Source organism: Ruditapes philippinarum, unplaced genomic scaffold (genome assembly GCF_026571515.1).
Source record: "Ruditapes philippinarum isolate M1 unplaced genomic scaffold, ASM2657151v2 ctg8923_1_1_1_1, whole genome shotgun sequence".
Classification (NCBI taxonomy): Eukaryota; Metazoa; Mollusca; class Bivalvia; order Venerida; family Veneridae; genus Ruditapes; species Ruditapes philippinarum.
The window spans coordinates 23,248-86,633 of record NW_026854698.1 but is presented as its reverse complement, the minus strand read 5'-3'; the positions used below and the strand labels follow the sequence as shown (position 1 = coordinate 86,633).

The window sequence follows — 63,386 nt, the reverse complement described above, 5'->3', positions numbered from 1 at the left end:
AAGAATATTTAGTTATACTTTAATATTTCCAAATTTAAAAGTGTATTGCAAAATTGCCTTTCAAAGTATTTTTTTTAAGTTTTTTAAACAAAAAAGAGAAGTTTAATTTTATACAATGTTGTTACATGTACCAGTTTAAGATATCATTCTCTGCAAGTCTAGTTCTATATGTTTGTAATAAACATAACAACAATTCAGAAAATAACAAAACATCAATGAGCAACTGCTTAAATTTACAATTCAAAATAATTATATGTGTTTTTCTTATTGCAAAAAATACATTTTGTAATAAACAAATAAATGTTTTTGTTTTATAGCAATTCTTATGTGCAACAATATTTAAAGGTGAAATGAGACCGGGCTAGTGGGTTTTAAAGCTTCCTTAATACAATTTTTTGTTTGTTTGTTTTATGTTCTATGAAATATTTCCGACTGATAGACAGCAAAATAAAATAAGTTACAATATGAAAATAAATATGGCTTATATGTCGCCTTTGTACACACTATATAATTTGACCTATCTTTTGAGAAGAGTAACTTTGTGTAAGTTAAACACGAATGAAGGCGTTTCTCGAAAGTGTAGCACATGGTGAGTGATAGTCAGTCGAACTGACAGGCTGTAAAAAATCATAATGAGTTAAAAAATATCTTCATGTCTGTCTCTACATAAAAACATGAATAATAAAACTAACAGACACACTTCCTTCTCAAATAAAGGCTACATTGAATCGCACAAAATAAACAGATTTTATTGTTGAACAAAGGTTGAAGCTAAGTTTCTTCTTAATAATAAAGTTTCGTGCATTTCAAATGTGTTTGATTTACAATATCTCATGGAAAATACTAAATGGTAATATTACAGCCTTGCATTAATACAACGGAAAACGTGTACAAAACAAATATTTCATTTCTCTTAATATTAAAATGTCATTGTAAACATGTACAGAAACCCTTAGAAAGCACGTGATTGCATTAATAACATAATCTTGTTCATATTATATCAAGTAAATAACTCACCAACGAAACAATCACCGGAACTGCGAATTTGAAACAAAAAATCAGAAAAGATATTTTACATTTGGTCGCTTTTCTATGTATTATTGATAGTATTGTTATATAATAATATCTGTTAAGGAGAACAGAACCCAATCTTCCCACCGCACAATAACATGAGATGTTTAGTTGAAATTCGAATTCAATTGGCCAATAAATTTTTTAGTAATGTTTGCGTAGCGGAACGAAAAAACGGAGAGGAATGATAATAGACTGATGCTACTTATCCAGTATTATTAAAATGAAATTGTATTTATTTCAAGGCAATATTACCACTTGGTACATGTACTGCTTTATCGGTAATTATCAGAGTAAACCACAAACCTTTTACCATACAGAAAATATGTTTTGTTTCCTCTAACATAGTCTAAAGTTATCATTAAATGATATTTTTAGTGTCATAAACTTTATCTATCACGCATTATATAATAAAAATAACCGAATAATAACTGTATTAATTTAGAAAAATACTCTGTTTGGCGATGAATGATGCCAAATATTGTACGTTAATTACGATAATTTTACTTTGGATTTTTAAGGGAAATAATGGACAGAAAAGGTTGCTCAACATTTTTTTTTTATTTATTTTTTTTTATCTTAATATCATATTCGCGTTTTACATTGAGAGTCATTAATAAAACGGGGAAAAACTGAATAGGTTTTTGTCAACGATATTCTTTTTATGCTATTTTTGATTGGTCTAAATGTGGAGGATACATTTTCGTTTAATATTAAAATTGCTCATTTATATCAAACAACAAAATATATAAATAAAATCAGTTATGTATTACAAAGAGAAAATAAACACACAAAAAATCTTAATACTGATATAATCAATCAAATTCTTATATACTCATATTTTTGATTAAAAAATCCTTTTCCTTAAAAACTATTCGCAATACATGTACATGTATATTAAAAACTTAAATGTAATTATATACATACCTGGGCACAAAACAAAATTGCGGAATATACAAGATCTTTTAGGACAAATTAAGCCAAAATATTATAAATCTTCAGTCAATATAGTTAAGGTTGCAACTGGTACATTGTTAATTCTGTATCAAAATGAGGCGAATCCCTACGTATGCTATAATATTTTTTAATTTTTAGTGTGGTGCAAAATATTATTTCAAGGTTATTTCATGTATTTTAAAGTATTTAAAAGAAGAATAGAGAGGTTTAATATATTACAATGCTGTTGCATGTACCAGTTCTAATTTTTGTTGTCAGCAAGTATTGTTCTAAATGTTTGAAATAAACATAACAACGATTCATAAAATAACAAAAACATCAATTATTTATGTTTGCTTAAATTTACAATTCAAATTAATTCATTACATGTTCCTCTATTGGCATAAAATTTCATTTTCTAACAAACAAATGTATTAGTTTTTATGCATCAATATTTAAAGATTAAATGTGAACGGGCTCGATGGTTTTAAAACGTTTCCAAACAAAAATGTAGTTTTTTGTTTGTTTTATTTTTTTCAATAAAATATTTGAAACTGTTCAACAGCATGATGAAATTAGTAATAATATGGGAACACATTTGGGCAAAATGTCGCCTTTGTACACACTATATAATTGGACCTATATTTTAATCTAAATGTCACGAGATGTTACGAGGCGAAGAACAACTTTATATAAACATGAATAAAAGCCTAACACCAAAGCGATAGACAGTCGAACTTATAGACTGTAAAACTATATCTCATTTTTACATTCTTGTACAGAGACAAGTGTTATTTCGGCAAAAAGCACATATCTCCAAAAAATGTCAGTTAGAATCTGTCTCTACATAAAGGCACGAATAACAGAAGAAACATATACATTTCCTTCTCAAATAAGGCTACATGGAATAGGACAAAATACGTTTTTTGTTGAAATAAGTTAAAGCCTCATTTTCCTATAAATAATAATTTTTTTCATGCATTGCAAATACGTTTGCTCTGCTACATTGAAGAAATTAAACGTTAAAATTATAGCCTTGCGTAAATACAGAAGACGCGTCTAACACAAATAATTCATTTATCTTATAAATTTTCAAAACGATGTAAACATGCACCAATAACACTTAGAAAGCATGTGGTTGCATAATTAACAGAATCTTGTCCAAATTTTATCCGATAAATCAACGAAATTATCACTATCAATGAGAATTTGAAACGAAATTTGCAGAAATAGATGTGTTTGTCTGCTTTACTGTGCTTTTCTTATGGTTTTATTTTATAATACTATCAGATAAAGAAAATCAACCGAATCATTTCATGTTTTCTATTAAAATATGACAATACAATGAGAAAAAAAGAATATAACATAACGTAGCTAGAATTTATTCAAATTGAATACGCTAGAAATGAGACAGGTTTTATAGAGAAAGTGAAAAGTGTAGATGAAATGACAACAGGCTGATGCTAATAAGCTAACCATAAAGACATTGGATTTATTTTCAGTGCAATATTTCCTCTTGGTATTGCTTTATCTGCAATTATCACAGTAAACTTTAACCATTTCTATAATACAAAATGTATTTTTCGTGTTTTCCTAAAACGTCGTACAAATAGAAGTTGCAAAACCTGATAAAATTTCATTAATTTTGTCAACTTTATTTACAGGTGAAATTCAGCGTATTGTAATAATACTTATTGCATAATTATTGTGTTAGAAAGACTGTGTTCGATGATGAATGTTTTAAAACGTTGTACGCTAATAGCGATAATTTCACTTTGGATTTTTAAGGGAAATAATGGACAGAAAAGGTTGGTAAAAGGTTTATGTTTCTTTTAGATATTCTTATATAAATTTGCTTTGTACATTTAGAATGAATACTGAAACAGGTCAATAATTGTTTTTGTCCGCGATATTTTTGCATTATACCATACTTGATTTATCTTAATGTGTAGAAAGTATTTTCCTTTCTTGCATTGCAAACATAAAGATTGCACATTTACATTACTTCACTTACACTAACATGTATGTAAATTTAATTTGGTAATTGTTTTGCGAAAACAAATGATAGGACATAAGTGTTTATATCTTATACTTTTGGATTGGAAACTTATTTAATTTTCAAACAATTCAGTCATCAATTCAATAAACTTTTAATTTAGTCTTTTTCTTAGTAGCATAAACGAATTCGTGAAGAAAGCACAACACAGCAAAATTGAAAAGAAAATGTTTCAGGCTCGGTTTGATTGCGCCTTTTCATGGACGTTACTGAAAAGTGCAAGTTACCGCCCGAGCCCCCTAGCATCGGCTTCAGAAGAATTCAACATTTATACTCGAAAATGGTTAAACTTTGAATTTAGAAATATCCGCAGATGTGTTCATATGTTTTGTTCTGTTTTTTTTTTTTTTTTTTTTGGTTTTGGAATGTAATTTTTCATAAGTTTAAAGTAAAATATACTTTTATAATGGAACCACCTATTTTGGTTTAAAGTAAGCTCGTTTTTTTCACAATGAAGATGTACCGCTTGTGATTTGACAATCAGCTAATTTTATTTTCTGAAACACAACATTTAAGTTAACATTCATGTTGCGCGGTTCAGGTAACCACCAATGCATTTTTTGTTGATTTATCATGTTGTTTTGAATTAATGATTGTAAATAATATTTATTAGCAAATATTTATCAGTCACTAACTTCTTTGGGTAGCTTGCATGTACAAACCTGGTTGATTAAGTTGTTGAATTAGTCTTTTGCGTTTTGTCCAAGTTGAATAATGAACTATTTTGTATGTGAGGCCAACTATAATGTCTGTTCACTTTCATGACAAATTAATTGACATTTAACTCTGCTTTCTTCGTGTGATAAGCATCATATATGCTGTTAAAATATCTGGAAACTAAGTGACCCCTCGCAAGCATTAATCACAACAAAATTACAAGAGAATTACAGACTTAGTGTGACTAAGTCTGTACATGAGGGATAATGAATACGTGCAACATCCGTCACGCCCCCTAGCGTCGGCTTGAGCGGTACTCAATTCTCTACATTTAATAGTGCTGGCATCAATGATCCCGAAGGACCAGAAAAATATAACATCACTGAAGTGAAGTACGAGGCAACGTTTTACAGCTGCCAACCCAACAGATTAACGTAATAATTATAAATCACAGGTTTGCACTTCTGTACAAGAAAGTTCATTCATTTCAAAAGCCTTATTTGCTTTAAACTCGGGCTTTTAAAAGTAATTGATTTCTCACTTTTTTCTTAACCGTACGCTTACGTGTAATAAGGTTCATTGTTAGAGAAATAAGAAGTATTTTTATATTTGCTTGCAAAGATCTAGAGAAGGGGCGATCCTTCAGCAGCTGTGAAAGAGCAGACTTGGTTTGATTGAGCCCTTTTTTGAAAGATGTAAATGTGATATTTTTAAAGCTAAGATGTGGTGACGCATAAAATACATTGGTTTCTTCCAGTGATAATGCATTCATAAATTATACTTATGCAGATATTAGTATATAATTATAAAGCAATTAAGATATATGTACATTGTATATTTAAAAGATATCAGCATCTTACTCAGTCACCTTCCATACATAAGAAGCAAGCTACAAAAAATGAAAGATTTTCATCGCATCATGATTAAGGTTTTCCATGCGTCTAGACATAATGCTATATTCTTGTTAATACTGCTGATACAACATACAACAGAGGCATATGCAAAACATTTTATCTAGGGATGTCCATTTCTATATAACTAAAGTACAAACTTTCAAGAAAAAAAAAGAAATACCTTCAGACATCCAAAGTACAAGTAATAATTCTTAAGGGATAAAAAGTTAATGGATAAAATAATACACATGGTATTGCACAGACAGACCAACCATGGGGTAGAATACGGCTAAATAGAGATGTATCTATAATCAGTATGAATATTTGTATGACTGTTAATCATCTTTTACTAATATGTAAAAAGTTATATAGAAATAACAAAACACTCATATTCTTGTCTTTATCACTTCGTTAGATTGTTTGTTTGTTTGTTTGTTTGGGTTTTACATCACATCGGCACAGTATAGGTCATATCGCGACGTTCCAGCTTTACTGGTGGAGGAAGACCTCAGGTGCCCTTCCGTGCATTATTTCAGACACGAACGGGCACCTGAGTAGAACCACCGACGTTCCGTAAGCTAGCTGGATAGCTTCCTCACATGAAAGAATCCTAAGTCCCTGTCGGGATTCGAACCCACAGCGGTGAGGGGCAAGTGGTTTGAAGTCAACGACCTTAACCACTTGGCCACGGACGCCCCACTTCGTTAGATGGTTTTAGTACATCCTTCATTGGTAATAATGCTTTCCCTTCCTTAAACATTCTTTTTAAAATAAAATTTCTTTTCTTTAGTCTCACAAAAATACCAGTTAAGCTTGAATAATCATAAGAAAAAAAAAGTATTGTGAATGAAATCGACGGGCTTTGTAATAATAGAAGAACTATCAATTTGAAACAGTTGATTACAAAGACCCTATAATTGTACAAAAGGATGAATAATAACACTATACAGCCAGATATAGAATGCAATATTCATTTAGAATGAACAAAATTGCATTTGAGAAAAATGCTTTGTCACCGCATGGTTAAAATTTCATAGCTGTACATCAAAGGACAAGAAAGTAGGTCACATCATCAAAATCTAGGTCAAAGTTCAATTTTACAACTAAAACTGTGCACATGGTCAAAATGTCATTGCTGTACATCAAAGGACAAGAAAGTAGGTCACTGTCCCCTTGGGCAAGGCATAATTTTGACCCAAGGGTTTAATAACAATCTTGATACAGATTCACCAAACAACATTTCAAGTCAAATATCTAAGCTATAGCTTTCTCCCTTTCAGAAAACATTTGTTTTATTTTCTGTTTTTACTACGTGTACATAATGAGAATCACTGCCCCCGGGCAGGGCCAATTTTTGACATTTGAATAACTTTGGTAGAGGACCTATAGATGATATAATATATCAAACACCTTGAACCTTCAGACAATTTTTTTTCACTATATGTACATGATGAAAATCAATGATCCCCGGGGCGGAACCAATTTTGACCCCAAGGCTATAATTTGAACAATCTTGCTAGAGGTTCACTACACCATGTTTCATGCAAAATATCTTAACTCTATCCTTTGTAAATTTAGAGAAGATGATTTTTTTAATTTTTAACTATATACATATAAGATAAACCTATGGCTCCCAGGGGCGGGGCTAATTTTGACACAAGAGGCAAGATTTGAACAACTTTGAAAGAGTACCTTTTGATGATATTATTTAATAAATATTAAAGCTCTAAGCCTTGTACCTTCAGATAATAAGATTTTTTTGTTTTTTACTATATGTATATATTGAAATCAATGACCCCCAGGGCGGGGGCAATTTTCACCCCAGGGCGGGGCAATTTTGACCCCAGGGCTATAATTTGAACAATCTTGCTAGAGGTTTACAAAACAATATTTCATACAAAATATCTAAGTTCTAGGCCTTTTGGGTATTTAAAAGGAAGTGTTTTAAGTTTTTTTCTATATGTACATATAGCGAAAATCAATGACCCACAAGTGAATCGCTATATGCCATCGCATCGCAGTTAACATTTTGCTTGCTGGTAGGGATTTTATTAAGGTTCTAATTACTTCAGCAAAATTATATCTTAATTTGAAGTTAAACAAGCTGAAGAATGCGGTTTCTTCTTGTTAATTTGCTGCATTGACAAATGTAGTACATCGCTTATGTTCCATTTCTGTGCCTTTTTCCAGATCCTGTGTTGCACAATAAGGTTTAATTGTAATATAATACAATTATAAATCTAAATAAAAAGGATGTACCGAAAAGTAAATTGCTCGAAAATATATTTATGTTTAATGATTGTTCTACTTGTCTGAAATAACCGAGCTATAATTATTTTAAGTTTATCATGTTTAATTGACTGTTTCAAATTCTAATTATTGTATGGATCTACCATAAACCTAACAATTCTATCATAAGAAAGTTCTAAAATATAACATAAAAAATACATTTTCTACATTAAATTTCGTTATATAACATCTCATTTGCCAATCTTCATGTTGAATAACGTAATAAAAGTAAATACTTAATTTGCTTTATAAAAACATGGTGTACGAGATAAATGCTTTAAAACTTAATTAACATGTATACAACTAACTGCATCTTTATGTTTCACATACATTTACATTTACATAGATTCAATATTACAAACAGACTGTGAAATTGTATATAAAATTCTTATTTTTACACGAAAATGACGAGAATTATTAACTAAAGAGACACAAATATCTCAGGAAATGTTCATTCGAAGATGTATTTGATGTCTCAACATGATGAGAAACGTATGCGCTTTTTAAAGAGACAACGCAACATCGGATATAATATTGATTAAATCAAACCCGATTTATTAAACCAATTGCTAGGTTATTTTGATGGAATCTTGCATTTACCCTATCGTCCGTTACCAGGCTGTATGAAACCGAATCTTCAGCAAAATTAGTTTTGCCGTTGTTGTTTTTTGGCGTTTATTATGAATTCTGTTTTTCTCTATTTTTTAAATATGTCACGCAGGTTTATTTAAGGTGAAGCTTAAGATACACTTGGAAAAAATTACGCACAATTCATCTTGATTAAACATGTGTTGAATGTAGAGAAGGAATGCAATGTCGTGACAAAAACAAAAAAAAAAGGATTTAAATATCAATATTGTTAATGATCGTCCATCAAACTAGCCTGATGGAACTCTCAATATTTCCTAAATTGTTTTTCTGTTGCTGACGCGCGTTTCTATTAAGGAAGCTTTACAATTTGCCATTCATAACACGTTCTCATTCTTTCCATGTTGTTTTAGTTTTATGCGTTTTAATAAATTTTGCAAAGAAAAGCGCAATGGCCTGTTTTTTTCCTTTCATTAAAATATCTTTTTTTTTTTTTTTTTTTCAAAGTGATATTTAAAATTGAAAAAGAATTATAATATTATAAGAGATATCTTCTCTTCCTTGTAATTTGTCATCATATTGGAATGGACATAAGAAATGGCCTCTTTATAAACCTTTGTATAGGTACACTATCAGTTTTGTTAAAGAAAGAATTATGAGAAAATATATGATATCATTATTATGCAATTGTCAATGTGTTTTATTCAGGCTAGGTGAGAAACACCTTAAGGCAATGCGTTTATTGAAATTGATTTAAAGTTTCATTTTTTAAACACATAAGGCAATGAAAAGAGAAAATTGATTTTAGAAGGGAGAATTGTAACAAAAACAAAATTCTGTTATACTTTTTAAATGACCTATATATATTGCATTCATTGTGTGGGTACAATATTAACTTACGGCAAGAAAACGTTAATTTCCACGTCGTTATCTTTAACCTTACAGTTCGTTGTTTTTAAACACATACTCATTAGTATATATTTGACAACTACAATTGCTCATTTGCGGCTACCTAACTGCTCTTTTTTATAACATTCAAACATAAAAAGCAAATTTAAAATTATTGATTGTGTGTTTTTAAAAACAGCAAAAATACGTACGTTGTTGATTTACTATTTCGTATTACAAATAGTCAATATATTATATAATATAAACCGTGGTAGATAAAAGTCCATGACCAGTTAAGTGCTGCTTTCATAAATATTTGCAATTACTTAGATAGCATTTAATTAAATGCCGTTATAATGTTAGTGTTTGTATCTTAGTTGTAATAACCACGACAATGCGCATGTTGAAATGATAGACTTCTGATTTGTTTGACTGATTAATAAAAGTCAAAATAAAACAATTGAATATACATTGAAACGCAATATCAAAGGAGTAAATATCTTTATCAGGGTATAATATAAGAATATAAGTATTTTGTAGTCAGGTCAAATATAAAGACTAAGTATAAATAAGAAGTCATTTAAATTAATAGACCAAAATAGCTTAACGAAATATACTAACAGTTTTGACTTGAACATATACCAGTGCCTACATGTCTTGTTAGGACAGTGTTTTCCTGAAAGAATAAAATCATAATGAGAATGTTTTTCAACATCCAAATCAAACGCAACATAACCGTTGTTTGACATGTTGTACGAAAGTTACCCAGTTACAGTTTCTTTAAATAGGTTAATAAATCCAATTTGTAATGGTATAAAATATATAGAATAATTCAATACTTTTACAGGGTAACAAACGACAAGATGTTAAATTATTTCAATAAAACGTTCCTATTTATTTTATAACATTTAGTTATTATGAGGATTATATTAATATTTTCTGGTCCTTCGGGATCATTGATGCCAGCACTATAAAGTGTTGAGAATTAAGTACCGCTCAAGCCGGTGCTTGGGGGCGTGAGGGATGTTGCACTTATTCATTATCCATCATGTACAGACTCAATCAAACCGAGTCTGCAATTCTTATGTTATTTTGTTGTGATTAATCCTTCCGAGGGATCACTTTGTTTCCAGAATTTTGATATGCCTTATAACTTATACGGAAGAATGACATAATTCTGAGCATTGTCAATCTTAAGCACACGATAGGAAGACATATGATAGAACATAATATCCCTTGGGATGAGTGAGATTACCACTGTTGCCGTTTTAGAACTTATATACTTTATAATTATGACATTTATGTCATACCAAAGGGAACAAAGGTGTTTTTGTCACGCTTAGTCAGAAAATATTTTAGAAATATCTAATACTATCTATCAGAAATATTAATTGATTTAATGCGCAAAGAAGAAATGCAACCATTTTCACGGAGTCTAAGATTTTTTCTAAATTGTTTTGTGATTTAATGACGTTATAAGAATATAATTTTGTTTCCTTAGTTTTTGTTCAAATAGTTTTTTTTCTATATAATATATATATATATATATATATAATATATATATAATATATATATATATATATATATATATTTATCTTTATGAACTCAAACTTTAATCTTATTCATTACTTTCGAATCTCATTTCTTTTTAATTGAACACTTAATGCGAAGAGAGAGAATAATAATAAATTTTATTTGTCCCAGTCGGTTTCATCGACAACAATTTAATTACGGAACAAGTTTGAAGAACTTTATTTTTCATCTGGCTAAGGATGCACTTTTGATTAATATTCTGATGGACTGTTTTTATTAAACATATTAATAACAATATTGCTCAAGTAAGCACATGAATAATGCATTGAGAATTCGGCTTCATTTTATCTAACTTTCTGTCGAAAATAGGAAACTGAAATAAGCTTCATTACATAACATAAAATAACATTATAAAATTGATTTGCAATATATGTTTATTTCAGTTAAGCTTACAAATGGCTTGCTTTAAGTCAAATATATAAATACTAAGAATTTTGACGAATGGTAAAGTATAAGACAGTGCAAAAATATCAAAATCGGGTATTAATGTCGCGCTCATAAAAATGCACAATTTTTTCTCCTAATTAGTTCAGCATGAATATATTTATCTTCAAAAAAAAATGACAGGTTTTAGTTCACCAGAAAGTGTAAAATAGATATCTGTGGAACAATGTAACTTCAAAGATGTATTGAATGTCTGTGTCTTTCACTATTAGGCACGATGATAAAAGATTGTGTTTCAAGTATAATTCATAAAAAAAGCTATAGTAAGAAAAACCGAGCGCTCGTTGAATGTTGAATCTTAGAAAAAGGTGCTGAATGTAGATAAGAAATGCAATATTATAAAGAAATAAGAAAAATAGGACATTGATAACTTTCGGCCATAAGAGATTTCAGAAACTTACGAAATAATCTTATTTGTTTTTCTGTTCGTCAAGACTGGCTTTATCAAAGCACGTTTTTCCGCAATTTATCATTCAACACACGTCTGCGATCTTCCCGTGTTTTTGTGTTTTCTCCAAATAAACCAAAACCATAAAGCATAATAGTCAATATTGAAATATTTTAGGTTTTAAATATAATTTGTTTACAATCAGTCTGTTTGTTAACAAATTATAATAATTAAGAAACATAACTGGATCCTGAATAGATTATTCATGTTAATAAGAAATGAAAACAACAAGAAATAACAGCAAAAAAAAAAGAGATCGAGAGAGAAATGAGATAAAGGAATGATATAAATCAATGGACACTAAATTAAATAATATCAATTATGTTCTCAGGGAAGAAGAATAACATAAAATTGAGTGTTATTCTTTAGGACGCCTGTAATAGAACATAACATCAAATGAGCAGAGTAATAATGCAGTAGGTGCTATGTAAGACATTATACACTTTATGAAATATGACATGTATGTCAGAGGAAGGTAAACAAACGAGATTTTGTCACGCCGAGGCAGGACTTTTTACGAATATCTATCACTATTTACCAGGAAATATAAGCTTTGATATGCGCAGATTGTTTTCAAAAACGAGGTTTCCCAACATGTTGTTTTGTAATAATATAATAACGTTTTCAACTAAACGTAATTTAAGATGCATTGTGATATATGCTTTATACGATAAAAGCATCAAAAGGCACGATACTTTGAGTGAAAAATAGCACATTGAAATCATTTTCATTAAATCGCAGACAATTTAACATTTGTATGGTTTAGTTTTACTTAGCCTATCAATGGCTTGCTTTAAGTCAAAGATAGAAATTCGTAGACTGAAGTATTTTGATGAATGGTAAAGTCTATATGCAGACGGAAATTTCAGAAATAAAAATCATGAATATCAAATGTATGCCTTCTTATTTATGCGCCATCAGACATTCAGAGGAACAGGATTCCTACTTAAAAGTTCTATGCTTACATAAATACTATGAATGAAATAGCTTTTACAAAATATCCGTTCTACTTCATTATATTTGCTAATCGGAATGTAAAATTATATTTAAGACTATTTATATGAATTAGAAATACGAGTGCAACAAAATAATACGATAACATTTATAGAGTATATTATCAACGGTACCAGCTCTTACATTGTTTCAATTGTGCTTATTACTGAATGGCTGAATATGACTTATTGTGTAAGAATAACCCGATTCTCAATTGATCAGTCGATCTCAGTCTTGTATTTCCTTTGGAGAAAATTGTTGCAATCCTTTGTCAATTTGCACGATTTGTTGTTGATCCATTTGTGTTTTTTCTGTTAATTATATTGATGCGCTAAATAAGTTTCATATAAAACTTAGGACAAAAATATATTAAAAACGGACTTGTTAGGTCTAATGCGTAAATGAGATTGATCAGGTTGCATGAACAGAAACGCTTTTGACAAAAATTGAATATGTGTGAAAATGTACAATGCAAATGTGTGGTTCTTATACTATGCAGTTTGAAAGGCGAAATTGAGTGAAAGAAAGTCGCCAAACAATATAATATTACAGTAGAGAACTGAGCATTAGCTCCAGTGTTCATAAACTAAGCATCTGGATAAATTTTGTAATGATACTCAATATACTGTCTTTGCTTTTGGCAAATAGTAATAAAATAGGGCTAAAATTACAAAATGTACAGAGTTGCTGATTTGCAATTAAACATACACAGGTTTTGGAATAACAGGTAAATAAACCAAATAGAAGCATAAATAGTGTATCAATCTCATGCCAGTTCAAATCCATTTTGAATGATAAAAATAATTATATAGAATTTTGAAATTTATATCTTTTGGCCTTAGTCTCGATGATCAACTTGATCCTAAAATCTTAATTAACACGGAATCAAATTATTATAAAATCACATATATACGTCGAAATCAGATATATACCGAATTTGAATTTGAATACAGTATTTAACATATAGAAAAAATAGGAAATTTAGTGCTTGTTTCAGGATGTTAAAATGCTTTATTTTGTTGTTCTCTAGTTGTCGAAATATTTATTTTCAAATAAAACCTTTATCAAACGTGTTTACCGCAACCTATGTAATTAAAGATCATAATCTTTTTGTTCTGTTTTCTAAATTTGCGTAATGCTTTTGTCAGAAAGAGAGCATTGTGGAAACAAAGAAATTAGTGACAGCATGGAATGCGTGAGTTGACTGTAATTTCTAGAGGTTTAATTTATTTATTTGGCATGGCTTTGTCTCTGTGAAGAAAAATGTCATTTTATCCAACATTTCCATTACACTTTGCAGATTTACATCTGCTTTACACGACTGAATAATAAGCGTCTGTTTTCTTGCACTATGGCTGTTTAAAGAGTCGGAATGGATAGATTGTTAAGAAATTAATACCCGTCAGGGCAAGAAGATTTAATTTTGAATAAAGTTTGTGCTACCTTTCTAAAAATCATACAATGCTTCAGTATTTTATGTTTGTATTTATTTAACTTATAAAACTCAATATTATAATATCATGTAAACGAACATTTTTCAAATAATGCAAAGATACATGAAAAGACAATATCTGCATGCGATTTCCTCTTAAATTACTTTACTCAATTTGAGAGAAAACAATTAAACGATAAAGTAGCGTAAATATTAAAGTGTATATAACTAATGTTAGAATGTCTGCACGACAATAACTATATGTAGCGTGCCAAGATTCCTGCCACAGTATATAACTTAATAGCAATTACTTGTTAATGTTTGTAAGATGCATGCGTGAAATTATTGTTTAGCCTGCTTGATAACGTGCTAGCAGTACGACTAATTGTCTTTGTCATTAGCTAAGCTTTCGACAAGGTTTTGCATACTCACTTAACTGAAGCATGCTGGAATTTCTGGAAAGGTCTATACTTGGTTTCTCGAAAATTTAATTGATAGACAGCAACGTGTTGTCCTTTCTTACTCTAAATCGTCTTTTGGTTATCTTTCAGCTGGTGTTCCCCAACGTTCAATTCTTGGTCCTCTTTCTCGTATTCATAAACGATACTGCAAAAGATATACAATTTTGTATGAAGTTATTCGCTAATGACACTATTCTTTCGAAAATCCTCCAACAGCTACTACCACATTACAGTCGGACATACTGGACAAAATTTTTTTATATTGTAAATTGTAACATGTATATATATTCTGAGAAATAAAATATGTTTAAACTAAACACAGGGATTTTGTTTTAGACATACTTTATTCTGTTTACTCATAATTACAGAAACATGATATTTGAATAAACCTTTGTGTGATATGACGACAATGTCATAAGCATAAATGTATACAATTTTAATGTTTTTATATGCCAGCCAGTCTCACCATTTAAATCAAATCATATTTACCTCTTTAAAATGGTAAAACGATATACAACTTACTGATACTAGTTCACAGAAAAAAGTTATTAATGTTACTTGATCAGGAAGTTCAACTCATTATCAAGTTAAAAAAGGAGGAAAAGCATCGTTATACACTAACATTATTTTTAACATTACAACATAGAGGAAGAGTTCATATAGGTTATATAAAAAAGCAGATATCATATTGAAAAATACATTAAACATCAAAAAGCTGCAAAAGACAAATACAACAAACTGAGTTATAAGTATTTGCATTGTTTAATCAACATTACATTGTTTAAGTTTGGTGCAAAATGATTAGATAAGGCTTATATTAGGCAATCAGTTCAAAGTGAACAATGTAAGTGAAAAGGAACAAACCTAATTAAAGAAAAATTGAGTGTAAGAAGAAGAATAAAAATTAATAATTTTTCATTCAGTTTAATGTTATTCAAGTATTTAACGTGTCTTGTATTCATATTTATTTATTTCATTTATCTGATTCATTTTAATTATTTATTTATTTATTTATTTATTTATTTATCTTAATATTAAAATGTTATTAAATGGAATTTACAAAAGTCACAGTAATTGAAATCAAGTAATATTTACATTTGTATTCGGCAAATATTACTTTAATTGTCGTCATGAATCCGTCTGAAACGAGTTTTGAATTTATCATATTACCAATACAAAAAATGTTGTCGTGCTTTAAAAAAGTTATGTGACTTTAACCGATTAAAGATGTGATTATTTCTGAAATATCCCATACCTTTTAATCTCGTGCAGACAAGTCAAGTAATTTAATACATAAATGTACATTTGTATCTTATATAATTTGCATGTTGGTATTTTTTTAGACAGGATTTCATCCAAGCCCTCCTCGAGGACTACGACAGTAGGATTCCACCAAATTTTGAGAAAGGTGAGTTAAGATATTAGACGTGTAGATGTCATATAGTTTTTGTACTAATACAAAAAAACATGTACGAGGATTAATCAAAATGTACTTGGCCTAATGTACTTCAGTTAGTCAGAGAACCCAACAAATGGTCTTACTTTTCAATATAATTGCTCTCTACATCAATGCACTTGCACCCACCCGTTCTCCAACTTGTTTAACTCTTCAAAATGGAACTTTCCAGTTTGGTCCCCAAAGAACTCAAAAAACCGCCTCCATGGCACCTTAAATGCTTCCAAAACGTCTACCACGAAACTTGGTTTTCAGTTTCGGAAACACACAGAAGTAAGAAGGGGCCAGGTCTTCATAAAGGGCTTAATGGTACGACCTTGCTCAAGATACTCAATCATGATTATCCCCTTACTATCCCAAAAAATTGAAGCCATCATCTTCACTGCTGATGGCTACCTCTTGAATTTCTTCCGATGGGGTGAGCCAGGGTGCTTCTACTGCATGCTCTATTTTTTGATTCTGGATCGAAGTTATGGACCTATGTTTCATCCTGAAACCTTTGTCATGCCATAAACATCAGTCAGTATGGCCTGAACTGAACCAAGGCTTATACCCACTTCACTAGCAAAGCTTTTCAGGTCTCGCCTTCTGTCGCATATGACACAGTTTCGGCAGTTTTATCGTTGGTGGACTCTTCTGGCTGCCTAGGCCGCTCAACAATTCCAATGCTCTCCTTGCCACTCTTTAATTCAGGAGTCCAATTTGTCACAGTACTACAGGAAGGGGACTCCTTTCCAAAGTGTATCCATAAAGCCTTCATGGATGTCTTATTTGGTCTAAATGACAAACCCCTTTCCAGCTCAAAGTGTGTTTTATGTTACTAAAACTGTGTAAAACTGCGTGTAACTCGGTCAGTAATCTTCAATAAGATATCAGTATCGACAAATTGTGTGTAAATGTGTAGTGGCTAGAAGTATATAGATAGATAACATTTTATCATACATACTTCGTATAACGTTTACTATCTTCCTTAACTTAACCCGTTCTGTTTAACGTTGGTATTATAGAAGAACAACGACATATATGTTCTCATATTGTGTTGACGCGTAGTGTTAATTATAATATACTAATTTCTTTTTCAAAATGTGGTAAGAAAACAATATCAAGTTTTTATTTTTCACTTTTCCTTTTTTTTTCATTTTTCCAGATTACCCATGCGAAGTCAACGTAAGCCTCTATATTAACAGCATTGATTCTATAGACGAACAGAAAATGGTAAAGTCATGACCTTTTCGTATTTTGCCCAACAATAAATAATATTTAAAGACAGTTGCTTGGTGTTTTTGACATGTTAATAGAAATTGGTTTCCGTCTTTTATCGTAAATACTTCTTTTCATGTCATACAAAAAGACTTAATTAAATCATTTCATCTTAATATCTATTTTTAACAAAGGCGGATATTGATTGATTTAAGACTTAGTGAACCAAGATATTCAATATATATTATTCTTGATTAGAATAATTTTTGACCACATTTGCCCTGCATATTTTCCCGCGTACTATTTTTTACTGAAAACCACAGTAATATACTTCGAAATTCGAAAATATATATACACACCCATGTCTTTGGCGATATTATATCATTTAATTTCCACTAACTGTCACAACTGTCTAAAATTAAACAGGATGCTTATCTATTTAAAAAAAGTAGAAAACATAGCTAATTTTACGTGCACCAGTGTTGCCGAAATTAAAATTCCATAGTAAAGTGACAAATGATAATTACTACACGAACTTCCCGATCAATCTACTTAGCTAGATATTATCATTCATGACAAAAGAGCAATTCTAGGATGGCGTTTAATAATAAATATGTGTTATAGCTTCTTCCACATTTGTGTAATAGGTTAGAATACAGTTACAGAGAAAAAAACCCATTAATTGTATCCTGAATGTCAATATTCATGTATTAATATTAAAAAAAATTGCTACCTACAATCCTGACTGTCAAAAGCCAGTCAAATCATTGGTGTGTAACTATACCTTAAATTACATTGTCATGTCATTGTTACGTAAAGCTAGACATATTTTTAAACAAGAAAATTATCAATTTAAAACACAATTTGTTTTTAAGCTTGATGTCATGTTTATGATGTCATTTACAGCTACATTGTAATTTGTTTGGTATCATTATTTGCAATATATATGCACAGCAGTCAGGCTGGAATTGACTTATAGTTTAAAACAAAACATCACATGTAATTGGTTAACATTGCTAGATAAGGATAACGTTTCCGTGCTCATTTCTACTGCTGTTTTTTCTCTCAAAGAGTTGAGTAATGAGCTAAAATGATATAAAATGTGAAATTTAAAATATGGAACGAAATATGTTTATGACGGTAAATATGTCAGGGAATTGAAATTTCTATTTCAGGACTTCACTTTAAGCACATTTGTCAGTCAAGAAGGATGGATAGACACAAGATTGAGTTTCAGAAATCTCATACCTGCGGATTACCTCGAATTAGATTCCAGATTAATGGAAAATGTCTGGGTTCCAGACCTATATGTTCGGAACGAAAAGCAAGCGTATTTCCATACAGTTACTATTCCAAATAAGATGTTACATATTTACAAGAACGGAGTGGTAAAATATAGATCTAGGTAACACATTTTGAACCTAAAAAACAATTGTATAGTTTACATGTGCAATGTTTTATATTATAACATATAAATATGCCATACAATCCTACTTAACCATTGCATTTTGGCTGACATTTCATTAGAAAAAATACATGTGGAGAAAAAGATAAAAATAAATTCAAAATTACATTTACCATTATTTCAACTGTCCTTGAATTCAGTTTTTCATCTATTTATCAGATGTCTTGCTATGTTGCTGCTATCGACGAAGGGTCCATCAGTATACAAACAAGGAGCAAATAAAATAAAATAAAATAAAAATATTCATTTGCATAATAACAGTTTGAAATTGTAAATATTTTCAATCGGACCATATTTACATGCATATCTTTGAATAAGCACAATGGTATATATCCCGACTAGAAGAAAAGTCTCTAGTTTATTAACATTACGAAAAGCTTAAAATTTCTGGTTGCAAGAAATGTAAAATAATATTAAAAAGAAAATTATGCATTCTTATGTAAAAACTATGTTACCATTCCATCACCTTATTTTCATGTAAGACCAACGACTATTATAGCTAATGATTACGTATTTATCATAAAACTTAATAGGGAGTTAATGTACACAGGCAGCGATTTCTTAGTCCAGAAGCTGACAGTTTTCTACAATACATTCAGTCATGTCGTTTTGATTATGAAATCCGAAATTCATTTTTTCTTACAGGATCACGTTAACTGCATCATGTCCTATGAAACTTCACAAGTATCCAATGGACAGACAGATGTGTTCATTATTTATACAAAGTTGTAAGTGTTAAATTTGTTCTTATAATAAAGGGTTTAATGAAATTGAATTTTGAAAAGAAATGTTGAACATATTTGTATTAACTGAAAGGTATTAACAAAAATACGAATAATTGTATGATGGCAAAAGCCATTGACATGATTGATAAGCTTTTTTCTTGTATTGTACTACACTCTTATTTGGAGAATTTTTTTACAAAATAACTTCCTTTGACAATATTTGAAATGTGCACATAACATTGAAAGTAAACTTTTTTAGTTTTATATCGCCTTTCATTTACAATAATGTATATTTTGAGCAATATCTCTTTTTTTAGTTGCATTTACGACAAATCGATTAGTATTCAGATGGCGGAAGAACGAGCCTATCAGATTGAATCCAAATCTTGAATTGCCCCAGTTCACACCGTACAGACATGAGACAGAAAACTGTACAGATATCGGAGAAGGTCAATATATTTTTACTAAGCAATATTTTCAAATATTGTCAACAAAAATAATGTTCATGTTCTTTAATTTAAAAAATGAAGTTGAATAACGAACTTTCAAAATAGTTCAATACAACTCTTTCTTACAGTGTTCCAATATGACCACCGCGTTTTCTCTGACAGTATATTAAGTGTATATATTTTCGTAAAAACACCATATTCTCAAGCTAGCCGTTCAAACACCATTTGCCTGATTCCGTTGTGGATTCATTTTTCAATTAGTTTGAAGGGACTTCCCTACATCGATATAAGACTCAAAGCCCTTAACCAAGCAAAATGTCAGATTTCCGCGTTGCATGGTCGTTTTTTTACCGGCTGTTTGTTCTTAATGTATATAAAGTGTATAAATGTTCATAGATTCACCATATTCTCGAGCCAACCTTTAAAACACCACTTGTCTAATTCCGCTGCATGTTCGTTTGTATCATTAGCTTGGAGGGTCTTCTTTACTGTGTAACAGCAATATAAGGCCAAAAGCCTTGACCCAAGCAAAATACCCACGAGATAAGGCATTGTAGTTTCTTTAATCGTCGATGGGAAAGCGCGACGGTACGATCGTGTCCATCGCACTGTCGTATTGTCACCATCGTACTTCCCTCCATGTTAATATTTTATTTAATGCGCATGCTTAACCGGAAGGTGCCAGTATGATGGTAACAGTTGGGTAGTGACAATAAAACATTATGATAGTGACAGCAAAAACGTACGATAGTGACAGTTCGACAGTTGCACTTCGCCATCGTACTTTTGTACTGTCATCATCGTAATTTCGTGCTTTGCGATTTCGTTTTCAGAGAACACGCGCTGGTCATAACAGAACCCCGTACTCTCAATTATTTTGAACGTTATACAGTTCATTCTTGCCTGATTGTGCTTAAAAAAGGGTTAGTCTGATAAATATTGAAACATAAACTTTCATTGTAAAAGTTTCATTGACACATTCAGTTCATTCTACTCAGCTTTGTTGTTATACATTAACACTTCCTAACATCTCATCTCGTAAAGTGTTTTTATTACTTATTTTTGATATATTTTCAGGCAACACCTGTTTACAATTCAATATATATCTTGAACGGAACATTGGATTTTATATGATACAGACATATATACCCAGTGTTCTCATTGTCATGTTGTCATGGCTGTCGTTTTGGCTTAATGTTGATGCCGTTCCTGCTCGAATATCTCTAGGTATTCTTACTGTTCTGACAATGACAACCCAAAGAAGTATGTCCAATGTTTCATTGCCACGAGTGTCTTATGTAAAGGTAATGAAGTTAATTAAAGATATATAATGCTCGGATTGTACATTATTTCTTTGTAGTTGCATTATGATAGTTTCATAGAAAATATGTTCAGATTAAAGTCTACACACTTGAGGTAAACACATCATAGATAGATTATGTCATAAAACATCTGGCAGGCTAAATGTGTTAGAAAAGATTAAATTGACTTAACAAATTTAAGGGTATTATGCGTCCAAATATAGATGCATTCTCTTATAAACATTAGAAATATTTAGTAAGACTTTTCAGGAATTTTATAAATGTTTGCAATAATGGAATTTTACCTGAATATGAGCATAGTATAACTTTAAAGTTTGAAAAAAAACTTTCATCTTCAACAGTAAACATTACAACAAGGAATTATAAGCTCCTTTTTTACAGATGGCTCGTCTTTTTTAAAATTTTAAATATGATTGATAAAGGATAAATACGTTGTGAAATTGTATATATTGTAGGCTATTGATGTTTGGATGGCCGTTTGCCTTTGTTTTGTATTTTCTGCATTGCTCGAGTACGCATGTGTCAACGTTTTATCACGAAACCAGCTTCGACGAAGACTTCGAAAAGATATGTTAGACAGACAAAATGGCATTCAAGAACCAAAAAATGGTCTCGTATGTGACTTAATGTATTGATTTTTTTTATTTAATTTAAAATGTACTCATATTATGAACTGTTATTTTTTTATTGTTGGAATTAACCATTTATTGTTACCAGAACACTCAGCTTATATACATGCAATACTTGCTAATCTAGGATCAATATCATACTTATATAGATAGGAAACTGGCCTTTTGAAGATTGCAATAAGCATACTTTCACAACTTTGTTCAAGAAAATAAATAATCTATAATTAACATTATACAATTAGCAACGGTATGAAAGTTCAAGGGTTGTTTAGTATCGCTTATACAGCAATGGCTATTAAACGTCCAGAAACTTCAACTAGCTACTATGCTTGCAAGTATGTTAGTTCTTTTAATAATTTCATTTAAGGCGCTCCACGGAGGTCAAACAACCTAAAGAATACAATTTGAAATTCTTACATTGAACAAATGAAGCACTTAAAATTGTAAAAACAACAAAAGATAAACTAATTTGAAATATAGAAATATGTTCCATATTGAATTGAAAATCAATTTGTTTTGTCCGATTATTAGCCCGGTGTGAATCACATGCGTTCCAACGCTGTTCATTTTAGGTCATCATGCACAATAAAACTGATGATTCTGGGATGATTCTGGAATAAATGTGTGAGGGAATGATCTGAAAATTTGCACACAAGTTAATGGACCAGACCTACATCAAATAGTACACAAATTGCGCAAAAATATTTCAAGTCCTGCCGTATCAAATGCGTCTGTGGAGTCCCTTAAACTAAATATTATTTGGCTTTATGCAAGACAAAATAAGCTCGATTTCGTCTTCATTAATTTCAGATTTATAAAATATCAGATTCACCCAATGTCATATTTACTCAATGTCATATATAACTCAATGTCAGATTAACTCAATTTCAGATCAGTGGACTGATGATTAAACGGTCACGTGACAACGCACAAAACATAGATGACGTATGCAGAATTGCTTTTCCAGTCAGCTTTTTGGTATTTTGCATTGTTTATTGGAGTTGCTATCTGACAACACATTGAAAAGAAATGAAACTTTCAGCTTTTTGTCAACGGAATCTCCAAAGAACTTTTTGGACTTCATATAACTTAGGAATAACATAACGATGTCTACGTAACTTATTAAAGTTTCTCTAAAATTCTGCATTTGAAGTTGAATAATCGAAAACTAAGAAGTTGTGGACTTCATAATTGTCTACAATTTATATAATGTCTATAACAAACTCTAAAATGACAATTGATTCGTGCTTTTAATTTGTTGATGATTTATATCACAAATTATAAATGTTTATGAAGCGTTATGTTGAATATTAAGATGAATGAAGGATTTCAGTCTGTTGATACACGGTTTTTTAAGTTTACCAATACAACGAATCATGGTTCAATTCCCTACATCTCAATGCTCAATTGTGTTCATAAATTAATTGTCACGAGAAACAATAGTACATGTTTTCATATTGATAATGATTTCCACGACCCGATGCGTGTAAATCAGTTTTGGGCTATGCTTTGTCCCTCTTGTAAAAACGATATATCATAACAATAACGTTTTAGAAATGTTAAGTGTTGGATTTACTTGGTAAAAACTAGGTACAAATGACATTTTATTTTATGAAGTCTTGCAGTACATACCAGTCTGGATACTACAACGTTTTTATAGCTAGCATTTAAACTACAATTACCACCAGAAAAAAGTTGTCAAAAGTATCCAAGAAGATCTGTACATTGTATTTCTATCACCGTATGTTAAATAATAATTGTTAAATTACACAATTACACTCATTTATGCATGAACGTCCTTGCATTGTAAATGAATCCAGGTTTAATTAAATAATTTTAAAGTCAATTGCTGTTTTTTTCTAATTTATATATCCAGTTTAAAATTGCTTTTTATCTTTATAATTAATAACGTATTTGGCAGGGAGGGGACCTTTTGGATTTCTGTTTTGATTTGTTTGGTAAATGTATTAAGTGATTTTTTTCCTTTTTCAAGAAAGGTAACTTCAAAATTGCTTTTTAAAAAAACGATAGAAGCGGCTCATTTTGTCCTATTTTATGACATTTTATCGCTTTTTGTTTTTCGTTTAACTTTACATTCAATTACTGCAGAAGCTTTAGAGAAATTTAGCAAAATTGTTTCTGTAGTTAAATTGTTCAAATAATATGGTGATACGCAAAGTTAGATGTTATGCTCACTTTTCGACAGGTAAGTCCTAATTAACAGCAAAAGTCATTGATAAGATGTGTCATTCATGTAAAATTAAACACTCGATCTGTTCTGTGCTATCTAAATGTCAAGAAAAGAGACATAATTATTTGTCAAGATTTGTTGTTAAAATCCCAAGCGAACTTACACGTCCTCTACAAAAGTCACTAGTTCTAGGCCATTGAATTGACAAGTCAGAAAAAATTTACATCTTAAGAATTAACCACACTTAATTACTCTAGATGAAAAGTTGATTGGTACACAAATTATTAAAAACATTTTATTAAACGTTATTAGTTACAACAGGTGCTGTGCAGTGGTCGTATTCTTTATTCCAGTAGATATTGTTATTAGAACTGTTAACGTAATAATCCTTTAAAAATCAGTTGGCGTAGCAATACTCTTCTATCAATTATTTTGTAACGCGTTTCGTTTGTTTTTGTTTTGATATTATAACTTGAAATCTTGTAAATTTGTCTTTTGGTAAGTGTCTGTGTTTGGCATGCTTCATTACACGTCGAATTTCATCTTTTGTACTTGTATTGTTATGAAGGAAACTATGAAGATAACTCTTGCTAGCGGATATTTCTATGCTTTATACTTTACATGGACGATTCCGTCCCATGTGTGAAAGGTATTTTATGTGCATCTTATCATAGATATCCCGACCTTAAAATGGTATACGCATTAATCACTTATGTCTAGTAAATTATTCAAAAGGATGTTACAGAAACAAGAAAAAAGTCAGCACAAAAAATATTAAAATGATAAAATGTGCAACATAAAAAATTTATTGACCAAAATCCTATTCACGGGTTACGAGCAACAAGGCGATTTATTGCTTTCTTGTCTAATATAATAATATTATATAAAAGCCCTGAGATCATCACATTTGTCAAACAATAGTTGTCTACATTTTATACGTTTGCTCCCATTCTGATAATTGTTTCTTACGTGTTGGCCTGAAATAAAAATATCACAAAGATATGTTTTAACACAATTCTTATTACTGTGCCAGACGTTATTGATTGATAATCATATTGTATCAAAGCTTAAGAGAAAATCTAGATAAAATGTTATAATAATTGAAAAACTAATTTTATGTAAAACAGGTCATTAGTCTTGATGGTGTAACGATTTACAAGGTTTGAAACTGTTTTCAAAAGATACCGAAATACTTTTTCAAAATCAACAGTGGAGGACGTTTTTCCTTTGATACTGTAACAATATCTCAAAAATAAATAATTTTCAGAAAAGAAAATTATATCATTTCTGAGACATAATGGGCATTTAAAGCTTAGAATTAGTAACAACCGTTAAGTAAATACTTTTTTCACTTAAATATATCAGTTTAAATTAACATTCCAAACACATCGTTCATATAAAGGTAATCGAGCAGTTTTATAAAATCATAACGAAATTTCACTGCCATTTTCCCCTTTGAACTTCCGTTATTTATGACTGCAGACATGTTTAAGTACATGCCCCGTCTTGTTTAATTTTTGTGTGTATTCTTTATACATGTACCTAAATAGCGTCAAATCATACCAAGGACAAAACCATAGAATAAGGGCTTGGTAATTTGATTTATTCAAGAGCTAGCGTTGAGAAGGCTTTAATATTGTTGTTCTTATAAATCCCCCACACACAATTTGTTGTAATTATTTATGGGACGATGCTGACAGCATTTCTATTATGAAGCTAAACACCCACAACAATATCGGCTTGTAGATTCATCTAGAAATTCAAGAAAAAACAGTTACTCGCGCATCATATCATTTGACTTTGTTTTTACTTTCTTATATTTTTTGTTTGTTTTTGTTTGTTAAGATCCGACATTGGGTTTTTTCGTATTTGGGCCCCACATTCCCATCAAAAAAACCCCTTTTAAAAAAGAATGGCAAATTTATGTTTCTTATAGAAGATTTATATTTCCGCCGTATTAAAACATCTGTTCCCAAAAATTTTAAAAATTTTTTATTGACAAAATTTTAATTTTGGGTTAAGCCCTTCAGGGAACTTTTGGGCAGTTAATTGGCCCCATTTAAATTCATTTCAAAGAACAGACTTTAGGGGTTTAGGAAACCGAATCTGCAAATTTTTCAATTTTTTCGCCCTTTAAAAAGTTCTTTTGGGGTTTCCCGTTTTTTCAAATTTTGATATGTGGGTTCGCTTTTAGTTTCACGTGTATGTAGAAATTTATGAGCGATCAAAAAGGTTTCCCCGTTTATCGCCCTAGGGAAATTGAGAAAATCCCCAACATTTTTTGTCCGATCTAGTAAAATACGGAGTGTTTTCGTATCCACTTAATTGTGCAGGAATATTCAATTACGCTTTTTCCAGCTGTGTTACGGGGTTTAAAGATACATAAGTAGAAACATCGGCGAGAATATAGATATATTTTCTAAAACAAGACGTTAGTATGATTTTAAAAAAAATACTGTCGTAATAATGTTGAACTAATGAGGTTTGTTTTTAAAATATCGTATCAAGCTGTTCACAAAACTGAGTAAATAAATCAATTATTGCCTAAGTATCCAAAAGATACATTTCTATTTTGTGAAATTTGTCTTATAATATAATTATCATAAATTGCTTCCTGTTCGTCATGTCCTGCTCCGGTTAGCCCATCAAGTGCGTCTGTGCATTCGTTCTCGTAAGGTCCATTGTAGACTAAACCGAGTTTAGTTGATCGGAATCCGTAATTGCCAGCTTGTCTTTTGTCAATTTATCGCCAGCTGCTTCCTTACTAAGTCTTGCAACAAATAAAAAATCTAATTATTTATTAATTTGACACATATTTATTTATAGCATATCTTGTGTAGAAATCTTAGTTGATTCACATCAGCTGCGATTATTTATCTACAATGTGAACTCGTATCTGAAACGTGAAATAACGGTATCGTGACAAACTTTGTTATTTTTCCTACATCACATCATAAGTAATAATTTAGGATTATTTTGATACAAAAGAAACAGTTCGTCCTTTACTCTTTTATCATTTGGTCCTTCTTCAGTTTATCCATGTCCTCTGAACGTAACTTCTTTAAGTTTTTTAGTTCTTGTGTCAACTTGACAATTCCTCCTTTAGCTGCCAGTCATTATCAGAAAATACAGCCTCCTTATTTTTGAAGAGATCTTTCAAATGAAATTTCTTTTTCTATAATTCACAAATAAGAAAGATATGTTAATACATGTTACACATTGATAAACAAAACGGAAACCTTTAAAAGACTTTAAGTTTATTTAACCGTCTCGTGTATAAATGATTTTATATTTTCTTATACTATCTATTTTCTTCAAAAGATTAAACGACAAACACGTGCAATTTTCAAAAAATATACAAGGAGTAACATTTCGGATATGCCTGATAGATTAGGCTTCAAGAAAAAACAGATATAAACTTCTGTATACCTTGACAAAACATATTTAATAAATGAATATTTCTTAAATTTGGAATTTCCGGCGGAAGAAAAGCTAAACTATGTGTTGGTCAAATTTGATTTGATGAATCTGTTCATGAGAGAGAATGAAGAATGCTACGTATCCTATGCCCTAATAAGTGCTTTAAAGAGTATAAAATATCTTATTACGTGCTGCAATCAATGATACCGCGATATCCAGAAAATATATAACTTCTAACATGAACTAGATAGGATTGTTTTACAACCATGAACACTATATATAAGAATAATGAAGTCTAATGGTGAAATTCAAAATAAAGCAATTCAAAGTCCAATTAAACCTCATGACAGAATCAGAATCAAGTGAATAAAAACATAATTGTAATAATTACTAAGTTTTAATACAAGGATATAAGCATTTAGTAGCAATTACATAATAAGTAATTAATAATAAACCAACATAGTCCAACGAAATATACACATGATATCCATTGGCACAGATGTATAACAATGTCGTTCACGATGTCGTTTAGGGTAGTTTTTGCAAACAAGTTTTGATATTTGATTTTAAATATGGGTTTATAATAGAGATTTTTTAAATGCAAAAACTGTCTTAATGTTAAGATTATGTATTAATATCTATGGCAATTTCTACGCAAATCGCCAGAACATCTAGTTAATGCACGGAGATTTTCCCCGTTTATTCAGGCATTCAAGTTTTCATTACATTTCTTTTGAAAGCATTTCTTTTCACATTTGGCTCTTGTTTGTTTTGAAAAATACTTATTTTTAAATTAAGAATAATGTAAACTATTAGCTGTACGTTCAACGCATTGGAAGCTTCGAACAAGTAGTTTTTTTAAAATCTTATGTAAAAAACAACCAAGTGGAAAATAAAGTTCCTATGCATAAATGGTTTAAAACATAACAAGAGAACAGACTTTGGTGTAATTTCCACATGTGTCTAGACATAAAACTTTATATTCTGTTGAATATATAATTCAAAGAGAAAGAAAAATAATAAACCTTATTTCCCCCAGTTGGTTTCATCGACAATAAACGCCAAAGACGATTTTGTTTATTATAGAGTATCTGAACGTTATCTTTTATAAGTCAAAGAAATCTCTTTCAAATAATATTTTTAAAATTAATAGACGGTTGTATAAAGCGGCCTTCAGCTTTTATTTTTGTTGGACAAACTATGGTTATTGTGTCGTTTCAAACATAGTATTTTAGTAACTTTATCTTGAAAAAAGTGCATCATAATATTATTAGGCTTTCTTCAAAACTGCGTCCCGAGAACTATTTGGTGTTCGTTTATAAACATAGCAAATCCGGAAATAAATCGCCTCTAAAAATAAAGCACAACACGTACCACTTTTTAACTTTCAAGGGAAAAATGCAAACCGAAATAAACTTCATTATATAACATGAGCAAGACATAATAAATAAATATAAATCTGCAAACTCTGTTTTCTTCAATTAAGCGTACAAACGGCTTGCTTTAAGTAAAAGATCTAAATTCTTAGAAACCAAGTAAAGTACAAATGCAGACGGAAAAAACAGACATAAATTCGGTTATTGATGTCGTGCTCATAAAAATGCACACTTTCTTTTGTTGGCACCATTAAACATCCCGGGAAACTGGATTCTCATTTAATAATGTTATGATTACTTGAATAAGATGAAAATAGGAGTGTATTCGAATTATCCAACTTACTTGGTTGTATTTCCTACCATTTTGTAAAATAATATTTTAAACTATCACTATCAATCAGAAGAATTCGAGTGGAGCATCGAAAGATAATTACATTTTTAAATAGTATACTATATGCAATAACATATCGTTTGTAATCTAATGGTGTTGACCACGTAATGGTTGACATATTATGTGAATAATACGACTTTTCAATGGTCAACGATAATAGACTGAACATTTGCATTTTTTATACAGAGGGTGCAAGATTTATATATTTTGAAAATGTTTTTGCCTTTTTTTTGTATCCAATCATAAGGTTTAGATGCCAAAAGAAAATAGGTGAATAGTTGAACTCAGGACAGAAAGGTGTCACGAGATTAACAACAACAATATTTACATTTCAGTAAATTAAGAATTGTATTGTAGCAAATATTAGCTATTGTCGTTCTGTATACGCTACCAATATATTCGTTCCTTAACAAATCACATTTTGAGCACAAAATACAAATGTACACTCTATGTATTGATTTCATTTTGGATCCTGATGACATACATGAGTGTGTGTCCATCCATTTTCTAATGACCACACTATAACTAGTTTGCTTTGTTATTAGATTCTACTATGTGAATTTACCATGAAGCTAAATAGTGTTCATTGTTTTTTTTAAATTATACTTCAATTATTATTTTTTATATTTCTGCTAATTATCATGACTTGTTAACCAATATCATTCTCCATATGTCCTATGACTAAATATGCTGCTTTGACAACAGTACATGGAACGGAAAAAAATGAGCAAGTAAACATGCAGAAAACTGCCTCCTATGTGTTTCAGCTAGCGTCAGCATCTCTCACAGACTGGCCTGTGAAACTATATAATTAGTTCTTTTAAAAGGAAAATGTTTTTTTTCCCCAGAAGTTGAAAAACAGATATTTCGTCAGCATTGTCAGTTCAAAAATGTATTGTATGTCTGCATCTTAAAGTGTTGGGCACGATGAAAAAAAGATTATATTTTTAAGGAGGAAACGTGAAATCGGACAATATATGTTTCTTTGCTAGTTTAATCGAGTCTCATTCTTAAATGTAAAGTAAAGTATCTTATCATTCATGAAAAAATATAGTTAGAAAAACAGCGCACATCTTATTGCAACATGTGCTGGATGTAGATAAGAAATGCTTTAGAAGATTAATTTTAGGTTAATTAGAAATGAATAAAGGTAAATAAAGAAATCAGATAATGAAAGAAAACAAACCAAAGAACAATATATTATATTAAATTAGAAATTTTGAATATTATCATTTAGATAAGAAGACCAGTAATAGTACATTTTGTTATTATTAGTATTATGATTATAATACGCATGACATAACTCTTATGACAACTTACAGGGAAGAATGACATAATTTTGAGTAGTAGCATTTCTTTAGACAAGTTATAGTTACATAATATCCATTGAGCAAAGTAATAATGCAGTTGGTGCTATTAAGACATTATAGGCTTTATAAGAATGACATTTATGTCCGAATAAGGAAGACGAACGCGCTTTTGTCACGCCTTGTCAGAATTGTTTACGTATGACTATTTATCAGGAAATGTATGCTTTTCTAACGTCATATCCGCAAGAAAGACACACATTCGTTTCACTTATTTTATTAATTAAGAAGGTTAATAATTTGTATTATAATGACATAAAATGACGTTATAAAAACTTATATTTATACATGCATTGTGATATCAGCGTTTTTGTTAAATCGCAGACTTTCAATATTACCCTAGCATCATGATGCAATGTCCTTTTTAACTGTAATTTTCGTAAGAAAACACTAAAATATATATTTAAATTAAAGGAGCAAGTAAGGATACCTTTTTTCATACACGAAGTCTTCTTTTATATATTTGACAATCAAATTAAATAATAATACAAGGTATAACATCGTTTTATTCATTCCGAACAGAAACATGGTTTAAATTGTTGTTATTCAATTACTTAACGCGATCTGGAATATATTTATCATTTCAAAAAATTACAAAACAGATAAATAGTGCAATTATTTTCAAAAATATGATAAAAAAAACAACCGCATATGTTTTATTATAATTATTATTATTTCATTTACTTTCTCATATAATATGTAACATTTTGTTATTATTAGTATTAATTTATGATTATAATACGCCTGACATAACTCTTACGGGGAAGAATGACATAATTTGAGGTGTCATTTCTTTAGACAAGTTATAGTACATAATATCCCATGAGCAGAATAATAATGCAATTGGTACTATTTAAGTTTTTATACGCGTCATAATAATGACATTTATGTCAGAATAAGGGAAGCAAACGAGCTTTTGTCACGCCGGGTCAGGATTGTTTACGAATATCTATGAATATTTATCAAGAGATATAAGCTTTTACATGCGCAAGGAAGACACAGATTGTTTTCATAAACTCCAAGAGGTTATCGTAATAATATAACGACGTTATGACTTATAGCTAATTAAAATGCATTGTGATATCAGCCGTGTACGATAAAAACATAACAAAAACGACAGTTATTTAACTAATAGTGAAAAATAGCAAACTGAAATCATTTTCATTATATCGCAGAAAATATTTATTACGTAGACATTTCATTTTGTCTATTCTGGTTTAGCCTATTTCTTAAAGTTAAAGATCATAATTCGTAGGCTTAAGTTTCTTGTTAATGGTAAGGTCTAAATGCAGACGAAAATTTCAGACATGTAAATCGTGAATATAAAATGCACCCTTTCTTATTTTGGCGCCATGAAACATTCCGCAAAAGAGGATACATACTTAAAATCGTTTTACTGTCATAAATCATATGAATGAAATAGTATATACAAACAAATCCGTTCTATTTGATTAAATTTGCTTACCGGGATGTAAAATTATATCTTAAACTATTGATATTAATTACAAATTGGATCAGTATAATTTGATAAAATTTATATTATCTACAGTACCAGCACTTCTATTATTTCAATGTTGCTTCTTCTATTGTTCAATGATATGTCATATGGTAAGAATAACCCGACGCTATTGATCAGTGGATCTTTATCAGTAAATTGATTGCAATTATTTCTCAATTTGCATGACTGGTTGTTAATCCATTCGTTTTTTTTGGTAATTATACTGAAGCGCTAGATACGTTTTATATAAACAAAGTACATTTTTAGTCACAAAACAAAATTAACAGCAGACATGTTTATTCTTAAGGATAAGAGAGATTGAAGATCTTTCTTATCTTACTTGACAAAGGAATTGCATATATGAAAAAAAAATCTAACTGTGTGATTTTTTAAACTTTGCAATTACATTTAATGCAGTTTGGAGTATAAGAAAGCCGTGAAACAATATAACATAAAAAAATGTTTCAAAAAAGAACTGGGCATCGGGCCTTGTGTTCACAAATAAGGTGTCAGGATCAAGTGATCCTCATTGCATTGTCTTTCCTTATGAATCCTGTACTAATCACATAAGGCTTTAAAGGCTAAAATGATATGGCATATTTACGAAATGTATAAGTCTGCTGATTTGCAGTGAAACATACACATTTTGATAAATTATTATGAAAAGACAGTGCACATTTTAACAATAAATTTACAAAAAATAAGGATTCATCTAATCCCAATGCAAATCCATTTTGAATGTTAAAAGTATAATTGCTTAATAACATTATTATATATTTTGGTCATAATCCTTATCACTCTGATCCTCAAATCTTAATCAACACGGGATCACACTACTCGGATAATCTTATTTGAAAACTGAATTTGAGGATAAAACAGTTTGGAAATTATAAGCAATAACGTTCACCTAAGAAAACATAATCTTAGGGACTTTTGAAATGTAAGAAATATGGAAGCTACACAGATTTGGACATGATAAAATGATACATTGCTGGTCAGTTACTATGTTTCAGGATGATAAAATTCATGGTATTATGTTGCATTCTAGTTGTCGAAATATCCATTCACAAATAAAACATTTATCGAACGTGTTCCTCGCAAGCTATTGTCATAAATAAAGATCATAGTCATTTTGAACTGTTTTCTATGTTTCCTTAATGTCTTTGTTGGAAAGAAAGTATTGCGGAATAAACAAAGATGACAGTAATTTCCAGAGGTTTAATTTATTTATTTGGCATGTCTGTGTCTGTAGTAAGAGAAATTACATTTTATCTAACATTTCTGCTACACTTTGCAGATTTACATCTGTTTCCCACGACTAAATAATAAGCGTCTGTATTCTTGCGCTATGACTGTATCAATAGTTGGAAGGATTAGTTGTTAAGAAATTAATGCACGTCAAGGGCAGAATATTGGATTTTGAATGAAATTTATGTTACCTTTCTTAATATTAGACAATGCTAACAGTATATTAATTATATTATTGTACAATAAAAATCAATAGTATAATATCATGAAAACGAATTATTTAAAAAGAAATTAAAGAAGTAAAGACACATGAATAGACTATCTGCGATTTCCTCCCGGGTTACTTCACTCATTTAGGGGAAACAAATAAATGATTAACTTTGTTGACGTCCTATCTGTGATATGCAGGTTCTATAACCTCTGACTCCCTTTCAAAATTCCATTTTGTTTAGTTCAGCTTATGGTTTTCTCGTTGGGGCAAACGCTTTCTTTTACTAGGAAACCATACGCCGCTTTTCATGGAATGGCACGAAAGTGTCACATTGAAGGTTCTATGTTAACCTGCGTATAAGCACATCTGCGGATGTTAATAAATTCAACATGTCACCATTTTCATGTTGAATTCTGCATAAACCGGTGCTAGGGTCGTGGACGGTAGCACTAGACAGTACCGTCCATGAACAGGAGCCTGTAACATTTTCAATTATGCCAATTTTCACTTGGAGCCTTATATTGTGCACAACAGACACCCCAAACTTTGGAATCAGACAAATGGTGTTTAAACGGGTGGCTCAGGGAAATTGTGTTTTTATACAGAAAGAATAAATTGCTAGTCCAAACAAAAAATGACCATGTCATGCGGAAACCTCCTGGACATATTTCTTGGGTAAGAGCTTTGAGCGTTATAATGTGCAAAGAAAAACCTCGAAACATGTACAAAAGCAAAGCTACATTGGAATTAGACAAACGGTGTTTAAACTGTTGACTCTGGAAATTGATGTGTTTTCCGACAATTTATACAATTTATGTACAGAAAGAACAAATTGCCGGTCCAAAACAAGGAGCATGCCATGCGGAAATCTCCCAGACATATTTCTTGGGTAAGGGCTTTGGCATTTATATTGTGCAAAGAAGACCAACCAACCTTGCACAAAATTGAATCCACATTGGAATCAGACAAATGGTGTTTAAATGGCTGGCTCAAGAAAATGGTAAATCTTTTACGAACATTTAAACAATTTATATACCACGGGGGAGGAAGTGTTACACGAAGGATGGAGTTCTTATGATAACTTGTTCAGGAGTTCTTGTGATAACTGTCACGGAATTCGTCGGAAAACATCTGTATATACTATAAAACACTCGTCAAAAATGGTTATTTTCATCTTTCCAAAATGAGTTTTAGGTGCTAAATTAAAATTTAATGATTAAGCTTGTCTTACATCTTGTATTATGTGACAAACTCTAATTCACAGCCCATTTTAATCGCCCCTTGCTTCAAATCTGGTAGTTTTGAGTAAAATTTCCAAATTATTTGCCAATTGACAAGTATTGACCTGTTTATTTTTGGTCTTCATCCTTGCCATACATAATAACCTAATTATAATGCAAAATTGCAAACATAAAGCACCGGCTTACAGATTTATACCCGATTTTTCGAATGTCCCAGAGTTCTTGTGATAACTCTGAATATGTCACAGAGTTCTTATGATAACTTTGTTATTGCCAGTGTGTTTCTTGCGCTAAATCACGACACGTTTTAGCGTTTTCTATTATTCAATGAGATTATATGAAGAACGCTCATCCTTTGCGCAAAATATAGGATATATAATGTTGGTTTTGAGTGAATTTTAGTTCAAGAAATATTATTTCTTACCCCCGTTTCTTTTTCATAGTAATTTTTTTGTTTGATGCAGATTTCGTAGACTAGAAAAAGGATTTATGTACTGGTTTCCTAGCAGTTTCCGGCCCCTAGCAGTTTTCTGGCCCTTTATCATTTTCATCCAGGCATACAGTCTATTTTTTCTCAGTTAAGCATCTTTGTTACTGCATCAATCAGAGAAACATTTGTTTTCTATGTAAAACAGCAGTTATAATATAGTACAGCGATTAATATGTTTCAACGTTTTGTCTGTTGTTTTAAGTTACATTAGAGAACTTTCGGCACTTACAAGCAACACCTTGGGAATTCTAGTTTGAATGCCTATGTACAATAACTGAAATCCCATTCTAGGTAAATCTCGAACCTGGAGGGACAGTTCAATTTATTTCGAGAGATCGGTAGTTAGACCCAACCTAAATTGAGTTTTTATCATGTATCGTACTTTTTAAGACATAGGTGTGGAATATATCCTGGTTATATACTTATATTTATTATGGTATGAAATGATACAAATTACTTAGCCCTTATGTAAGGGAAGCATGCTTATATATTGTCTGCTTAAAAAGGGTGGTTGCTTAAAACATGTGAAACTGAGAACAACGTGTACGTTTTGAGACATTTTTGTTTTGTGGTTTAACTGATTTTTTTTTTCTGTAGATGATAGCCTATCACCTATTTATCCTTTGAAGACACTTAAGCCACATTTTTGTGCAAAGGATGATCGTACTGCATTTCATAATGATTTACAATCTCATTGAATGATAATAAACGCCAAAACGAGTCTTGATTAAATCTGTAAGCCGGTGCTTTATGTTTGCAATTTTGCATTATAATTAGGTAATTATGTATGGCAAGGATGAAGACCAGAAATAAACAGGTCAAAACTTGTGAATAGGCAAGTAATTTGGAAATTTTACTCAAAACTACCAGAGTTGAAGCAAGAGGCGACGAAAAATAGCCTTTGAATTAGTTTTTGACACATTATACAAAATATAAGACAAGCTTAATCATTAAAGTTTAATTTAGCACCTAAACTCATTTTTGAACGATGAAAATAACCATTTTTGACGAGTGTTTTTGTAGTATATACAGATGTTTTCCGACGAACTCCGTGACAGTTATCACAAGAACTCCTGAACAAGTTATCATAAGAACTCCATCCTTCGTGGAACACTTCCTCCCCCGTGTATACAGAAATAACATATCGCCGGTCCAAAAAGAGACAATTTCACTGGGACCTCTTGCTATTACTTTTCTTGCGGTTCACGTTTGATCCTTATATTGATCCGGAGAAGATTATCTTAACTAATATTTTCAACTTGATAAGTACATTTTTAAGTACTAGCGTTCATTATACAAATAACTGACTGTGCATGACCTCAATTCCTATTATAATGTTATCTTAAGTGCGGTTTTTTTTTTGTTACAATAAACTTCCTTTCATTTTTAAAAAGTATCAAAATAATGTAAATCTCAGTTTTAGAAGGATATTGTCTCAAGGATCATATCATGCGGAAATCCCGCGGACATATTTCTCGTGGTAGGGCTTTGGCATTTATATTGTGCAAAGAAAACCCAGCAAACTTGTACAAAGTCGAATTCTCATTGGAATCAGGCAAGTGATATTTAAATGGTTGGCTTAAGAATAGTATATATTTCCGAAAAGATAAATTTTCCTGGGACCTCTCGCTTTTACTTTTCTTGCTTTTCTTGATCCTTATATTGCTCCGGGAAAGATTGACCACATTTACTGAAACCATAGTAACGTTTCATATATATACTTTGAAATTAGAAAATGAAAACACACAACAGTCTTTTGCGATATCATACAATTTAATTTCAAATAGCTGACATTTAAACAAGATGTTTGTCAATTCAAAAAGTAGGGAAATTCCTAATGTTTACATGTACAAGTGTCCCCGAAATTAAAATGACAACTAATAATTACTCTACGAACTTTCTGATCAACCAACTTAGCAAGATATTTATCATTTGTGGCAAAAAAGGGGATGTAGTTTGGCGTGAAATATTAAATATGTGTTATAGCCTCTTCCACATTGTGTAATAGGTCAGAATACAGATTTAGAAAATGAAACATTAATTGTATCTTGAATGATAATATACATGTACTGATATTTAACATAATTTCTACCTCCTAGAGCACTTTTATTATTCAGACTGGCATTGACTTAAAGTGTAAAAATCAACACATGTTATTGGTTAACATTGCTGCAATTGAGATGTCAATTCCGTTCTAATTTGCACTACTGCTGTTTTTTTTTTTTTTTGAGAGTAGAACAATGAGCTCAAATAATTACATGTGAATTTTAAAACATGAAACGAAATGTGGGTATGATGGTAATTATGTCTGGGAATTAAATTTTCTATTTATGGACTTCACTTTAAGCACATTTGTCAATCAAGAATAGATAGACACAAGATTAAGTTTCAGGAATCTAATACTTTCGGATTACCTCGAATTATATTCCAGATTGATGGAAAATGTCTGGGTTCCAGACCCAAGAAGCAAGCGTATTTCCATACAGTTACTATTCCAAATATGATGTAACACATCTAAACGGAGTGGTAAAATATAGAATCAGGTAACGCAATTTGAACCGAAAAGTCGATGGTGTAGTTTACATGTACAATGTATTATATTGTTATATTTTAAGATGCCTTACAACCCTATTAAATTATTGCATTTTCGCTGCAAATTTTACATCAAAAATACAAAACATCCAACGATGTATAACGTGCATTGAGAACATAATAAAATACATACAACTTATCTATCTCTGCCAAAATGACATTTGATTATTATTTCAACTGTCTTTGGATTAAGTTCAGATGCTGCTGCTTGTCGACGAATGTCCATCCTTATACAAACAAGGAGCAAATGAAATAAAATGACAAAATTCAATTGCATGGTAACAGTTTGAATTTCTAGAAAGTTTTAATCGGGGGTCATATGAAACGTCATTTTTGAATAAGTACAAGGTTATGTATCCCAAATAGAAGACAATTTTCCAAATACTTTTCTTCCGAAAAAGCTTTCAGTTTTTGATTTTAAGAAACGTAAAATATAACAAATTACACTTTGGATTTTTTGTGTGCAAAATTTGACATAATTTTGATTCTTTTTCATAACCTAATTTTCATTTCAGGCACATTGTTAACATTTAAAATGATCGCGTAATTATCAAATGTAAAAAAGCTATACCTTGAATATTAAGATATAATGGTCAGTTTTCCTTAGACATGTTAAATACATGTCACTATTAAAAATATATTTAGGCACACTGTTTTGAATTTTTTGATAATCACATTTTTTATATTTCTATAACAGGATCATGTTAACAGCTTTATGTCCGATGAAACTTCACAAGTATCCAATCGACGGACAGATGTGTTCATTATTTATGTTAAGTTTGTTCTTATAAAAATAAGTTTGTTAAAATGAAATTTAGAAAAAAAGTTGAATATATTTTTTACCAATGTATTAATTCAGTATGATTCCAAAAAGTCATTGAGTTATTATATTTTATTGATTGTAGTAAATAACTGTTACATTTGGAGGAATTTATTACAGAACAAATAACTTGACAATATTCGACATGCTACAGTGTGCACATTACATTGAGAACAAAAATATATATTACATATTTTAAGAAAATCTTTCTTGTTTTCAGTTGCCTTTACGACAAATCGATTGGTCTTCAGATGGTGGAAGTACGAGCCCATCAGACTGAATCCAAATCTTGAATTGCTCAAGTTAACACCATACAGACATGAGACTGAAAACTGTAAAGAAATCGGAGAAGGTCAAGATAATTAGACCAAACAATATTTTCCAATCTTGTTAATACAATTATAATGGTTTAAATTTGTAGTTTAAAAATGAAGTTGAATAACAAACTTTCAAAAGTAAAAAGTTTAATAATTTAACTCTTATTTACTATTATGTTCCAGAATATAAAATGAATATATGTTTGTATAAATCACCGTTTTCTCGAGCCAGCCGTTAAAACACTATTTCTTTGATTCCATTGAGGATTTATTACTCTTAGTTTGGAGGGTCTTCTTTACAACAACATAAGGCCCAAAGCGCTATCCCGTCTGCATGACATGGTCGTTTTGGACCGGCGAATTGTTCTTTCAGTAAATCAAGTACATTAATTTTCGAAAAAAAAAAAACAACACCATTTCCATAAGTCAACCGTTAAAGATGTGTTGGACAGACAAAATGGCATTCAAAAATCGAAAAAAAGTCTAGTATGTTTCCTTGAAAATCGTTCAGCACGACATAATTGTTGTGTATACATTTAAGATGGTATTTTTAATTTCTTGGTTTTAGCCTTTTTCAACTTTGGTTGTTCCCGTATTCCTACTTAAATACTGTATTATCACCCTTAGGATATGTTGCCTGCTTTTTAAATTTGTGTTTTGACGTCTTGTCTTTGATATGCAGGCTTCATAACCCCATATCCCCTTTAAAAATTGCACTTTATTTAGTTCCGCCCATTGTTTTCTTGTTTAGGGCACACGCATTCTTTTACTTGGGGACCATACGCCGCTTTTCATTGAATGGCACTACTGTGTCACATTGAAGGTTCCATGATAACCGCCGTAAGAACACATCTGCGGATGTTACTTAATTCGAAAGTTCACCAATTTTGTGTTGAAATGTTGAATTCTTCTTAAGCCAGGGGGGCGTGGACGGTAACTTGCACTTTCCAGTACCGTACATGAACAGGCCCAATTAAACCGAGCCTGCAACATTTAACAATTTTGCCGTGTTTGGATTTCTTTAGGGATTCTGTTTTTCTCTATTTCATTGTCATATCCGTGTTATTTATGCCGTGTGGCGGCTGTACAAAGTCTCCTCGTACATATAATAAATGATGTTATATTTTCTATCATTGAAGACCGTTCAGCACGACATTATTGTTGTGTATACATTTTAGATGGTATGTTTAGTTTCTTGTTGACCTTTTTCAACTTGGGAGGTTCCAGAATTCCTACTTGAATACTGTATAATCACCCTTAGGATATGTTGCCTGCCTTTTAAATTTGTCTTTTGACGTCTTGTCTGTGATATACAGGCTTCATAACCTCAGATCCCCTTTCAAAATTCCGTATGAACACATCTGCGGATGTTTCTAAATTCAAAATTTCACCATTTTTGTGTTTAAATGTTGAATTCTGCTTAAGCCGATGCTAGGGGGCGTGGACGGTAGTTTGCAATTACCAGTACCGTCCATGAACAGGCTCAATCAAACCGAGCCTGCAACATTATACAATTTTGCCGTGTTGGGCTTTCTTTAGAGATTCTGTTTATCACTATTTTAGTTTTTAAAAAAAGCTAGTAGTGGCTCATTTTGACCTTTTCATATAACATTCGTCATCTTGTATTTTCTACTAATTAAACATAAATTTCAATTTGTGCAGAAACTTTAGAAAAATTGTTATTATAATAGTAATTGCTCCCGTGATACGGGTAGTTACACGTCATTGTCACTATTTGACAGGTACTTTGTCTTAATTAACAGCAAAAGTCATTGATTAAGTGCGTTATTCGTGGAAAGTTAAACATTCGTTCTGTTCTCTGCTATCAAATGACAAGAACAGAGACAAGATTTATTGCATATATCCCGGGCTTACTTACATGTATAAAAGTCACTAGTTCTTGGCTATAAATTGACAAAATATATTTTATTTACATCTTAAGCATTTACACAACGTAAGCATTTTAGACAGAAAGTTGAATGGTACACAAATTAGAATAACATTGATTTAAGTTAATTGTTTCTAATAAAAGTGCTATACAGTGGTCGTATTATGTATTCCAGTAGATTCCTTTGTTAGAACTGTTCTATACCTTATCCAATCAAAACCGTTAAGACTTACAAATACCGTTATATCCATTATTTCGTTAAGCGTTTCAATGCTGGTCTTGTGATTCTTCATTGAAACCTTTTAAAATTTGTGTTTTGACAGGTGTCCGTGTTAACATGTTTCATTCAACTTTCGATATGATTTCTGTTCTAATTTTAATAAGGTCTGAATATTATTCTTGCTCACGGATTCTTCAAAGCTTTTCACTTTACATGGACGATAGCGCTCCATTTGTAAAAGAGTGTTGTTCTTTGTCTTATCATAAATATCACGTACCTATAATGGTATAAGTGTAAATCACTCATGTCTAGTTCAATATTCTAAATGATGTTACAGACGCAAGAAATAACTCAGCACACGAAAGATAATAAAAATGATTTATTGATCAAAATTGTATTCACAGGATACATGCAACAAAGCAATGTATTCTTTTCTTGTCTAATATATATAAAAAGCCCTGAGATAATGACATTTGTCAATTAATAATCGTCTATTTTATTTTTCGTTTGATCCCATTATGTATACTTCTTTTTGTTTTGTAGGCCTGAAATTTAAAGGTTACAAAGATGTTTCAGCATCGTCCGTAAAACTGTGACAGACGTTATTGGTTCAAAACTAAATTGTATTCATAACTAAATTGTATAAAGGCTTACTGGTAGATCTAGTTAAAATGTGATTGAAAAACGTATTTACATAAAACAGGTTATAAACAATTCTTGTTTGTGTTACGATTTACAAGATATTGAAACTGTTCTCAAAAGATAACAAAACTACTTCTTCAAAATCCATAAATTAACGATGGCGTTTTCTTTTTCAAAATATGATCAAATTAATTAATCAATTGATTAATTAATTAATTAATTAATTAATTAATTTCTGAGGCAAAATGGGACACACGTAGTAATAAAAGGTCATACTAATAGGTCCTTGTCTTTTTTATCACTTACCAGATAATATTAACATTCCAAACACGTCAGTCATTTTAAAGCTAATCAAACAATTTTATTAAAGCATTTCGACACCCCACTGACATTTTTCTCAGAAAATGCATTATTTATGGCTGCAGACATGTGAAAATATATTTCCTGTCCACTTTAATTTGTGTCTATCCTTTTTATGCAAATAACATCTAAATTTAATAATTCCAATGACAAACCTGTTAGACTGTAGGCTTGGGAATGAAATTTATTTAAGAGCTAGCTTTAAGAAAGCTTAAAAAAGTACAAAAAGTCATTACACGTTAAATTGCTTGCAATTTTATACAAAAACGGTGATGAAATTAGCATTGTCGTTATGATGCTAAACACCCACAACAATATCGGGTTGCAGATTATTTAATTCATGCAATAAAACTGTAACACGTTTAGTAAGCAAGAAGAGCATATTAAATACTTTTCTTTATTTTTTGTGTTTTCTTGTTTTTTTCCGCCGGTTGAATTCTTTTGTAGGGCACAAGTATCCGATCATACGTCGCATTAAATGGAGTTGCCCTTATGGTCACATATAAGATTCGATTTTTTTCGCCGTATAAACACATCTGTGGATGTTTCTAAATTCAAATGATTTATTGTTTGTTTCTGCTTGATGTGTTTTTTCCTTGGGGGGAAGGGGGGACCGAGCTTGCAATAGTTTCAATTGTGCCGTTTCTAACGCTCTTTAGGATTTCTGGGTTAAACTTTTCTATTTTGATATCAGTAGTTTGCTGTTAATATGAAACTATGAAGGCTTTTTTGACACGGATATCACAAGGCGTACCTGTTTGTCAGTTCAAACATATCAATTCGAACATGTGAACTAGATCAAATGAATTGATTTTCCCATATCCATTTATTATATTGTTCTTATATCCATTTAATTGGGCATTTATATTCAATTACATTCTGTCCAGCTGTGGTCCGGGGTTGAGAGTAGATAAATCGATAAGATAGACATTTACTATTCAAATACGTTATTAGCTTTAAAAGAAAAACGTAACATTTAGTAGGGTAACAATTTTTGAACTAATGACGTTTGTTTTAAAGTTAACGTATTTGGTTGTTTGCAAAATCAACCTAGTAGTTATGTCAAATTATGTCTACTCAAATGATATATGCCACTCTTCATTCCAATAATTATCTTTTTGCATTTCATAACGAATAAATAACAAATACCCGGAAATTTATTAACAAAAATAGAGCACAGTCAGTTTTGAAACATTTTAAAGTTCCTACTCCTTAATATCAACCCTTTGAACAAAAATATTCAACGGAAAGTATTGCACAAATGACTCAAAACATGGCGAAATTTACAACCGCAAACATTTATATATAGGGCATCTTTACCTTATCGAAGTTTGTAACATAATTAAGGGAGCAATGTTGATGCCAAAACAGTCGGAATGCATTTTTTATTTAATTTTTGTTATTTGCAAGTTAACATATTCTAACATGTCATATTGTGCATTATTTGGTATTCTATTGAGAAATTGATTGCGTTTAATGCGTTAGAATGCCAACTGCTCTTCTTTTTCCTTTAACAAACTCTTAATAATTGACAAAATCATAAGATATTCTCGGTTAACGATTGCTAAAGTGCAAGCTCATCTTGCTCATTTTTCCTTAAAGTAACTATCGGTGTTTTACAAATGCCGTGCATCGTTCTCAATGTACTTCTTTTTAATTATATTATTTGTTCAAAGATATTTTATTTTCTGCTACATCTTTGTTTTCAGACAATTTTACGCAAATAAATTCAATTAAGTTTATGCTGATTGAACAGTGTTGCGTAGATTAAATGCTGTCACGGAATTGTGAATAGTTTTCCAGCATGATTATCTTTCTTTGCACGAACATTTAACGTGGCAGACTGATATTTACATAAAACATTGAGACACATATGGAAAGAATTGTTAAGTTAGAACAGACAGAAAAGTATGACAATAGTTCATTTGAATTATTTCAACAACGTATGATAATATTAAGTGTCTTTCAATCGTCTTTTATAATGTACAATCGGTGTAATTGCATTAGGTATAGAATGAGATAAAAAGTTGCTTGAGAAATTGGAAGAACTGGGTGTGTATCTTTGGTCTAAAACGAGGAAATTCAAACTTGTTTCATACTATCTGAGGCTAATGTTAACATTGCTATTGAACCATCAAAGTCCCGTTAAGAAGGGAAGTTGCGTTTTGTGCACGTTGCAATACAAGTTGATCTTTTAGTGTCATTTTGTAAAAATCTCCTTTTTAATGCATTCAATGAATATTTACTTTAATAAAAGATATTCATATGAAATTACATGTTAATGAATAATTTCAATAACAAGAAAATGAAATTATTCATTGAATATAACGCATCTAATTTTCGTAATTATGTGACTGAATGGAAATGAGCATGGATATTTCTGTATATTATACAAAAAAGCAGAAAAGATACAATATCAAACAAAAACAATTGACTTTAAAGGCCCATTATGCATAGAAATGCTATCACTTTTATTTCTCAAAAACTGATTTTTGGTATCTTGTTATAAAAATACATCTTTTCCATATGCATGTAGATGAATTGTCCATGCTTTCTTGGCAATTATTATAATTATATTGAAATAGTATTTTGTATGGAAGTCAAAATACTACTTTGTTAACATTTTGCTATATTCATGACGCAATACTGCAAATTCAGCGCTATTTCCTTCATCTGTTGGACATCTAACATGCTCTAAGTCCATTATTTAAAAATAATTAAACACTTATTTGACATTTCTAAAGAATTTATTAATATATGTACATTTGTAGTACAATACTACATGATGAAATTAAGTATGAAAATTTAGAATATAATTAAAGGCAATACAGTGGAAAGCAAAAAAAAAGTGGATAAAGCTTTCACATTCCCTTCTTTTAAAAGGAAAATATGATGTCTACAATGAATGATCCATTTATCAGCTGGAGACACACTTAAAAGATCATCAGTCAGAGCCAGTTTCTTCTTTAGTTAATCTGACGCTTACTCCCAATGGGAGTTTTAAATATTCATGACAAATAATGGCCTCGTAAATCATGTTAACAAAATTACAGTTATATATCTTTTAGCATAGATTTATAAAATAATGCAGGGTTTCAAGTATATTCTAGTATTTAAAAGACAGTTCCCGTGTAATACAGAAAAAATGTCATTAAGTAAAATGTACAGTATTAGTTTCAAATGTGTTGTTAGGTAATATAAATACACTTCAAATTTAAAGGTGGAATATAAAACTTGCAATCAATCTTTTGATACATTACTCGAAGTCTTAGCATGAAAACTGTGTGCGTAAAAACTTTGTTGAAAGCGGCTTCCCCATAATGTATATAACATTTTTTAAGAAATGATTGACAATATTTCTTCCATAAGCAGGTACAAGTACATTTATATTGATATTGTTTAAACATCTGATGCGCTTTGGGGGTCATTTGCACTGCAAACTTGGTCACAACCTTGCGCAATACCTTTGCAGACTACAGGACCGTTTTCATGTAACAGCATTGCTGGCCAAACAATATATTTAATGTGTGACCCACTTGTTGTGTACTCTCTGTACAGGTTTTTGTCAAATTTGTCCTGTTCGTTAACGTCAATAACATGTATACACATAGGTAGTGACTGGACTACCATCATCCAACAAACATATATACATTTTCTAATGAATGGCTTCAAAGCAGGTACAAATTCATCGTTCCTCCAGCTTGCTTTGAAGTAAGCCTGAAAAAGAATTTTTAATGTGAGAATGATATAAATACGAACTTAAAATAAAATAAAACAATATAATTAGCAAATTTGAATATGAAAAGTGAATAATTTCAGGTAATTACCTTTTGAACAACAGGCACCATGATTTCGGCAACTTCCTTCTGAAAAACCTTCAGTTTATCCAGTATGGCCTCAAATCGCTGAAGCTAAATGCATAGAAATATATGAACAATATTGCTTCAAAATGTAATAATCCGCTGCTCCTTACAATATGCAGGTTCAAGGATGAAACATATAAGGGTTTTTGGTGAAGACAAATACACATGTGATTATTTTGTAGATGCTTATTTTCAGAAACACTGCTTATAAGAAAATAAGAAACAACGGTCTTACTATTGTGATTAAATTTAGCATATAAACAATAATCAAATTGAATGAAATTTGAATTTATTCCCAAAGAGACGCATTTTCATTAAATCCGTAAAATAATTATTATAATGTACATTACTTCATATTTTGCCAAAAATAATAACAGAACTTTTTTCCTCGATTTCTTTTTTCAGTGAATCCTAAACAGAAATAAAAAGAGAAAAAAATGTTTGGATTATAGAATTTACCGCCATTGATGCCCGAACGTTTTCTGTACCAGTTCCATTATCTTTTTTGTACCTCCATTTTTCAGTCAGCTCAAAATTGTCTTCTTCACCACCTTCACTGAAGTCTGATTTTTGCATGTTTGAAAGCTATAAGAGAATGTGATTTAGGTTGTTAATATTAATCCAAATCCGTTAAAATATTAATTGTATATAATTTTAAAAGGTTACATGTATATCGCTTAATAATAGCGGCTGTACGTTCCCCATATGATTTAATACAATTTTTATAACTACAACAATTCCGTTTTTACACGAAATAACAATAAATTACAACAACCACGGATATAAATTTGGAGTAACGATTATCAAATGAAAATCGTCGTTGCAATTTTGCAGAAATTACATGTATTATAATTGTACTTTAAAATAAAAAAACTTTTATATATTTCTGTCGGGTCTTATCCATTTCTAAATAAAAAAGGACAAGTTTAAGCTATACAAGTAAAATTTTCTATCACACCACGTGCAATGAATGACTTCAATTTTATATTATTCTAAATAATATTAATAAAGAACGGAATTGTGTATAAGATAAATGTTTTATGTTAAGATATCTTTACCCTTTTCTTTTGCATCGTTGTAACACTGGCGTCATTCTACAATGCAAATAGCATACTAATAAAAGCAATAACCATTCATGATACAATGACACGAAAAGCAACGTAGAGTTCAATCTTGGGTGCTGAAGTTTACTTCATCTCATTTTACATTTGAAAAGCAGTTTTCAAACTCTTAGCTTTTAAATCACAATGGCAAGTTTTTTTTAACAGATATGTTTACTCATACGATGAATTTTATCATTTTCACTGCTTAAGTTAAAGAAACAACTACATTCTGACATTATATTAAAATTTTTTCCTTTTTCCAAAAAGATGAATTTCAAGCCCTGGGGTTTTTAAAAGGGACTTTTTTTTAAATTTAAAACCCTGTTTCAGTTTTCTCTCAATAATAAAGGTAAAAACAAAACCCGTTTTTTCATCATAATTGAATTTTCTCGGGGATCGTTCCGAAATGGGCCGCTTCGTGAGCCGCGGGGTATTTTAAAATAAAGGGTTCCCATTTCTTATTTTGCCGGGCCCGCCCTGGCAAAAGGGGTTTAGGAAACGGGAGGCGAAAAAAAATTGGTATTGAAAAAGAAAAAGGTGTCATCATTAATTTAAAAGGGGCTGGCCCCTTTTTCAGTAGGGGGGGACACTAAAATAAAAGCCCTTTCCCCTTTCCCTTTTAAAAATTACAGTTTACATCGGTTAAACAATCACAAATTACAGATCGTCTTTTACCGTAAATACTAATTTTTTGACATTATAGGTGAACTGCTATATTTATTATATTACATTTGTCGTTAAGAGACCTAGTAGGTGAATTGGGAATAACAAACAAACAAGCAAACTAAATGACTCATTGGCTAGCTAACTAACAAACAAACAAAATACTCAACTGTTCCTGGATTATCTTGTAAAAGCTTGTATTCTTCAAACAAGTAGTTGACCGCATCATCCGTTTTAGTCAGCATAGTTTGAGCTTTTTTCTTGCAGAAATCATAAACGTTCTGAACATATAAGTGTATTGAAAATTGTGTATAATGAGATGTAATTTTTATTATTGAATTAATCATGTAACAAAAAATTGAAGAATGAGAAATCTCTCGACTCAAGATCAATGAAAACAAATGTAAAAGGTGAAAAATGCAAACTCGGTTTTATTACGTCTGATCATGGCAGTTACTGAAAAGTACAACATACCCATAGCACCAGAAGAATCAGTATAGCGTATCTTATGCTAAACGTATCGGAATCAATGATCACTAAGGATAAGAAAACATGCCTTTAACTTTTTACTTGTGTCGATAAAATAGCCCTATATTACTGACAGCTATATGTTATCATTATCGACGTTAACTCGCCAACAGTGATATGTTAAATAATAAGTCGCTCAACGGACATTATTTAAAAGAATCCTGATGCTACAACTACAACGTTTTTTTTACATTAATTTCTAATATTTCTTTCTGATTTCTGATGTTTGTCTATTAAGATGCTCTTTACAGTTAAATTGTTTAATTAATAAGAACTCTTATCAATTAGATTTGTATTATTTTTATCGGCAGTAACAAATTGAAAATACTATATTAAATAGTATGTATGATATTTATTTTGTAATATTCTTTTTAAAAATGAGATACAAGTAGGTGTTCATTTCATTGAAATGAAGTGTACACGTTTTTATTTCTTACCAGTAATGTCAGATGAAGTGTAGAAATTGCTTCCTCATCATCATGTCCTCCACCCGTAAGCCCATCAAAAGCGTCCGTCCATTCGTTGTCGTAAAGTTCACTGTAAACTTCATCGAGTTTAGTTGGTCGGTTTGAATCAGAAAAATCAGGAATTGCCGGGTTGTCTTTTGTCGATTTCTCGTCCGCCACCTTACTAGATGAACAATCAAAAGATGAATACTAATATTACGCATGTCTTTTGTAATATATCTTGTGTTATAAGATAATAAATTCATTTCATTGTAGTTAAGAACATCATTTGTTTTTCTAGAAAATTAACAATTAGTTTAACTGTGAACTTCATGATATCATGGCAAAATTTTTATTATCCTACATGTGTAAACATACTGTTACAGTCACTATGAATAGGTAAGTAAGGCAGGATTTACTGTGGCCTTCATGTTTATATTTATATGAAGTTCCAAAGTCATTGTATCTTTAATGACATGTATTTCATTTGATGTATTTCCTTGTTAAATTTCTGATTAAATTAATTATTTCTAAGAGTGGCATTATGCTCATGTTTTTCCTTGTCAAGTTTATTAATTGAATTAAATATTATTACAGAAAATTTTCGGTTACCATGGTGATTGAGCAACAGTTGCTGTAGGAAAATGTTTAGGATTATATATAAATCTGCCAGCCTAAAACTTAAAAAGACTGCCCCATTTTTTATAACTTAAAAATTACAGGTAATTCTGATGGTATTTTTACAGAATTCTCCCTGGACCACGTTGGTTATTTATTGTTCATGCGAAGTTAATTACAAAATTGAAAGGAATTATGGCAAAATGTAAACTTATTAAGACTTTCACAGACTCACTCAGTTTAAACCGTAAGATGAGCATAATGTTACTTAAAGTAACCGAAAAGCTTTACTAGTTTGTCAAATAACAAGTAATAATTTGGAATTATTTTGATACCGCAGAAGCAATTCCTCTTTTTTCATTTCCTCCTCCATAAGTTTATCCTTGTTTTCTAAACGTAACTTCTTTAAGTTTTCTATTTCTTGTCTCAACTTGACATTTTCCTCCTTTAGCTGCGAATCATTATCAGAACAAATTGCTTCCTTATGTTTGAAGGGATTTTTCACATGCCATTTCTTTTTCTATAATTCAGAAATAAGATATGAAAATACATGTTGCACATTGATAAATATAACGGAAACCTTTCACGGATTTTACATGTAAGTATGATGTTATCTTTTCTTATGCTATGTATTTACTTCAACACATTAAACGTCAAAAAAGTACAGTTTCAAAGACATACACTAAGAATAACATTTCTAACCTATGCTTGGTTAGAAAAGGGTTTTAAGAAAGATGTGTTTATTATTCCTCCAGATTTTTTCTGCCTTTTTGATTGGATATTGATCACCCGAAAGAAATTGATATAACCGAGCCAGACGGGTAATATACACATTAAATTTCCCCGTTGGGTACCCAACGTTGTAAACGACATGCGCTGAGGTGATGCGCGTACGGTTCGATTTTACGCGGTGTAAAATTCCGATTTACAAGCATTTTTTAACTGTCAAATGATAAATATTTGCCAAAAAAGTAATGATACAAATTCCCATCAGTATTGAAAACAAATATGACCTTGTGAAAGCTTGATATTAATTACAAAAAGTGCTTTCAATAGACTACTTCTTTTCTCTTGTTTACATTCGTTAGGTACGGGAAAAATACGTCATGTATTTATGTGACGCCATGTTGTGATGGAGAGGTACCCTAAAGGGAATCTTATTTCGACGTTTCATTTGAAACAGCAATGATTTTTTTTTTAAAAATCGTCTAAACTCGGCAGGGGAAGGGTAATAGAATTATTATTTTGGTTTTGGAGTGATATATGTGGATATATTACCTGCCAAGATAAAATATCACCCTCTTTGTAATAACCTCTGCTTTATTTCTGTCACAGAAGTGAAAGTAAATATTTACCTCATTGTTAACATGTCTTAATTTCTTTTCCGTGTCAACCAATAGTGTATGTAGTTGTTGTTTAATTTCATCCGGAGTTTTACATTTGATTTCTTTAATGGTTGAATTAATATGGTCCAATTCAGTTTCCACCGTCTCAAGCAAGCCGTCATCACATTGATTTTCCTTTTCACCACCTTCGGTTGATGGAGTGTAAAATGTTGACCTTTGTTCACTCCGATGAGGGGAGTGTTCGGATTGATTGTTACCCCTACATAATAAATAAATTTGCAAAAGGAAAATTGGATTTCATCCCTTCGTTTAGAATTGAAGACATGCAATAAAGTTATCAATTTAGATTTATGGGGTCAATTTTGCTTTAAATCATCTTACAGAAGTAATGTGTAAAGTTTAGTCATAATAGTTGTATGATTTACAATTTTTATTTTCGTTTATCAAAAACTATATTGTTCAACACAAGAAGAGTAAACATCTGGAAATCTTGATTTATATCTCCTTTGACTATATTAAGCATATCGCTTGTCAATATCTCAAACTTAATGAAATTTATAGTTAAGTAAACATCTTCTTATTCTTCCTTTCGCTTCATTATGTTTCGCTGTAATTTCTAATGATTAGAAAATTGGTCTTATCATTTAACTTAATACTTCCGTTTCTGATTCGGCAAAATTTTGACTAATTTTTAGACCAACTTTAAATTTTAAAGACAAAACAATTTATTACATAGAGAGAGATAACAAACTTGCATTTGTGCATTTATTATTTGATATCGATTCAACTGATTCTTTCCCTGTTAAGTTAAGAATGACGTGTTGTCGCCAAACATTTTATAGAAATGGATTTCAGCCAATTATTTTTAAAAATAATCAACTGACGAAAATGAAAAATAAATGTAATATATTTATTGATCAAAATGCAATAAAGACATTATTTGTCGTTTTTATCCTTGTATAAAATTCTTAAAAATAATAAACCTTGGCAGCCCGCCAACATTTGCCATGAAGTAGATTGTGAGCGCGCTGCTCTACCAACCAAATTATATTTTTACTTAAAATTATCATTACATTGGACGACAAATTTTTATATGCAACTTTTCATTAACCTGTACATAGGTTTCAAATTGACTTCCCCATAATAAGAATAACACTGAAAAAACTTCTGTTCAAGTCATAATTACATTTATTGTAAGATATGATTTTAAACATTAAAATGTTATCTTACTGTATTTATTAATATCTCTTATTTCATCTACAATTCGGTTTGTATGTAGCATATATTTGGAACAATAGAGTGAATAATTAGCTTTTAAAATATTGACAAGATAAAAATATGCTCCAATAAGATGACAAATACACTAGTAAAAAAACATAAGTAATTTGTAAGTGAAAATGTTTAAGAACACATCAACACTTCTGTCGTTGTAATTTGATCAGATAAACTATTTTCATCAATTTAATCAACAACTGAATAAATTATTTACGTAACAATGTAGGAATTTAATAAATTAAAGATAAAAGAAAAATGAAAATATGATTGTTTAAAAGTGAAACTTTATATTGAATCAAATTTGCACCTCGGTAATAATGTTATCTGTGTGTTTATGCTGAACTTATTTTACTAATTTGAAACCATTTTTCATATAATTTGTCCCTTATTATTAAACATATAATTCAAGTCAAATTCAAAAGGTGTCTTATAACCTTACATAAATTTAATGTAAGATACTTTTCTGAATAAAATGCTGTGATAAAACGGTTCTAAGGGATCTATAAAAAAATCTTACAAGTATTTTTAAATATAAGTTTTATACATTAAAAGTTAAGGTTATATTTGAAATATAAATAATTTTGAAAGAAATCAAAATAGAAACAAACCATATCGCCTAATGAGACTAGTATTTAATATGATAATAAAAATACTTACATTTTGGCTGGTATTTTCTTTTTGAATGAACGAGGAAGTGAAACACATTTAAACGTTATAAATTTCACGGGTGAACGTATTTGAAAAAAAAAACCGTTTAATCAATACAACGACGTTATCGCGCTTTAAATTTATAATCGTTATTTTACTTTTATAATCATGCGGTATCTGATTTATTACCATGATGTTAAACATTGCATTTTACATTGCTTTGAAAGATTGTGTAAAGATTTGGGGATTTTTGCTTGATCTTGTACGTTTTACAACGATTTTAATACAATTTTAGTCATATCTTGGCGGTTGATCCACCTCACCGGATTTTCTGCATAGCCACCTGCCCGCCTAGTAATTTAATTATCGATGAAATTTGCTCTTTCTTGGGTTAGTATTAACGTGACACCAACGCAGTAAAGGTCATACGGGGACCTTCCAGCTTTACTGGTTGAAGAAGCGTTCAGCCATCTTCCATGCATTTTTTTCAGGCAAAAAACAAAACAAAACCTGAGTAGAACCGCCCACGCTTCGTAATCTAGCTAGTCAGCTCCCTCTCGTGAAAGAATCCAAAGTCCCTGTCGGGATTCGAACCGGCAGCGGTGCAGTGAAATATAGACTACCATAGGGGTCATAGTTCAAGATCAGTTGTTAGGAAACATTTCACTTTAAAAAAGGATTTAAAAAAAGATCACCACGATATTACAAAGGCTTTTCTTATTGAGCCTATCGGGCGGCATTTTGGGTCTTTATAAAGTTATAAAAAAAAGTTTTATAAAATAAACTGCAAATATTATTGATAATTAATAGAACTGAAAATGCAATGTAAATTATTCATATAATGAGTAAAATGGTGCACATTGTTTCGGATGAATCGACCTTTAGCTTAAGGTGTTGTATTAAGTCGTCAATAGTCTATAAAAATGAATGTTGTATTGCATTTAATTTAACATTCTTTTTGTAACTAAGCAATGTCTATTAATTAATATTTCGACGGTAAGTTTTCGTTTTTTATAAGATTAATTCTGTCATCTTATAATTATTTTGAAGTGCATCTATTTCTTTCAAATGAACAAAACAAACTGTTTTCAACTCAGATGTAATAGGATACTCTACATAATTTAGATGAATCCGAACACAAATTGGTTGACAAATCCAGGACGTCTAGATCTTTAACTGAAAATAAAACTTTACATACTTTTCAGTCTGCGTCTTCGTCATTGTTCAATTTATTTACACACCTGGTAATGAAACCATCTAAATGTCATAATATCTAGCGAAACATTAACATTTGTCTTCTTTTCAGAAAACCAGGAAGTAAAATCCGAATTACAGTGAAGTAAAGATTTACACCAACTGTTCGTGCGTTAATTCACACAATCGGAGTTAACGTTATAAATAATCTTATTCTTTAATACCATATGATATACATTTGATGAATAAATGTTATACAAACATACTCGTATATTCGATAAGGTGATATAAAGTAAATACCGATAGACTCTGTGAAGTTAAAATGAATATGATTTAAACTAATAATGATACATGTACTTGTCAATACTTTATCAATCCCGGTATCATGGATAAAACTTTAAGAATATAATTGTAACTAATATGAATTGAAATATGATGTTTTAAGCATTTTTTGGGGGGAGATAATTTAATAAGTCCGAGAAAGTCGTGCGCACGAGATAATTAAGTCGTGCACGTAAGATAATATTTTGTGGTCATGAGTGACTTAGTCATGTGCACGTGATGATTAAGTCGTGGGCACGAGATACTATGCCGTGGCCAAGAGTTACTAAGTCCTGGGCAAGAGATAATTAAGTGGTTCGCACGAGATATTATACATTGCCACGAAATAGTATCTCACGCGCACGAGATGAATAAAATCATACACATGTCACATACGTGCCATCGTAATTCTTGCATAAAAAGGATTAATGTAATTTCGTAAGTATTCGTTACAGAAACAATGTTATTCTAGATCTATAGTTATGTTTTGATGATAAAACCAACCGGGGCAGTCATTTCAATAAGCATTTTGACATAAAACCCTACCCTTTGCCGTTAAAGCATACCTGTGTGCGTAGTATTTGTGCAAGAATATTAAATTTTACACACTTTTCAAACTACCAAATATCTGTATCATTTACACGATCTGTATCACACTTATATACACAATAAGAATGTGCTTGACTTCCTTTTCTTCATAAAAAAGAATGATATTGTATTTTTTTGTTTAATTTATTTTTAAGAAATTAAGACTACAGCTGAATTATCACTAAGTCTCACTGCAAGTAAGATATACACATACAACGAAACGTAAAAGATAATAATACAATCAAGAGGTTAACGACCGACAATGTTGTCACATATTGTCACATATCTTTCCTATTCATGATCTCCTTAAATACTCCTTTAATAGTTCTTAAAACATACTTTATACATGTACGTTGATCTGATATCAACTCGTAATAAAAACCTAAATATTAACAGCTTATTGTGCCCTAAACACAGTTTGTAAGTACACTATTAACATAACTTCCTGCTTGTCTTATGATGTGCACAATAATCAAAATGGCTACGAACGCAGCTAATCCTAAAAATCCACCAATAACTACGCTAAATGTTTTATCCAAATTTCTGAAAATATGAAAAATAACATTTTTTGATGAATTGAAATAAACAATAAAATGACATTCTAAAGCAGCATACACATTTAATTTGGAAAACTTAGCTTTGTAGAATAATATTAAATCTATTGACCAGCCAGTAGTTTAGCATCGAGTTTGCAAACTCATGTCGCTCTATTCTGAAGGCATAAGCAACCACTTTAAATTTCGGGTTAAGTGGGTTAAGGGCTACTGGCAGATTTATTTTGAAAGAGTAATACCATTTTTTCTCCAAACTCACTTTAATTTTATATCTACTATAATGATAAGTAGTAAAGTCTTGTTTTAAATGTAAAGGTTACAATTATTGTTTAGCTACACGAAGTATTAAATGGACCGAATCAAAATAAAATCACTGAATTTGATGATAAGTTGCGGCATTTGTGTTTGTCTCTCTATTTACATTGAAATTTGAAAAGCGCCTTACATTGATGATGACTCCTCTGAAAAAAAAAGAAAATGTAGTTAGTAAAATGTTATAACTTCTTAATAAATACATGCATAAAAAATACACAAACATTATAATATTTCATTTGTTAAATTGCAAAAATATTTAAGCAAAATATTACAAGCCAAACATATATTGCTAATTGGGACGCATCCTCTCGTTATTTGAATGTATTTTGTTGAAGTTTGAGATATAATTGTATATCTGTTTCTTTGAGACTAATAGACCCACCCGAAAAAAATTAACATACCGAAAAAAAAGATCATAAATTATATGATCACACTTTATATACGAAAGAACAAATCGCCGGTACGAAATAGGGATCATTTAATGCGAAAATCTCCTGTATATATTTCCTGGGTAGGGCTTTGGCATTTATATTGTGCAGAGAAAACCAACCAAATTTGTACAAACTCGAATTACCATTGGAATCAGACAAATGGTGTTTAAATGGTTGGCTCAAGAATATAGTGAATTTTTACGAATATTAAATTAATACAATTTATATACAGACATAACAAATCGACCTTCCAAAAAGGGACAATTTAACTGGGACCTCTTGCTATAACTTTTCTTGCAATTGACCACATTTTACCTGCATATTATTCCTGATATTTGCTTATACTGGAAATCACAGTAACGTTTGATATATATACTTTGAAATTAGAAAATTCATATACACAAAAGTCTTTGGCAATATCATATAATTTAATTTCCACTAGCTGTCAATGTCTGACATTTAAACAATATTTACCAATTTTAAAAGTAGGAAAATGCTTTTTTTACGTGCACAAGTGAAATTAAAATTTCATATTTAAGAGACAACTTATAATTACTCTACGAACTTTCCTATCAACCCCCTTAGCAAGATATTTATGACAAAAGAGAAATTGTAGGTTGGCGTGAAATATTAAATATGTGTTATAGCTTCTATCACATTGTGTAATATGTCAGAAACTCAGAATACATATATCGGAAAAAGACAACATTAAATGTATCTTAAATGTTAATATGCATGTACTGATATTTGATGTAATTGCTACAATGTACCTACAAGCGCACTTTTATTATCCTGACTTCCAAATGCCTCTCAGTTTTACAATAGTAGCAGATGTCAAATTTTGCATAAACGCATAAATGAAAAATGTAATTGTTGATATTTCACGTTTCATTTCCCATCAATTTGAAATTTATTTCGAGGTAATCCGCAAGTATTAGATTTCTGAAACCTAATCTTGTGTCTATCCATTCTTGACTGACAAATGTGCTTAAAGTGAAAATGAAACGTGAAATATTAACAATAACATTTTTCATTTAAACGTTTATGCAAAATTTGACATTGGCTACATTGTATAACCTTATTTTCATTTAAAACACATGGTTAACATTGCTATTGATCGCGTAATTATCAAATATAAATTAATCGTTACCTTGAATATTAAGATATACTTTGTCAGTTATTCTATAAGACTAGTTGAATAAATGGTACTATTTAACATATATTCAGGCACTCTGATTTGAATTTTTGATATATTTATTTTTCTTACAGGATCACGTTAGTCATTAACTTATTTTATTGTATTGTTCTTCATTTGGAGAAATTTATACAGAATAATTGCGCTTGACAATATTTGAAATGCTACAATGTGCACAAAACATTGAGAACAAAATGTATTCGTTTTGCATTACCTTTCATTTACAATAATATGAATTATATTTTTGCGATTATTATATTCTTTTGTCTTTACGACAAATCGATTGGTATTCAGATGACGGAAGATCGAGCCCACCAACTTCAATCCAAATCTTGAACTGCCCCAGTACACACCATATGAGACTGAAAACTGTAAAGGTCAGGAATAAAGAAAATGTCAGGATAACTTTACTTAGCAATATTTTAAAATCTTGTTAACAAAAAAAATGCATTTTGTTAATTAAATAATGAAATTGTATTATGAACTTTCAAAACAAATGTCAATTATACATGTACAACTCCCACCGAGTTCCAATAGTAAATATTTTTTGTTTACAAAACACCATATTTTCGAGTTCATGTGGTTCTTATTTCCATTAGTTTAGAGGGTCTTCTTGACAGCAGTTTATGACCCAAAGCTTTTACCTTGAGATTTCAGCATGGCATGGTCGTTGTATGGACCGGTGATGGCAAAGTACGACAGTACGACGGTGACAATACGACACTGCTATGGCGAAGCACGACAGTCCATCGTAATGTCGTAATGGCAATATGGTACTATACCACAATCGTTCTATCATCATCGTGATGTCGTGCTGCAACACCGTATTAATGCTTTCTATCTACTGTTTCCTCCATTTCATTATGAGCATGCTTGAGAGAAAGGCGATAGTGCGATGGTGACAACGCGATGGTGACAGTACAAAAGTGAGTGCCCGACAGTATGATGGTGACATTTCGACGATCATAAATCGACACCGTACTGCCGTATTTTCATCATCGTACAATCTTGCTTCGCGTTTTCGTTTTTATAGAAAACACGCTAGCCATAACGGAACACCATACTTTTAATTCTTTGAAAGCCTTCCAGTTTATTTTTTGCTTCAGTGTTCTTAGAATTAGATAAGTCAGATGAATAACAAATGGCCGAAACAAGAACATTGATGATAAAAGTTTCATTTGACACAATCAGTTTATTATCCTCCGACGATGGAATCGGGAGGAGATATTGTTTTGGCGTTGTCCGTCCTACCGTCCGTCTTTCCGAATTTCGTTCCCGTGCTTATACCCTGCAACTTCTGGCTGTTATTCAACGAAACTTTGTGAGAATTATCTGTGCCAAGAGATGCGATTATCGTTGGCTTGTTCTATCTCATAGTTATGCATTATGCATTATGCATATAGAGCAATAATCATTTCCGTGATATTTCTCTGTAGTTCAACAAAACTTCATAAAAACAATACTAAGAGGAGATGGGCATATTGTCCCCTTGTTCCAGTCAGACCCTTTAACTTAGAGTAATGGCCCTTGATTTGTTACGCAATATGCATATAGACAATAATCGTGTCTGTGCCATGTCTTTGCAAGTAGTTAACGAAACTTTATTGGAAACAACAATACTAAGAGGAGATGCGCATATCATCGCCTTGTACATTTCAGATCCTTCAAGACAAATTATGGCCCTTGATCAGTTATGTAGTATGCATATTGAGCAAGAGTCGTTTCCGAGCTATTTCTTTGCATATACTGGCTGAAATTCGACAAAACTTTATTGGAACCATCAATTCCAACAGGAGATATGCAGGTTGCCTTGTGCCGCTCAGACTCTTCAACACAGAGTTATGGTTCTTGATGACTTCAATTTTCGGAAGTATGAATGTTTAAGAGTTGTACTGTACATGTTTAGCATAGTTCAAGCGGCAATAGCTTTTAAACCTCGAGAATAAATTTAGTGAAACATTAAACTAACTACTATGTTCACATTCATTTTATCAAGTGAATCACTTATGTCCGATTTGTATTAAAAACGTTCCAAAGTTTTACATTTAAGGTATTTTTTGCACAATGAAAATTCTGGAATGATTACGAAAAAAAATAAACGTGTGAGATATGATCAAATAATCGGATCGACCTTAAGGAGACAGAACAAAATCGCTGGAAAATATTAATAATCATATCATGTCAAAGGACTCGGTGGAGTCCCTTATAGCTGTATACTTACTTGTTCATGACAAAATAGGTTTGTTTAAATTAGTTTCAGATTTCCCAATAACATATTTACTCGTTTTCAGATTTACTCAAAATCAGATTATCTCATTTACAGATCAGTGGACTGATGATTAAACGGTTACATGGCAACGCACACAATATAGATGACATGTGAAGAATTGAGTTTCAATTCAGTTTCTTGGTGTTTTGCAATGTTTATTGGAGTTGCTATCTGACAACACATTAAAAATGAAACTTTCATTTTTAACGTCTACGTACTTTGTATAACTATCTCCTAAGAAGTAAACTTTATATAACTTAACATAGAATGTCTACTTTAAATAACGTTTCCCTAAAATAACTGCATTTGTAGTTGAATTATAGAAACAGGGTGTTGTAGACTTAACATTATGTCAGAAGGGCATTCTATTTGTTTTGAAACGCTAGAAAAAATGATATTGTCAAAAATTTATATAATGTATTACAAACTCTAAAAGTATTGTAAATTACTTTGTGCATTTTATTTTTTTATGGTATATATAGCAAATTATCATAATTATGTTAATGAAGAGTATACTAAAATCAATTTTTGAATTTTGTATATTATGCAGCAACTTTTTGAGAAAGCATTGGAATCTACAGTTTTAAATTGTAAGTTAGCATCACAATTAGAAATTTGGTGTGGTTGACGGGTAGCGTACCTTTTGGGTTTCTATGTGATTTGTTAGTGAGTGTATTAGGTGAATATTTCCCTTGTCAAAAATGTGGTAAAGAAAGGTAACTTTGATCTTTAAAAAGCCTAGTAGTGGTTCATTAAGACCTCTTCATATAACATTCGTCATCTTGTACTTTCTATTAACTTTACATTTAATTAGTGCATAAACTTTCGAGAAATTGTTGCTATAGAAATTGCTCCCGTGATACACGTCATTGTCACTATATGACAGGTAATTTGTCTTAACAAATAACAAAAGTCATTGATTAAGTGTGTCATTCATAGTTAAACATTCGTGCTGTTTTCTGCGAACAGATACACACTTAGTTGTTTATATCCCAGGCGTACTTACGTATAAAAGTCACTAGTTCTAGGCCATTGAATTGACAAGAAATATTTTACATTTTAAGCATTTACACAACCTAAGCATTTTAGACAGAAAGTTGAATGGTACACACATTTATCAAAACATTAATTAAACGACTTTTTCTAGTGCTGTGCAGTTATCGTGTAATAAATTCCTGTAGATTCCTTTGCTAAAACTGTTCTAAACCTGATCCAATCAAAACCGTTCGGCTTATAAATACCAATCTATCGGTTATTTCGTTGCCCATTTTGTTGCTGGTCGGTGTGATTCTAAATTGAAACCTCTTAAATTTGTCTTTTGACTATTGTCTGTGTTACCCATGTTTCATTTGAATATCATTTCAGTGCTAAGTGTAATAAAGTCTGTATATTATCCTTTTTCAAGGATACTTCAAATCTCCTTACTTTACATGGACGACATCGCATTATTTGTGAAAGAGTTTTGTTCTGTATATTATCATAAATATCACGACCCTATAATGGTATAAGTGTAAATCACTCATGTCTGGTACAATATTCTAAATAATGTTATAGACACAAGAAATAATTCAGAACAAGAAAGACAGATAATTCATAAAGTGTACAACTTAAAAATTCTCTATTGATCAATATCATATTTACAGGTTACGAGCAACAATGCGAAATATTGTTTTCTTTTCTGATATATATAAAAAGCCCTAAGATAATGACATATGTCAATCAATAACTGTTTATTTTATTATTCGGTTGATCCCATTATGTATACTTCTTTATGATTTTGGCTTGAAATTAAAAGGTCACAAAAATACGTTTCAACATCGTCTGTTAAACTGTGCCAGACGTTATTGCTTCATAATTTACTGGTTAATCTAGATAAAATGTGATTTGAAAAACTTATTTTATACAAAACTGGTTATGAATAATTCTAGTCTGTGTTACGATTTAACAGGGATTGAAACTGTTCTCAAAAGATAACAAAACTACTCTCTTTTTTCCAGAATAGGATCAAAATAATTAATTAATTTTTGAGACCAAATGGGACATAAAAGATCGCAAGTAGTAATAAAACGGTCATACCGATCGGTATTCATCTTTCTAATCAATTAAAATTCCAACACAACAGTTATTTTACAGCTAATTGAGCAATTTTGTTACAACATTTCAAAACTTAACTGACATTTTCTATTTATGGCTGCAGACATGTAAAGATATATTTCCCGTCCACTTGAATTCGTGTGTATCCTTTACTTGCAAATAGCATCCAAATTTCAGCACTCCAATGACAAACCTGTTAGACTGTGGGCTTGGAAATTTATCCAAAAGCTCGCTTTAAGAAAGCTTAGTAGAGATCTCAAATTATTCCCCATACACCTAAACTTGCATCAGTCTTGCTTGTAATAATATAAAGAAATGGTGTTGAAATTAGCAACGCTTTTATGATGGTAAACATCCACGACAATATCAACTTGCAAATTATTAAAGTAATGCAATGAAACTGTAACACATTAAGTAAGCTGGAATAAGATATCATTTAACGTTCTTCTCTTTTAGTTTGTTTTCTTTTTGTTTTACTTATACATGTATATCGTTTTTTGTTTAGTTCCGCCATTGGAACTGTCTTGTAGGGCACAAATATTCGATCATACGCCGCTTCACATGGAGCGGCACCTATGATCACATTGAAGGTTCCATGATTCCCTCCGTATAAACACGTATGTGGATGTTTCTGAATTTACAATGTCACCTTTTTTCATGATTAAATGTTGGATTCTGCTTAAGCCAGTGTTGGGGGTGAGTGGGTGTACGGTTACTTGCACTTTTAAGTACTTTTCATGGACAGGCTCATGCACACCGATCTTGCAATATTTCCAATTTTGCCGCTTTGCCGTTCCTCAGGGATACTGTTTTTTTCTATTTTGATATTAGTAGTTCGCTGTAAATTTGCAACTGTGACGGCTTTAGATATCACAAGGTGTTCCTGTTTGACAGTCCAAATATATCACCTTCGAACATGTGAACTAGATCAAATGAATTTAATTTCCCAATGCGTTGTTTTTCCGATCTAGTAAAAAACAGGGTGTTCTAATATCCATTTAATTGGGCAGAATTATTCAATTACTTTCTGTCAATTGCAAGCTGTGGTACGTGGATGAGAGATGAGGGAAACAAGTAGATAAACCGATAATATATAGAAATTTACTCTTAAAATACGTTATTAGCTTTAAAAGAAAAAGGAACATTTACTAGTTTTGTACTCATGACGTTTGTTTTAAAGTTACCGTATTTAGTTGTTAACAAAAAATGAGTCAAATAATGTCCACTTAAATGATATATGCCACTCTGCATTCCATTTATCTTGTTGCATTTCATAACGAATAAGTAACAAATACCCGGAAATTTATCAACAAAAATAGAGCACAGTCAGTTTTGAAACATTTTAAAGTTCCTACTCCTTAATATTAATCCTTTAAACTGATAGTATTCAACTGAAAGTATTGCACACATGACTCAGAACATTGTGAAATTTACAACCGCAAACATTGATATATGGGGCCTCTTTACCTTATCGAAATTTTTAACATAATCAAGGGAGCAATGTTGATGCCAAAACAGTCGGAATGCATTATTTTTTGTTATGTGCAAGTTAACATATTCAAACACGTACGTATTGTACATTAATGTGGTATTCTATTGAGAGATTTGTTGCATTTAATGCGTTAGAATGCCAACAGCTCTTCTTTTTCCATTAACTAACTCTAACTA

General features: G+C 30.8%; 2 protein-coding genes and 1 long non-coding RNA gene across 3 annotated transcripts; 2 read left to right on the top strand and 1 right to left on the bottom strand.

Annotated features, from left to right (window-relative positions):
• Nucleotides 1–3,720: 3,720 nt before the first annotated feature.
• Nucleotides 3,721–17,421, top strand: LOC132740783 (uncharacterized). Its single transcript, XR_009627208.1, has 3 exons — nucleotides 3,721–3,815; nucleotides 16,093–16,157; nucleotides 17,353–17,421. It is a non-coding gene; the product is annotated as an uncharacterized LOC132740783 (long non-coding RNA).
• Nucleotides 17,422–18,018: 597 nt separating this feature from the next.
• On the top strand, nucleotides 18,019–23,833 carry LOC132740785 (glycine receptor subunit alpha-2-like). The gene is made up of 7 exons (XM_060728771.1): nucleotides 18,019–18,045; nucleotides 18,581–18,810; nucleotides 19,516–19,598; nucleotides 19,913–20,044; nucleotides 21,122–21,348; nucleotides 21,822–21,980; nucleotides 22,887–23,833. The coding sequence occupies exons 1-7, from the start codon at nucleotides 18,019–18,021 to the stop codon at nucleotides 23,016–23,018; spliced, it is 990 nt and encodes a 329-aa protein (XP_060584754.1). The 3' UTR covers nucleotides 23,019–23,833.
• Nucleotides 23,834–45,034: 21,201 nt separating this feature from the next.
• On the bottom strand, nucleotides 45,035–52,847 carry LOC132740787 (uncharacterized). The gene is made up of 9 exons (XM_060728773.1): nucleotides 52,767–52,847; nucleotides 50,844–51,093; nucleotides 49,824–50,008; nucleotides 48,862–49,054; nucleotides 48,067–48,177; nucleotides 47,189–47,224; nucleotides 46,590–46,715; nucleotides 46,095–46,178; nucleotides 45,035–45,984 (listed from the first exon to the last, which is right to left on the bottom strand). Coding segments are annotated over exons 1-9 (1,305 nt in total). The 5' UTR covers nucleotides 52,769–52,847; the 3' UTR covers nucleotides 45,035–45,666.
• Nucleotides 52,848–63,386: the final 10,539 nt, after the last annotated feature.

What these genes read in the sequence shown, in the direction of transcription:
- LOC132740785 (XM_060728771.1), top strand. Translation starts at nt 18,019, where the DNA reads ATGTGTTATAGCTTCTTCCACATTTGT. An exon ending in ATAGCTTCTTCCACATTTGT is followed by an intron (nt 18,046 to 18,580) that starts GTAATAGGTTAG and finishes TTTCTATTTCAG; the next exon opens with GACTTCACTTTAAGCACATT. An exon ending in AAGAACCAAAAAATGGTCTC is followed by an intron (nt 21,981 to 22,886) that starts GTATGTGACTTA and finishes ACTCAATTTCAG; the next exon opens with ATCAGTGGACTGATGATTAA.
- LOC132740787 (XM_060728773.1), bottom strand. An exon ending in CAACGATGCAAAAGAAAAGG is followed by an intron (nt 46,716 to 47,188) that starts GTAAAGATATCT and finishes ATTCTCTTATAG; the next exon opens with CTTTCAAACATGCAAAAATC. An exon ending in TGGTGCCTGTTGTTCAAAAG is followed by an intron (nt 45,985 to 46,094) that starts GTAATTACCTGA and finishes ATTCTTTTTCAG; the next exon opens with GCTTACTTCAAAGCAAGCTG.